Raw genomic sequence first — 72,089 nt, forward strand, 5'->3', positions numbered from 1 at the left:
ATATAAAATTGAATTTGTATAAAGGTTGATATATCTTTAATTATGACAGTTCTGTCATGTATGAAGATAAAAATTTGATAAGTCAGTAGTTAATATAATAGCGGTTTGAACTTGGGAAGTGGGGTTGGGGACAGTTGGTTTAGAATGTTTGGAAATTGTTTTGGATTTTGGAAAGTTGCCAAAAACTGCTACTATCTGAACTACTTTAGTAGAGTGAACAGTCAGCATATAGCCAAGTTATACTGCATAGATGTATAGGCTGACCTGGCTCTAAACTGGTGACAAAGGGAAATAACTTTTTGGTACTAACAGGGTAAAGGTTATATGTGTGAAACATTCTTATATTTGCTGAAATCTTCAAGTTCTAGAACTAACCAGTTTTTGTGTGACATCAGGAAACATGGTTATGACATGCGAACACCTCACACCTATGATCTTTGTTAATACTTAATGCACATTTTTTGTAAGATCAGGTTCCTATATATGTAATAAGTAAATATTTGATTTTCAGCTATATAAAGATGTCAGTAGAAGATATTAGGTATAATTAACCAAACAAATGCTCATCATATGTTTAAAGCATATATATTTACCTGTAAAGAGTCAAACATGTTGCTGTTACTTACTGATTACCATTTATTGTAAGAATTTACATAACGGAAATGTAAAAAGCATAATATTTTGCATGTTTTTGTTTCATTTTAGTTTTTTGTTTGTATAGTATTTATGTAGATTTATTTCTTTTGTTTATATTCAGAATTAATTCTAGATGTGTTCACACCTGATTTAGCCCTATAATAAGAGTTGTGCTCATGTTTATTCACAATGCTCTTAAATTATAATCTTTGTCTTTAAGGTAAAACAATTGCACAGCTCATGTGTTCATATAATTCTACAATATTTATATATTATCACAATGGTTTTAAATTTAAGAATTAATTTAAGATAGATGATTATCACAGTAAAATGCTCATATAATTTTACAATGCTTGTAGCTAATGTAAATAATGGTGCAATTTGAGTGTTCATATAATTTCACATTTATTTAGGACTTATATTTAAGGTGAATTATTTGCACAATGAGTGTGTTCATATAAATTTATGAGGTTCTCAAATTTAATACTGAGATTGCAGTTAAATTATTGCACTGTTAAAGAGTTGGTGTGTTCATATAACTCCAGTCCACAATGTTCTCATTTTATGTAAAGATAGAAAATTTGCACAATGTGTTCATGTAATTTAACAAATATTCTCATTAAATGAAAGCACAGCCAATGTGTTCATATGACTCAATAATGTTCTCAGATTTTTAAGGTAATTGAAGGCACAGTCAGGGTGTTTATATAATTTAGTGATGTTATCAGTTGGTTGTTGTTGTTTTTTTGATAAATTAAGGTACACTTAGTAGCTCATAATTCAGTGATGTGTTTCTAGACAATTGAAGGCACAGTTAGGATGCTCATATAACTCAATACATATTCTCAAATTTCAATTTCAGACATATGATAGATCTGTCTATGAGTTCATATAATCTTTTCTGAATTCTCACATTAGTTTATACATAAATCTAGTCCAAGACTTGAAATCCAGACATTGTATTAGTGCTACTATATACATATGTAGATATAGGTCCTCCTTTCTTTCATTTTAGTTGTTAATTGTAATCAATTGTAGAATCTATTTTTTGAAGCTGTTAAAAAAGAACTTTACATTCTTTTGAAAGCAGTAAATGTTACTTTACTTCAGTGTTTCTTTTGTTGTGTTAATTCATTTTGTGCAAGGTGTTGAGATGTTTCTAAATGTTCAAGTTTTAGTTCTTACATGTTGTTGTTTTTTTCTATATATTTGAGGATGAGAGTTTGTTAAGGTTGAAATATTTGTCAGTCTTTATTACTATATGACTGAATAATCCATGTTTTTGCGATCATGGCAAAATACTAGTGGAAAATAAAGAGAGATAAATGGACCAAATGGTGTAAATGTTGTGTTTTAGAAAAAAAAAATGTTCTTGTATCTGATTGGATAATTTTTAATTTAAATTTTACCAATGACAGACCAACATCTTTCTGGTCAATAGTAGATTATTGATTTGGTTTTATGATTGGTTGAATTTGAATTTGTTAAACCAATGGCAGACTAACATTTTTTTGGTCAATGTTGGATTATTGATTTGGTTTTATGATTGGTTGAATTTGATTTGTTAAACCAATGGCAGACCAACATTTTTTTGGTCAATTGTAGATTATTGCTTAGGTTTTATGATTGGATGAATTTGAATTTTATTAAACCAATGGCAGTCTTACATTTTAACATTGGACATGTGATTGGTTTATTGTGAAATTTTATTTAACCAATGGCAAGCTGACCTTCCACAGTGTCTCACAGTTGGGTCTCACAATTTGCTTGATTTTTAATTTTGATTTAATCAATAACAAACTGACATTTTAACATTTGCATCATGATTGGCTAACTTTAAATTTGAAATTAACCAATTGCAAGCTTATTCTCTAGAAATGGTCTTGATAACCAAGAATTAAAAGTTGGTAGCAGTTTTTTGTTGCGGCGTGAGAATTTATTGATGTGACCTGCTCAAACTGTCTTGTGATAAATGGTTGTGAAGGTATATTCTCAAAGGTTGTTAGGGGAACTTAATTTTGTTTAGGTTGTTGGTAAAGGAATGTAGTATTTTATTTGTTGTCTGGAATTTTGATGTTTAGTTAAATGACTTTGATTGATAGCACATAGAGACCAATCTTGACTGAGGTTATTGTTATACATAGGAAATATGGTAAAAAGGTATGTAGTGAAGATTGAATTTTTCTTATGTTTTATTCAAGAATGTGTTTTAAAAAGTTTTCTTTTCTTGTAAAATCAGCACAATTTTCCACAAAATATCCAATTTTGAGAGTGCAGGAAATAGAAATGTTAAAATATATTGCCATATTTGACTCCCATGTTTTTTTGTGTTAAATTCTACATACATACATTACATTTCACTCTGTTTATACTTGGAGATAAATGTTAAACTTAATTTCTCAATTAGAATTTATACATATTTATGTGGATATTTTTAATATGATATAATGAAATCTTGTTATTTATTTAAGTCTTAAATCTGCTGAATTTATTTAACTGATTTGCCCAGCTTTGAATTTGTAGCAGTCCATCATTATTTATAAGTTTAACATACTTCAATATAAAACACAAAAAAATAGCTGCCAGCAGTATAGGGCCAGGTTACACTGCACAGATGGTTCAGGCTAGTCTGGCTCTATACTAATGACAAAGGTTAATCACTTTAGGTTGTAGTAAGTTCAAGGAGTGATCACAGTGATATTAGAGTCATTCCATATATGATTTAGAGCATTCCAAACATGTTGATGGTACCATTGTCATTATGTCATACATGATGGTAGAAGTTATTATAGGTGTGTAGTTTTGTTGACAAAATTTTACTGTATTATTTTCTTGTTGACTATGTAGTATTTTGTTTATTGACTGTTAAAATCAATAGGATGCAAGTATTAGAAATCCAGATAATTTTACACTCCTTTACATTTCTACATTTAAGTATGATATGTTTATACAAGTAGATATATTAATTTATGTAAGTAAGATTTTTATATAATTAATAGATAAAAAAAAATGGTTATGCATCTTAAAAGACCTAAGAAATTTTCCAACTGTACAAGTACTCGATCAGAAGAATGATAGACATCTGCAATACATGTAGTTGCTATTCCTACAAAAAATGGAGCAAAGTTCGAGTCAAAAAATGTGTCAGGCATTGATGACACAAAACCTTACAGGGTGATCCAAAATATCTGATACTGTTTGGAAGTTGAATAAATAAGTCATTCCTGATGCAATAATTACATTGGCACTTTGTCAGTATACATTAAGTATGATCTTTATAATATTCAAAATAATTACTGTAATTGTCTTTTTGTCATGTTTACTCTCATTGTCCTATTCTAGGTTAGATTTAATTGAATCACAAAGCATTCAAATGGTGATAATTATCAACTTCCTACTGGTTGTGGTACTTCTTGACAATCTATAACAGGTGTTTTAGAGAAATACATCATTTTCTTACATAATGCCATTTTTAGCTCACCTGAGCTCAAAGTTCAAATATGGGTCACCTGGGGTCAAAAACAAGGTCACACTTCCCAAATATGGAAAAACCTTGTTAACACTCTAGTGGTCACAATTTTGACTCAATTGTCATCAAACTTGGTCAGGATGCTTGCTTAAGTTATTGCTCTGATGAGTTTGATTGGTCAGGTGAGCAATCTAGGGCCATCTTGGCTCTCTTGTTTATTATTATGTTAAAAATTTTAGGAAAAAGAACAATGTTTTATTTATTAAAACAGTGTCAGGGTTTTAAAAAAGTACATGTATAATATATTTTTGAAAACTGGTTTCAATGTACTGCCAAAATAAACTATTTTATAGTCCCCTAATTAACATTTTTGACCATTTTGAATTTGAGTCCATGGTAGATCATCTTTATTAACACAAAAACTACCTCTAATTATAGGTAAAATAAAGTATATTTTCTATAATTTATGTTAATGAAATAGAAACTAAGAAAATGGCTTGATTTTTTTTGCTGTGACAGTTATTACAATTTGATATTGTCTTTGGTTAACACTTGCATTTTAATTTGAGTTTATATAGAAATATTTTCAGTAATACAGAAAATCTACTACAAATTAAACTTTAATAATTGTAAAACCATCACTTTATAAAGGTATATTTTTATGTGATACACACATCTTAATAGTTTTTATTACACAGTTTTGACTTGATTTTTAAGCCCTGCAAACTTTAAATTCATTATTATCATAACAGAATATCTGCTACTGTATATAAACTGCTGTTAATTTGATGTAGTATAGTCACTGTCAACATGGACCAATTTCTTAGAGAAAATTTTTGAATTGTTGAACTGCCTTAAACATGAAATCTATTCTTCTCAGCACATTATATTCAACTATTGTAGCAGAACCAAAAAATGTTGTTTTTTTAAATATTTTTTCTGTATAAACTACGATGTGACACTTTTACAAAATATATGATAGTTCAATTTTATTATATTTGAATTCTCACTCTAATATTATCAGTACATTAAATAGTTAAGAGCATCTCAAAAGAAATGTGCAATAGATTTGAAACTTTGATTGTGTTTTTGTTTTTCTTCACATAATGCTGGAAATATTATGGATGTTTGCTACAGTTTTCAACTATCCATGATGACATTAACATTGTCAGCCCAAATATCTTTGAAATATACCAGAAGGATTGATGTAATGATTTCTAGCTCAGTTACCTGGGGTCACACAGCCAAAATTGGAAACTCTTTGTTTACATTTGCCCTATTTCAGATGCTGATGGAAATGTTATGATATCAGGTTTGGATCAAGATGTTATATCTGCTTTTCATACATATTGTTCCATCCAGGCCCCAGAAACGAAGGTTCAGGATGAGCTATTAATATCAAAGGGGGATGCTCCGGCGTCCATCGTCATAGGCTCAACAATCGTCTTCTTCTCTGAAACTGCAGGGCAGGTTTACTTCAAATTTGGACTGTTTCATCCTTGTGACAGTCATACTTGAATTTGCTTATGTCATTTCGATTGGCCCCCTTTTAGGAGCTAAAAATAGAAATACCTTTAAATATCTTCTACTACAGAACTTATAGATGGATGATCACCAAACTTTGTCTGTAGCATTCTTGGGTACTCTTTTTTTATCAAGTTTGCTCATATTAATTTGATCAGCCCCTTTTAGGGGCAGCTAAAGCCAAAAATGGAAAAACCTTTGAACATCATTTCCTACTGAAATAATTGATAGATGATCACCAAACTTTGTAGCATTCGTAGTTAGTCTTTTATCAAGTTTGCTCATATTATTTTACATTGGCTCCGTTTAAGCTAAAGCTTAAATGCCCCAGGTAATGGCATTTTTTTTCAAATTATTGTTTAAACGTATTCTATGCTCAAATTTAATATAAGAAAATATTGACAATGGATAATTTCCAAAACTGAAAAGCAGTTGTTTTTGGTGAGCGACTCAGAGCCACCATGGCCCTCTTGTTTTATTTATTGGTCAGACAAGCTTTTAGTGGTCAAGGTCTCAGTAACCTTCAACTTGATCTCAAAATCATTGGGAATCATCTTCTGGTTATGACCAAATCTAAGCTTAGAGAAAATGTTGGAAGGTTTTATTATCATTTACACCAAGCCTATAATGGATTCGCTTTGTCGCGTCGGTCGATCCGTCCGTCCGTGCGTCTCCATTTTCGTGTCCGCTCTATAACTCCTATACCAATTGAAGGATTTTCTTCAAACTTGGCTCAAATGTTCACCTCAACAAGGGTATGTGCAGAACCCATGTTGCCAATGTGTCAAGGTCACAATTGAAGGTCAAATATCAAACACAATCAAATATTAGACAGTATGTTGTGTCCGCTCTGTAAGTCCTACACTAATTAAAAGATTTTCTTCAAACTTGGCTCAAATGTTCACCTCAACAAGGTGATGTGCAGAACCCATGTTGCCCATGTGTCAGCTTAAGGTCAAGGTCACAATTGAAGGTCAAATATCAAACAATCAAATATTAGACAGTATGTTGTGTCTGCTCTGTAAGTCCTACACTAATTGAAAGATTTTCTTCAAACTTGACTCAAATGTTCACCTCAACAAGGGGATGTGCAGAACCCATGTTGCCCATGTGTCAGCTCAAGGTCTAGGTTGCAATTGAAGGTCAAATATCAAACAATCAAATATTAGACAGTATGTCGTGTCTGCTCTGTAAGTCCTACATTAATTGAAAGATTTTCTTCAATCTTGGCTCAAATGTTCACCTCAACAAGGTAATGTGCAGAACCCATGTCACCCTTTTGCCGGCTTAAGGTCAAGGTCACACTTGAAGGTCAAAAATTGACTTAGAAAATATTCTTAAATTTTACATTTATTTGAATATTTCTGAATCTAGAAATGGTATTTGCTTGGAACTTAAAATATATTTTATGAAGTGTCACAATTAAGATATGCTGGTCAAGTTTCATAACTCTGTATTGCATTTTAACAAAGTTATGCCCCTTTTTAAGTCTTCAAATTCAATATAATCAAATATATGACATTATGTTGTGTCTGCTCTATAAATCCTATACTAATGGAAGAATTTTCTTCAAACTTTACTCAAATGTTCACCTCAACAAGGTTATGTGTAGAATCCATGTCACCTTTGTGCCGGCTAAAGGTCAAGGTCTCACTTGAAGGTCAAAAATTGACTTAGAAAATGTTCTTAAATTTTAACATGTACTTGAATATTTCTGAAACTAGCACAGGTATTTGCTTTAAACTTAAAAGATATATGAGGTGTCACAAATAAGATATGCAGGTCAAGTTTCATATCTCTGTATTGCATTTTGACAAAGTTATGCCCCTTTTTAAGTCTTTAAATTTACATACAATCAATACTAGACAATATGTTGTGTCCACTCTATAAATTCTATACTAATGGAAGGATTTTCTTTAAACTTTACTTAAATGTTCACCTCAACTGGGCGATTTGCAGAACCCATCTTACCCTTTTTCCAGCTTAAGGTCAAGGCCACACTTGAAGGTCAAGAATTGACTTATGAAATGTTTAGTACATTGGGAAAATGAAAGGTTATTTGTAACTGTTTCGAACATGATTTGATAATATATATTTATACTATTACCTGTACAATTAGTCTTTTTTTTCACTAGAGATAATTTCTTTATATGTATTTGTGCCACTTAAGTTATTCCCTTAACCACCTTTCCAAGTTGTCTTCTGTCAAGGACATTGGTGTGGGTATGAATCGCATTCAGCGATAGTTCTAGTTTTAACTATCTTGATAAGCTCTAGCCCATTGGATATCAAAGAAGTTTTTACTATAAACACAATTATAAGGAAAATACATTAACCGCTGGGGCAATAAATTTTGACCACAGGGCCATTATTTTAACAATCTTGGTATAGGCAGAACTTGAACAATTTCGACATAGAATTTATGATAAAGTTTGTGTACAACCTCAAATATTTTCAAAGTCCATTGACATATGGCTTTGAAACTTTGTACTATTGTTTACCATCATGACCCCAACATGTCTCTTTAAAACATTTTGACAGAGTTATGCCCCTTTTTCGACATGGAATTTAAATTGTAAATTAGTTTGTGTACTACCTTAAATATTTTCAAAGTCCATTGACATATGGCTTTTAAACCTCGCACACTTATTCACCATCATGCCCCCAACCTGTAGACAGGAGGAGGTAACTCTATCGAGTACTTTGACAGAAAAATGCCCCTTTTTCGTCTTTTTGAATTTATGTTAATTTTCATACCACCTCAGATATGTTCATATTTCATTGACCTGTGCTTTGAAACAAGTTGAAATTTTATACATTGCTTTGAGAGTATAATAGGAGTCTCTTCAATGCCTATAACTGTAACATGGATTTGAAAAAAAAGATCCTTTGTGAACTTTTTACTTTTTAAAAATTTTACATTATCAAGGCTATTTTACTATCAAGCATTAAGAATAGTCAAGCGTGCTGTCCTAAATACATCTCTTGTTACTATTACTGGCAATAACTTTGTTATTCTAGAGTGGTTTGAAGTTGTCATTATTTTGTTATTAATGTACTTATTTGATTCATATGTGGACAAAACAATACTTGTGACCAAACTGAACTTTCTGAACTTTGTCATTTATTTATGGAAATGTTTCATACTTGGACAAAACAACAAATATGGCCAGACATATAACCCCCATTTTCTAAATCAATGCAATGATGGTAATGATTAGGAAGTGCTTATGTGCTGAACTGTAGACAGAATGTTTGTTTCTTTGCTGTTTACATAAAATGTGCTGTAATTTTTAAATGCCATGATTGGAAGATCTGCCCATTGTGCCATATATCATTACTGTTGTTTATATCCATTTCCAATCACTGCTCATATGGTTAATATGGTGAATTTATCATCTTGTCAATATTTCAGAGCTTTTCATTTTTGCATTCGGACCGTTATTCATGCATGTTTTGAAGTCCTAAACTGTCTCAATATTAAATGACATGCCAACAAGTTTACCATCCAAGGTATAAAGACTGTTCATTATAAGATCACAATACCATTTTGCCACTCACGATTTCTTATGCCAATATACTAGGACTGTTCATCATGCAACATAAAAACTTTTCATTTATTATTGAATGATAATAACAACTACTATTTATGCAACTTGTTTATTCACTATAAACATAATTATATATAACATAATTATATATAACATAATTGTATATAACATAATTGTATATAACATAATTATATATAACATAATTATATATAACATAATTGTATATAACATAATTATATATAACATAATTGTATATAACATAATTATATATAACATAATTGTATATAACATAATTATATATAACATAATTGTATATAACATAATTATATATAACATAATTGTATATAACATAATTGTATATAACATAATTATATATAACATAATTGTATATAACATAATTATATATAACATAATTGTATATAACATAATTGTATATAACATAATTATATATAACATAATTGTATATAACATAATTGTATATAACATAATTATATATAACATAATTGTATATAACATAATTGTATATAACATAATTGTATATAACATAATTATATATAACATAATTGTATATAACATAATTATATATAACATAATTGTATATAACATAATTGTATATAACATAATTGTATATAACATAATTATATATAACATAATTGTATATAACATAATTGTATATAACATAATTGTATATAACATAATTGTATATAACATAATTGTATATAACATAATTGTATATAACATAATTATATATAACATAATTGTATATAACATAATTATATATAACATAATTGTATATAACATAATTATATATAACATAATTGTATATAACATAATTATATATAACATAATTGTATATAACATAATTGTATATAACATAATTGTATATTACATAATTGTATATAACATAATTGTATAACATAATTATATATAACATAATTGTATATAACATAATTATATATAACATAATTGTATATAACATAATTATATATAACATAATTGTATATAACATAATTGAGATTGATGAGTATCAACATTCATGCTCTACGGCCAGTAAACCTTGAATTAAATCACAGAATATTATTCATATTTCACAGAAAAATTCATGCAACCAGTTATACTAGAAATATATCATCAATCTTCTTTTGTAAAAGTCAATGCATCATCCAGTATGAAATTTTCAAATGTTTTTTAAAACACCAACAAAAGCATACACTTATTACTGTATTATCGTTTAATTCATATCTATTTTATTATCTACTCTAACAAATCTGTTTTCAATTTACAGTAAAAATTAAGAATTGCAAGTTATGAAAATGTCCCGATTTAGCGAGTTGTGCACCAAAAATTCTGAAATCAAAATTGTCTTAATTTACTGACAACTTACTGACAAATGCAGAAATTCCAACTTAACTTTAATATAATGATTTAATGTTCATGGAATTCATTAAAACAAATCAATGTGTATCAAAGTCTTTAATGGGGCCAGGGCTTTTTATTGAATATAAGATGTTGCCCTTTGCTCACAACCAACATATGATTCAAACAATCTATGTTCAGAATCTTGTGGCAAAATAGGATGGCTTCAAACAGTTTTTACACAATAATTATGTCAAGGAAAAAAAACCTGCAAAGCTGATTCAAAATTGAATATATATCAGAAACCGTTATGTTTTTAGCTCACCTGTCACAAAGGAAACATCTTCTACTGAGTAACTACCAAGTTTGGTCAAATGAAAGCCCTTGGGTCAAAATTGTCCCTGCCCCTGGGGTCATTGATTTTCCTTATATGTATAAAGTAAAAACATAAAAAATCTTTCAAAAAATCTCAAAGCACTAGAGCTTTGATATAAAGCACGAAACATCTTCCATTGAGTTTCTACCAAGTTTGCTCAAATAAAAGCCATGTGGTCAAAACTAGCCCCGCCCAGGAGGGGGGTTGTCATTGATTTTCAAAAAAAAAAAAAATAAATAGACAAATAAAAAAAAGAAGCTAGAGCTCTAGGTAAACATCTTCTAATGAGTGTCTACCAAATTTGTTTAAATAAAAGGTTTGCAATCGGTAATTTTCGCAACAACGTAGAATAATCCCTGTCAACAGATTAGAACAACGAAGTGTTAGTTCTATGAATGCTAAAAATAATGTGTTTGAAAGTTTTTGTTGTAAATTACATTTTCTTTGGTAATCTAATGAATATGATTTTCCTCTAATGCGCCGATTATTTCAATTGACATAAATAAGTTCAAATAAATTAAACCGGAAGAACAATATTGTAAACATTAATCGCTTCGGAGGCAACTATCGTTTTAAAATTAAAAAACAAAATCGTAATATTTGTTGATCAATTGAAACACGGCATGACTGAAGCTGGGTCTTTCAAATAGAATTTGCTGAAGTATTTGAATGACCCTGATAGAAGTCATGCCCGCTGAATGACTTTACTGAAAGTGACATTATACAATTCAAGAGTGAGTTTGCAGGTACATGTATTGTAAAAAAGTAGTTTGCAGGTATTGTAAAAAATAACTTTACATTTTGCAAACAAGGGCCAAAATACGCCCGTCATAAAAGCTTTTGATGGGCATGTGGACAGTAAGATATGCATAGCAAATAGCTGTAAGTGTGATCTTGACCTTTGAACTGGATCATGTATGAAGCGATACATTTAATGATGGTGAACATTTCTATAAAGTACTAGTATCATAAAATTTTTCCCTGCATTAACGAGATATGCTCCAGACTAATCCAGATACTTCATCATCTTTAGTGACCTTGACCTTGCATAAATTGACCTAAATTACAAGTGACATGGCGGTAGTCATGATAATGACCATTTGTGTTACAATCCCTCAATAAATGATGGCTAAATGTTTGCTATAAATATGTTACATGTTTTATGCAATAAATATATTGAATTGAATTGAAATGGTCCCCAAACACATTTCCATATTTTATTTGAATTTTGACTCCTATATGTGACCTTGATTTTAGCCACTTGGACCTGAATTTTGCGCGCGATATTCCACTTCACAATGGTAAACATTGTACAAAGTAATATTGAAATCCCTGTATGCATGTAAAAGTTTTGCTCCGAACAAACATTTTTCAATGCCCTCTATGTTTGACATTGACCTTTGACCTGGAGACCTTGTTCATGCGTGCAGCACAGCCTCTCATAGTAGTGGATATTTCTATGAAGTTTCATCAAAATCCTTCTATTCGTGTAGCAGATATGCTATAGAAAAAACGTGGACGTCACCCGCCTGTCAGACCGCCCGTCTGCCAGGGGCGTGCCTATAATGCGGCCCGTTTTTCAAACGGCATATAAAAATGTTGTTCGATTCATCCTGTGACGTTTGAGAGGCAGTCCATTTATATCTTAGGCAGCTTTTATATTTAATACTTCACAATTTTTATTATTAAGTGTTGGCCAATTACCATAACACATTAGCCATTCTTTCGAAAAGATAATGCTAATTCAGCTTAATTTGACAGTGATAGAAAATAATCATATTGTCACTTTCATTTCTTTCAGAAACAATGTATAACTTGAGTGTTTCCTTCCGAAAATTGTTTTGTTCTTAAGTGAGGTAAAGAGGTCCACATAAACTTAGCGCCTACAGCTATGTATTTGTACGGTTGTAGTCAACTAAATAATATATACAAGATAAGGAAGTAATATTACAAGAGGGAAATAAAGTTTATGTTTCAATTATTTCTCTGAAACAATTAGTTGTTTTTCAACAGCACATAAGAAATGAAGTAGGTTCTCTCGTTATTAGGAAAAAACAACTTTTCAAGTCTGAAGTAAAACATATTTGTGTTTCAAATCTTTTCCATAATTTTTTTAACAAAACAATGAATTTAAAACTGTTTGAATATTAAACCTTAGTGAATGTTAAAAGGTAAGTTACTTTGAATTCTTATATGTTTGTTATGTAATTAAATATGTTAAAAACTACGTTAGTCACTTTTTTATTATTTTTTTCACAAAGGTCATTCAACGTTAACTTAAAAGCACTTTAATGTAGCTACCAATTTGAAGTTTTTGTAAAATTGAAAACTAAAATCAACTGTATGAAAATGTTATCTGTTATACATGAATACAAAGTGCATATTGGTTAAAAAAACGAGTTGTTTTTAAGAAAGTAATAGGAAAATATATTTAGATTATACCTTTTATACCTTTGAACAGAAGCATCATTTACAAGTTAAATAATAACATTGATGGCAGTGTAATAAGAGCTCTAAATATAATAAAGGTCTCCTAAATACTAGTCAGTTTATAGACAATGAACTATAAGTCCTTGATCTCAAAAAGTTAACTATGGAATTTCATCCAAATGTCTTAAAAATATTCAATCTCAGTATATCAAAAGGCGTATTTCCTTCAGTCTTTAAACACGCAAAAGTTACACATATACATTACAGGAGCCACCGCTCACTAGCAGGTGCCTAACTCGACTCTTTCTCATTTCTTAAGTCAAACACATCAGAGGAAAATATTATAGTATAGAGCAATCCTACGAAAGAAAACTTTCTTTTAACAAATGAAATTCAACTTTCATATTTGGCCTTAACAGTCAGAGTTCAAGGTTACATTTTCCATCTTGTCAGTTTAGTAATATATACAAAATCTGGAAAAAAAGTGATACTAAGTTCTCTTTTGTCCACTCAAAGAATGAATCAAATGTATAAATAAATAAATAACAAAGTTATGACAATCTAAGCAAATTTCAATAACTTGACCTTGAGAGTCGATGTCAATTAAAGATAAGAATAATTCAACATAAGTCTCTTAGTCTAAGAATTAATCAAGTCTGTACTTAAATAAGAAAGTTATGACAGTTAGAATTACAATAATTTAACATTGTCAAAGTTAATTAAAGGTTAAGGTCAAATATAAATAGTTCAGCATGTTGGTTTTGTCATATGTATTTTTGTGTGCAAGTATGAATCAAATCTATACTCTAATAACAAACTTATGACAATTTATACAAATTCCAATAATTTTAGTCAAATAAAGGTCAATGTCATATTTGAAGTCAACATATAGGTTTTGTCATAAAGATTCTTTACCCTAATTAATTATCAAATCTATAAGTAGAACCAAAGTCAAGATGTCAGAGTAAAGTTCAATAAAATATTCGATGGTGTCTTGTCCAAAGGATTGTGTGCAAAAGCATAGAGACAACACTTAATTTATAAATTAAAGTTATAGCCAATTATTGTTTATTATTTATTGTTCATTAAAATATTAACAAAGAATATCCAAGCCAGAAAATCAAATAATAATATTAATAAGTGATCACGAATTTTAACTAGATAACTGCAAAACGAGTCAACATTAATAAACTTTAGAATGATAGACTCATCAATCCACATCATTTTAAATAACGCAGTGAAAGCTAGTTTTTATTACAAGAATTTAAACGATATTGGTCACTATACCATACCTCATACAAGATATTTTTAAATCTTACTAAATACATGGTCTGTATTTCATACAAGAAAAATGTCATTCGGACAATAATCAGGTCATCTGATATTCTTTACCTAAAAGTCTGCACATGCTCAAAATGTAATAGCTGTACGTACAAATGCAAGAAAATAAATCACTAGGTCAAAATCTAGGTCAGATGACATCAAGTTCAATTTAAGAAGATGGTTCAAATTTAATAGATTTACATCAAAGGACAAGAAAGAAAGTCACTTGGTCAAAATCTAGACCAGATCACATCAAAGATCAAATCTATATCTGAAACATGCACTTGTTCCAAATTTCATAGCTTTCTTTATGTTCAAAAACAAAAATAATTCACTGAGTTCCCTGAGGCAGGGCAAAATTTGACCCAAGGATATTATTTAAACAGTTTAGATACGGGTCCACCAGACAATGTTTCATGTCAAATATCTAAGCTCTAGCTTTCTCTTTTTAAGAAACAAAATGTTTGTCCAGTGTATATAAATAATACTGCGTCTGGACAGGGCAAATTTGAACTCTAGGGCCATAATTTGGACAATCATTGAGATTGTTTGCACCATTTTATTCCAAAATCCTAGCCTTTGAAGTTTTAGAGGGTAATTGTCACTGGATGCATAACTGATCAACTTTGTTAGATGTCCACTAGACAATGTTTCATGCCAAAAACATTGGCTCTAGCCATTGTCATTTCAGAGGAGATACTTTTTAAGTTTTTACTACATGTACATAATGAAAATCAATGATTACACCGGGACAGGACCAACTTTGACCCCAGGGTTATAATTTGAATATGGTCGAGGTGAACTACATATGTTTCATGCCAAATATCTTATCTCTACCTTAGTCATTGTAGAAGGGAATATTTTTTAAAGTTTTTCCATGTACATATAAGAAAAACATATGACCCTTTGGTGTTGGGTCAATGTCCAATTTTGACACAAGAGGTTAAATTAAAACTATTTTAGTAAAGGACCTACATATGATCATATACCAATATATCAATGTTTTGGGCCTTGTACTGTCAGACAAGATTTTTTTAATATGTATTTTGAAAACATCTTCTTTGGCCATGTGGCCTACTTATGCAACAGACCGAAACCATTTACACAACTTTGAAAGGGGACCACCCAAGGATAATTCCTGTAAAGTTTGGTTGATGAGCAGTTACAGTTTCATAGAAAATTTATTTAAAAGAACAGTTAAAGACAACGGCAAGACGGAGATTACAATAGATCCGATATTTCAAAGAGATTAAACCCCTCATTATTGAACAGAAGCATCAATTACAATTTAATCACACACTCGTTTAAAAGAGACAAAATCTGGAAAAGTGGTAAAATAAAACTGCCATCATAATAAGTAATAACTTACATAACTTATATTCCAAGAAATAGTTGGACCCATGGTCTGTATATATGAACAGTTACAATGATCTTTATAGCTGTACTTTGTGTTTATCTAAGAAGATTATAGCAAAGTATAAAGTTAATATAAAAAACATTATACCATAGGTTGTACAGTAAACAGGTCATAAAAAACAATGTAGGTTGATAAATGTTTTTATTGATACCAATATTTTTTTTGTCAAGTCCCTGCTTGAAATAATCTATAAAAAACAAATTTTCTTTCTGAATCATTTTACTGCCTGTTTATCCAATACTTAAACATTGTTTTGGCATCATGCAACAATACCGTACCCAAAGAAATATTTAAGTAAGTATTCAATTATCCAACATAATTAAATATGGTGAGTCATATGTTTACTCTGCTTATGTTTCAGAGAAATTATGGCTGTCCCAGGTAAAAAACCCTACAAACAATTTTCTTCTTCAACACTCTCAATGGGTTCTGATGAAGATCTTAAAGTTTACTGTCAACCATGTGACCGTGATGGACTTACACTTCCTGCTTATGGCTATTGTACAAACTGTTCAGAGCATTTATGTGAAACATGTTTTAGAGCTCATAGAAGACACACACTGTCAAGGCACCATAATTTACTAGATAAAATCAGCATGCCTCCGACCCTGTCAACTGCTACTCAAAGGCAACCAGATAACTTTACAAACCCATGTCCTAAGCACAACGCTGAGATGGTAAAGTTTTATTGCCATGATCATAAGGCTCTACTTTGCAGTGTTTGTGTTACACTTGAGCATACAGCAACACCACCTTGCAATGTCAACTATATACCTGACATTTCAGGCAAGACCATCAATAGCAATGAATATCAAGACGTATTGACTGAATTGAGTGACTTGGCTGAGAGATCAAACAAAACACTTCAAGACATGAAGGAAATGAACGTTGTATCAAACAAGTCGTTGATGGAAACGTTGACACACATAATGAAATTCCGGACAAAAATCAACGAAAGACTTGATGAATTGGAAAGACAAGTCAAGGAAGCTGCAAAAGTCATCCAAGAGGACAACATCAAGATTTTCAAGAGTGTAGAAACAGTATGTAGAGATGTGTCAAAATCACTAAAGTCATCCTCTGATGCCATTAAACATTTCAACGCATCAAAAGAAGCCAATGATTTGTTCATGGAACTAAAACATGCTGAACAGATGATAAAAGAATATGAACAGAAAGTTGATAAGGTCTCAGAATTTGAAGTCAAAGAATACAATTTTGAACCAAATGAGGCAATATCAAATCTATTGAATAAAGAAATGTCATTGGGAACACTAAAAGGTAGAACATTACATCCTGACTTGAAGTACAGACGATTTTCACAAATGGATATCATCTGTATGAAAAGACAAGATAAAGATACATGTATAATAACAGGAATGACACTGCTTACTCCTGATCTTCTTATTATTACAGATTATCAAAACAGGGCCATAAAAATGGTTGAAATCAGTAAAAAGTCTGTACAAGCTCGGCACAACTTTGATAGTGATCCTTGGGATGTCACGTCAATTTCACAAAATGAAGTTGCTGTCACATTACCATTCAATCTTACAATTCAGTTCTTATCTGTGTCTAGAAATAAAATCAAGATAAAGCACACTTTGAAGGTTGATGGAGAATGCCATGGTATAAGCTTTCATAAAGATAAAATGGTGGTGTCATTTTGTAATCCAGCTAAAGTTCAAATCATGCTTATCAATGGCACTGTTATACAAACAATCCAAGGTGAAATTATTTTCAAAGATCCACTCTATATTACAACAAGTGACAATTGTATCTTTGTATCTGATTTAACAATGAAAACAGTTACCAAGTTAAATTGGCAGAGTGAGGTGAAAGGTAAATATGTTTGTACAGCCAATCCACATGGCTTGACAATGTCAGACGATGGGACTGTGTATGTTTGTTATTGTGACAACAATACCATAGAAGAGATATCAGAGGACTTCAGTAAAGAGCAGGTTGTTGTAAAGGATATACAAAACCCTCAAGCTGTCTATTGGTCTGCTGAGACATGTACATTGTTCACAAATAGCTGGGATTATACAGGAGAAGATAATTTTATCAAACTCTTCAAAACATCTAAATAATCTACAAAGACAAAAAGTATATACAAATATAATGCGATTAACATTTGTAGGGCCTAGATATAACTTATTGTTGCTATTTAAACTTTTCGCCCTTTGTGAACTTCAAATAGCTGTTATCAGATTATCAACAACATTTTAAAATGTGTAATTCACTTATTGCTATGAGTTCAACTCTTTTAATGAAATTTTAAATTATGTTACTAAACAAAATGTCTAGATTTATATTTCAATTTATACATGTATTTATATGAAGGTACACATATATAATGTCATATTTATATTCAAAACCACTGAATGCATTGTGTTTTATATACAAGCAACAGTTACTCTCACTGAAACATTTAAAATCTTAAATCTGCAATTATTTCGCTAAACATGTTTGCAAATGCACAAAGTGAAACAAAAATATTTCAACAGTTCTATGTTGTTTTTTTTTCATGCTGTTTTAAGGCTGAAAAAGGGTCTCATTCTAAAAGTTAATTAGTATCTTTTTTCACAATTGTTTAATGAAAATTCACAATTCACAACAATTGATTTGATCATTGATCTAACAACGAACCACTTGTTATCAATATAGAATGTTAGTTAAAGTCAGTTATTCGTCTAATTTCTGTGAACGTTTTTTATTTATTTGCACGTTCTGCAATAAATATTTTATTTTCGTTCTTTTAAAATCTTTAATAGGCACAATTAAGTCAAATAAAAATATTATTACGATAAAATTATCACTATTCATATACATGTTCTATTTTTATACGTATGCAGTACAGTAAATTGACATGGTGTCAAATTTCATGACAATGACACATTACTATTATCCCAAGATTTGTTTGTTGGCCAAATTATATCAATAGTTTATAACATTTCAATGAATTATTTATGTTATTCAATTACATTTATTTATAATATACACAGATCTGTGTCATCATTGTTCTTTGTTTTAACATGGTGAGCTTGTGAAATAAAATTTATGTGCTATCCTGTATTTTATTCTTTTTGAAGGTGTAATAAAATGTATAGGCAAACAAATGAAAAATCAAAATTATATGAAGACAATAATATAGCAACTTTTCGGAAACTGGTATAGAGATATTTGATACCTTTTGTAACACCAAACAACTTAATTTGCGTTCACGTCCTTACATATTAATAAGCATTAAGGCACAATTAAATAAGCATAAAAGCACAATTGAAATTGAGTTTGTGATCATTTAGAAATAAAATGAAAATTGTAAATATGATCACATTGATATTTACTTATTTTTATTATGGTAGATACTTTATTCATTTGGCTATGCTTTAATGTATTATCTATATTTCATCTTTTGCAAAGCAAAAGTTTGGCAACGTAAGTCTGTTCATCCTACAAGAGTAAGGATGTTGATTTTCGTATCCCTTCTTCAATACAAATTTCTGGTGATGTTTGCATCAGCAATAATTTTGTTTGCGTTATACTCTAATGGGGTCATTGAAGGGGGACAACTTGAATCAGGTATTAATTTAAACTGTATATTAAACTGTATATTATTTAAATAAGAAAACAAGAGTGCCATGACGGCCCTCATATTGCTCACCTCAATATAAATACCCTTAATGACAATGAACTATTAATATTGTAAACTATAAGTGAAAGCAGAAATAAAATCTAAATCTTACACTGAAGTTCATATTTGTATCTGAAATATTGTATGTGTAGAAACATTACTGGTTGCTTTTGCTGTTGCAAACGAAGTCACTGGTTACTATACAAAATTCGCTGAAAGTCACTGAATGCTATAAAATTCAATGATAGTTTACTATGAAAAGTGGCTGCTATGTAGTCATTGTTTGCTATAGAAGTCAATAGTTGTTTTTGAAAGCAAGCAGTTGCTATAGAAAGTCAATGGTTCTTACAAAAAGTCAATGGTTCTTATGGAAATTAAATGGTCGCTATGTCGAGTCAACGGTTGCTAACAGAGTCGCTAATTGCTATTTCAAGTCACTGTTTGCTGCGGACTGTCACGATGGAAGTCAATGTTTGTTGCAGACTGTCACTGATTGCTATGGAAGTGTACGGTGGCTTTGGAAATTATGTTGGTGCTATGGAAGTCATCGGTTTCTATGAAAAGTCAAAAGTTGGAATAGCAAATCACTTTATATTATTGAAAGTAACTGTGTGCTTTAGAAGTCTATGGTTACAACTGAAACTCAATAGTTGCTATGTGAGTCACTGTTGCTATGGTAATCACTGGTTGTTAAGGAACTCTATGTTGCTATGACGTCAATGGATGCTACGACAGTAAGTTGTTCCAATAAGAAGTCACTTGTTTCCAGGGAAGTCTATGGTTGCTATGGAAAGTCACTGGTTGCTATGCAAAAAAAGTGATTGATATGGCAAGTCATTCAGTGTTAAAGACGTCTAAAGTTGCTATGGAAAGTCAATGGTAATAATGTGGGTCACTGGTTGCAATTGAAGTCAATGGTTGCTATTTAAAGACACTGGTCGCTTTTGACATTAATGGTCGCTATGGAAAGTCAATGGTTGCTAAGGAAGTCATTGGTTGCAACTGAAAGTCAATAGTTGCCACGGAAAGGCACTGGTTTCTATGGAAAGCCACTGGCTGCTAAAGAGGTCTATGGTTGCCATGGAAATTCAATAGTTCCTATCTAAGTCACTGGTTGTTATGGGAAGCCACTGGTTACTATGAGAAGTAGCTAGTTGGTACGATGTCAGTGGTTGCTGTTGAAATTCACTAGTTGCTATTGAATTGTATGGCTGCTATGGAAAGTCAATGGTCGCTATGAAAGTCAATAGTTACTGTGGAAAGTCACTGGTTGCTGTGAGAAATCACATATAAAGAAATTCTATGTTCCCCCGGATTGGGCCCAATTTTCACTCCAGTGCATTAATTTGAATAATTTTTGTTGATGTTCACCTGACTATGTTTCATGTTAAATATTGTAGTTTTCAAGGAGATATTTCAAGTATTACTATATTAGGAAATGCCATGACCCTGCGGGGCGGTCAAATTTTTACCCAAGGCCAATTATTTGAACTAACTTAGTAAAGGTCTATGTTTATTAAACAATGTTTCACGTAAAAAAAGCTTGAGCTCTTGTAGTGTGAGAGAAAAAAATTAAAGTTGTAAACTTTTTACAATATACATATAAGGAAAATCTATGTTCCCTCGACAATGTTTCATACCAAATATCTAAGCTTAAGCCTTTCTAGTATTATAGAAGTTTATTTTTTGTTTTTACTATATACATATAAGGAAAAGTAATAGCCCGAGGCCAATTTTGATCACAGGGCTTTTATTTGAACAAACTTGGTAGAAAATGTATTGATTGAAAGTAATTAATGATAATCTAAGTGGCAACTTTTGATTCTTCAATAATCTGCTGCATAGTTTTTTTAGAGTCAAAAGTCATGAAAAAATTAAATAGACAACTTTTATACAGTTTATACAGATTATAATTCAAAAACATTCTGCTTTTTACTCATCATATTGATGTTTATTTTTTTATTTATTGAATATATAAGTCACATAAGATAAAGGTGCCATTCCCATAAAGCAAGTGGATTTAACCATTTTATTTCATGCTTTCCAGTGCTTTACTGCAATATACCAGATGACTATATTCTGATAAACCACTAGTGAAAGTTATAAAATAAAATTTTCACTGTAGCCGGACTATATCTGAATGCGGATGAAAAGAATATCATTACTAAATTGAAATACAGGCAAAAGTATATGCCGTTATCCGTACATTTTGCTTCTTTAGGAAAAGAAATTCTATTTTATCATAAATCATGATAAAAATGTAACAAAATTAGATAAATTTAACAGAACTAATTGATGATGTGACGTCATGATGTGATGGCGTCAAAAATGAGAATACGCGACGTTACGCGGCAATATCAGTAAAAGAAAACAACTTAAAATCACTTAAAAAGCATGGAATTAAAAGAAAATTTATTTGTTTTACATATAAGATTGAAATATATTTCATTCGTGAACACCAGCTTTTCTATTTTCACTCGTGGCTAAGCCACACTTGAAAATATTGCATCTGGTGTTCACTCTGTGAAATATATTTTAATCTTACATGCAAAACAAACAAATATCCTCTATATAAAAATTTTCAATCAGAGGTGTCATATTTTTTTTTAACCTTCGGGATCTAAATACTTTTAGTGTAATCTTTTTAATAAACAGGTCAAATTAACCAAGTCTTAAATTATGACAGTGTCACAAATACGCCCGTCACAAAAGCTTTAGGTGGAAATGTTGTCGATAAGAAGTGTTGCAGGCAAGTTGATCATTATACATATTTTTCGTCTGAAAATTTACCTATATGTATAACCTAGATCTAGGTTGCAGGGACCTACATTTTGGCACGACACTCAGCATCACAATGCTGAAAATGTGTGCCAAGTCATATTAAAATCCCTCAAAACATGAGGACAAGCGTTTTTCAAGGAGATCTAAATGTGACCTTGACCTTTGACCAAGAGAACTTCTTAAAACGCAGGGCACTACGTCTGATGGCAGTAAACAATGCCTTCATGCATGTTAAATAGAGATTTGCTCGGCACAATATCCGGATATTTAATCATCTTTCGTGACCTAGACCTTGCATATATTGGCCTAATTTACATGTGTTATAGCCGTAGTCATGATAATGACCATTTGTGTTACAATCCGTCAATAATGATGACTGAATGGGTCCTATACACATTTTCATATTTTTATCTGAACTTTGATCTTTATGTGTGACCTTGCCTTAGGACATAGGGACCTGAATTTCGCACGCGACACTCCGCCTCACAATTGTGAACATATATACCAAGTAATTTTAAGATCCTCCGATAAATGTAGAAGTTTTGCTCCGGACAAGCGTTCTTCTATTAGCTCTAAATGTTATCTTAACCTTTGAACTAGAGACCTGGATCATGCGTGGATCGAGCAATACGGCTCATAGTGTTGAATATTTCTATCGTTCGTCCTTGCATGAAGGAGATACGCATAAGACTACATCTGGATATTTCATGACCTTGGTGACCTTGACCTTGCATATATATAGTAACACATTTTTGTATTTTAAGTGCCCCATTTGATATGTGTTATAAATCATGATTATTTGTTTTAGCTTTTTGCACCTCAGTGGAATTCCTTTTAAGTATAGTATAACACTATATACATAGCTTAAACGTTTTCTTTGTTAGCCTCAGTGACAAATTGTTTAGACATTCACTTGTAAGTTTTAATCATGATGAATCATTCTTTTTATTATTTTATCATATTAATGTGTGCATGCAAATTACTTATTTTACGACTTTACATATTGAAATTAATGAAAGATGATATCTTTATATATTGTTTTCAAGTTATGAACATTGAAAAGTTAAATATGCCAGAAAATAAATGATATATGCACTCAATCTGCATATTTTGTATAAAAAATAATGAAATAATTTGTTACAGAAATTTTTATAAAGGTTCTTCGGAAACTCGAACTTGCAACTAGGCAATTAAAATACCTTTATCCAAACCACTAAATCGGGCCGTAATTATCGATTTAGTTATGTATCAATAATTATACCATCATTTAAAACAAATGTGTTAATCATTACTTATTACGCAAAACTAACGAAACCCATTCTGAAAATTTATCAATCTCAGGTCAATATTGCCAAACAATAGTAATAATTAAGCTAGACCTTTATGTATGCTTTTTTGTAATTTAAAGTAAAAAATATAATCAATACAAGCACATAGCACACGATCCTGTAAAGCAATAATAACATACGAGTTTGAAATAAATCTAACTTGTCTTTTGATCTTTTTGAATATACTCTCAATATTAAACTTAACCTATATTACCGTATTTATAAACCGAAAGACCAATCTTCAGATTTCTTATCTTAAACAATTGTAGTATTATCATTAGGGGTATATTGTTTCATATTACCATTTAAACAATCAGACACGCCATAACTATCAAACTTGTTTATACCCGTTACCAGATAGAAGAAATGAAATATAAAGACTGAAGGAAGACATATTTGTGTTTTCATTTTTTTCTGTATATTAAACATAGTAATGAATTAAAAACTGTTTGAATAAACACTCGTTGAAAGTTAAAAGGTATGCTACTTTGAATTCTTATGTGTTTGTAATGTCAACTAGATATATGAAGAAACTAGATTTGTCATTTTTTATTTCCTATTTTCACAAAGGTCATTCAAAATTGAAAGCAATTTAAAGCAGCTACAATTTTGTGGTTTATATAAAATTGTCAACTTAAATCAACTGCATGAAATATTGATCTCTTTTATATGAATAAACTACATAGTCTTAAAAAAGTAATTTTTATAATAAAGGTACATCTAAATGAAAATAGGAATATGAGTTGAAGGAAAGTAAATTTAAACTACTTTCAGACAGATTATACCTTTTATAATTGAACAGGAGTATCAATAACAATCGCTTCAAAAAGGCAAAATCTACCAGGCAAAAATAAAACAGTCATCATACACCAAAATAAATCAATGAAAATTATAAACAAATGCTCTATATAGTATTACAGCAGATCACTGCTAAAATCTGTCATTATGCAACCTTTATCTTTCATAGACATAATTGCACCTCTGGTCTGTATATACACTTACACTAACTCTTATAACTGTATATAAAACAAACTTTAACAATGTAAAACGCTATACTGCTTGTCTTTGATAATATGAGAGTAACGTATCATTTTATATGTATATAAAAGTTTTCAACAATCGATTGAAAAGGTAAAACAGGATATCAAGATCGAATATAATACTAAATTTGTATAAGAAAGGTATATTTCTGGATGGTGAACTTGGTAAAGTTGTTGGGATTGCATGTTACAAACATTTTGTCACAAGTTCAAGCTTGACAAAGTGTCTATTTCTGTTTTGTTTTCATCATTATACATCAGACATAATGAAATGTCAAACAAAAGTAGGTTTTTACAGTAGGTGTGGCGGCTGTAAAACTCTCCCCGTACATTTAATCATTGATGTTATATTTTCGATCCTTGAAGATCGATCAGCAAAACATTATTGTTGTGTATACATGTTATGTGGTTCTTTGAGTGTTTTCTATTTGGTCTTTTTTCAACTTGGGTTGTTCCAGTATTCCTTATTGAATACTGTATAATCACCCTTATGATATGCTGCCTGCTTTTTAAATTTGTCTTTTGACGTCTTGTCTGTGATATGCAGGCTTCATAACCTCAGATCCCCTTTCAAAATTCCATTTTTTTCAGTTCCGCCCATCGTTTTCTCGTTTAGGGCACATACATTCTTTTACTTGGGGACCATACGCCGCTTTTCATGGAATGGTACTACTGTGCCACATTGTAAGTTCCATGATAATCGCCGTATGAACACATCTGCGGATGTCTCTAAATACAAAATTTCAGCATTTTTCGTGTTTAAATGTTGAATTCTGCTTAAGCCGGTGCTAGGGGGCGTTGACGGTTACTTGCACTTTTCAGTACCGTACATGAACAGGCTCAGTTAAAACGAGCCTGCAACAACATTTTCATCTTTCAAACTTAAAATAAGCGAACATGCAAGGGAAACACCAAAATGGTTGCATAAGTCTCTTAACCCTTTCCCTCATGAGCATATTGTGAAAAATAGCCGTTTTCATTGAAAAGCCTCCTGTAACAAGTTCAAACTGCTTTGAAACTATGAAAAATGCTTCAATACTAATCAAACTTGGCACAAATGTTGACTGGACCATTGCCTTTGTCTTAAATTCCTGTTACCATGGCAACGAGGGGACATCTCAAAATTGCCAAAAATCACTATTTTTGCCTTGATTTTTTCCATCAAAATTTATTTCAAAGTGCTGCAACTTCTCAAGGGATTGAGATAGAGTCAAAGGCTTTTCAGCATTACACGTTACCTTATGATCGACCTGGAGTCATGTTTAGACTCTCACAAGTCCAAAATTTTCTTGGCGATAAGGGGGACTACAGCCCCCCTTCACCCCCCCCCCCCAACAGAAGGGGACACACACCCTTGATGTATCTTTTGGATCGGGGGCGGCGCCGAAAAAGTGCTCACTTTTTTAGCAACATTTCTCAAACGAAAACATGTGTTTGGGGCCCAAATAGGACAATTTTTCACTATTTGAGGCCTAAAAGAGAGGAGGGGGGGGGTCAAAAGTGCGTTGTTTCGCGTATATATGAGGTAAATGGGTTAAGACAAAGTATACGAAAAAGTCAAAATGTAATTACAATATATTCCCTTTGTTGTTGGAGGAAGTTTTTGGACACCATTAATATACATGTATAATAATCATTATCCTCTGATAATCTAATTAATAGATGCTCAAATAAAAAAAAGACTTTCTTATATTTGATAACATGCAAAACGGTTTAAATCCGTTTCACACATGTCTGATTTTCATTTTTTTTTTAGCTCAGACTCCTCCAATGTTTTCTTTTACTTGTCCCTGACACATAAGTGTTTCATTTGAAATAAACAACCTATGTCTAATTACAGCGATTAATTCAATTAACTGCTGATCAAGCCCAATGTCAATTTTAACTGCTGATCAAGTTCAATTTTTAATTTAAACTGCTGATCAAATCCAATGTCAATTTTAACTGCTGATCAAGCTCTTTTTAATTTAAACTACTGATCGGATTAACTGCCGATCAAGTTCAATGTCAATTTTAACTGCTGATTAAACTCAAGGTCAATTTTGACTGCCGATTAACTCAATGCCAATTTAAACAGCTGATCAAGCTCAATGTCAATTTTGACTGCTGATCAAGCTCATTGTCAAATTTAACTGCTGATCAAGCTCAAGATCAGTTTTAACTGCTGATCAAGCTCAATGCCAATTTAATCTGTTGATCAAGCTCAATGTCAATTTTTACTGCTGATCAAGCTCATTGTCAATTTTAACTGCTGATCAAGCTCAAGGTCAATTTTAACTGCTGAACAAGCTCAATGTCAATTTTAACTGCTGATCAAGCTTAATGCCAATTTAATCTGTTGATCAAGCTCAGTGTCAATTTTTACTGCTGATCAAGCTCAATGCCAATTTAAACTGCTGATCAAGCTCAATGTCATTTTTTACTGCTGAACAAGCTAAATGTCAATTTTAACTGCTGATCAAGCTCAATGCCAATTTCAAATGCTTATCAAGCTCAAAGTCAACAATCTCAATGTCAATTTTAACTACTGATCAAGCTCAAGATCAATATTTACTGCTGATCAAGCTCAATGCCAATTTAAACTGCTGATCAAGCTCAATGCCATTTTTTTTACTGCTGAACAAGCTCAATGTCAATTTTAACTGCTGATCAAGCTCAATGCCAATTTCAAATGCTTATCAAGCTCAAAGTCAACAATCTCAATGTCAATTTTAACTACTGATCAAGCTCAAGATCAATATTTACTGCTGATCAAGATCAATGTCAATATTAACTGCTGATCAAGCTCAATGTCAATTCAATGCAATCTAAATATTAACAGAGTAGCGTATACACTATCTCAATTGGGGTGGAGCTTTGATTTGCTTTATCTATTTTATTGGATAATCACATGTATACTTCATTTGCACATGCTCTGGTTTTGGGAACTTAAGTTTTTCACACATGTATTTGGTTTTGATTGTTGACACTTGTGATCGCATGAGATGCCGATCTATAAAACACAAACATTTGACAGGTAAAATAATCGCTCAATTAAAAGATTGACCACAATAAACTGCGCATGTGAGATTGTATCTATAAATAGACAAATATGTTCCTGAAATTCTTGTGCTTCCTGTTTACCTTACACTTAAACTTTATTTGGCATCATGCAACACTTGTCTTACTGTACAAAATATTCATTTCACACTATGATGAACTCTCAAACTCATTAAACATGGTATAATTGATTTGCTTAGTTTTTCTTATGCTTCAGGAAAACCATGGCTGTCCCAGGTAAAAAAGCCACCAAACAATTTTCATCCTCAACAACTTCTAAGGGTTCTGATGAAGATTTCAAAGTTTACTGTCAGCCATGTGATCGTGATGGACCTAGACTTCTTGCTCATGGCTATTGTACAAACTGTTCAGAGCATTTGTGTGAAACATGTTTTACAGTCCACAGGAGACACACATTGTCAAGACACCATACTTTACTAAACAAAACCAACATGCCTCAGACCATGTCGACTGTCACTCCACAACAACCAGATACCTTCACAAAACCATGTCCTAAACACAACGCTAAGATGATCAAGTTTTACTGTCAAGATCATAAGGCTCTCTTTTGCAGTGTTTGTGTTACATTAAATCATACAGCAACATCTTGCAAAGTCAACTATATACCTGATATTTCAGGCCAGACCATCAATAGCACAGAATATCATCATATATTAAAGGATTTGAACGACATGGCTGAGAGATCAAGCAATATTCTTCAAGACATGAAGCAACTGAATGGGGTTTCAAACAAGTATTTGAAAGAAGCATTGACAGACATATGGATATTCCGGACAACAATCAACCAAAGATTAGATGAAATGGTAAGACAAGTCAAGAAGGCTGCAAAAGTCATCCAAGAGTACAATAGCAAGAACCTGATGAATGTAGAAACAGTATGTGAAGAGGTATCAAAATCACTGAAGTCATCTTCTGATGCTATTAAACATTTCAACACATCCAATCAAGCCAATGATTTGTTCGTGGAATTAAAACATGCAGAACAGATGATAAAAGAACATGAACATAGTGTTTCTAAGCTCTCAGAATTAGAAGTCAAAGAATATAATTTTGTGCCAAATGTTGCAATATTAAATCTTCTTGCAAAAGAGAAGTCATTGGGCACACTGAAAGGTAAGATATTATCTCCTGCTGTGAAGTCCAGAGGATGTTCACAAATGGATAAAATCTCTATAAAAATAGCACGCAATAGGTATGATTGCTGGATAACAGGAATGACTCTCCTTACTCCTGATCTTCTTATTATCACAGATTATGCAAACAGGGCCACAAAAATGGTTGATATCAGTAAGAAGTCTCTACTAGCTCAGAAAAAATTTAAAAGTCATCCTTTTGATGTCACATCAGTTTCACAAAATGAAGTTGCTGTCACATTGCCATTATATCACAGTATTAAGTTCTTTTCTGTCTCTAGAAATAATCTCAAGGAGAAACAAACTCTATATGTTCATGGACAATGTCATGGTATAAGCTGTCATAAAGATAATATAGTGGTGTCATATCTCAATCCAGGTAAAGTTGAAATCCTTCTTACCAATGGCACTGTATTACAGACATTAGAAGATGGCAATATTTTTAACAATCCTGAATATATTACAACAAGTGACACTTGTATCTTTGTATCTGATTATACATTGAAAACAGTTACTAAGTTAAACTGGCAGTGTGAGGTGACAGGTAAATATGATTGTACAGCCAGTCCACGTGGCTTGGCAATGTCAAATGCTGGGACTGTGTTTGTTTGTTATTATGACAACGATACCATAGAAGAGATATCAGGAGACTGTAGTGAAGGACAAGTTGTTGTTAAGGATATAAAAAACCCTCAAGCTGTTTACTTGTCTGCTGATACATGTACATTGTACACTTCCAACTGGGATAATACAAGAGAGGATAACTTTATCAAACTTTTCAAAATCTCTAAATAATGACAGAAATCTTTCTCGACAAAGACAGACAAAATATTAACAAATGTACAGGGTTTAAATTTTGTATGGTAGATGGTACTTATTATAACTATTTCAACTTTTAGGAATTTGTAAGCTTCAAATAGTTTTAAACAGAATATTAACAAGTTGTATAATTTTGCAATGCGGTTAACGGAGTTACTTTTTAAAATGGCATTTTAAATCATGTATTTTATCAAATATGTTCAAATCTATATGTCAAAATATATACATATTTATTTATATATCAGATACTGCACATATATGGTACCTTTGTAAACATGAAACTATTCCTCACTTTGTTACATTCAGATTAGTACAAACATCTTTGGTGATCTTTTAGATATTAGACTGGTGCCGAAACTTGACGTTTTAAATACTAGCATAAGTAACTTCAGCTGTACATTCAGACGATTAATTTCATTTATTCAATAACATTTGTTAAGATAGCATACATAGATCTATATCATAACTTTTTTATGGTGAGCTTGTTTTAACATGGTAGTCTTGTCAAATAAAATTATGTGACAACTTGTATCAAGTATTTATTTAAACTGTATATTATCACAAAATGTGGATAAAATAAGAAAACAGTTAGTTTTATCTCTACAACACTTTAAAAAGTATAAATAAGTTACTTAACAATATGTTAAGATTCCAATTTCCCTATAGATTTTTAAATATTCATTGCATCAGAGATTGCAGACATATTTAATGATATACTGATACTAAATATTTTGTTTTTATTGTGTGTGATGTGCTAACTCTGTAACCATGAATGATACTTGCTAGTCTTTTTACAGAAGCAATAAGAATGTAAAACCTGCTAGTTTCCAGATGCTTAAATTTGTTTAATTTTAAGCAACATCAACACTGTAAAGGTCTCCAACCAGCGACTTCCAGCTTTACTGGTGGTGTAAAAAACATCAGTTGCTTCTTAGGTGCGAGAGTGCACCTGAGTTGAACCACCAACCGTCTATTAGCATGCTTTCACATTGAAAGACTCCAAAGTCTCTGATATAATTTGAACCCACAGCAGTGAGGGGCAGCAAATTTGAAGTATGTCAACTTAACAATAAAATGTATTGATTGTTGAAGAAAGTAAATATTAATAAACTTTGAATATCTGCTGCATAGTTTTGTTTGTAAAAAACATGCAAAAACTGAAATCGCCACCTTTTATATGGTACAGTTTATAGATGAGTTACTTCCTGCTTCGTACTTATCATAATGATGTATATTTTTAATTTATTGAATATGTAAGCCATATAAGATAACGGTGACATTCCTATAAAGCAAGTGGATTTAACCGTTTTGGGATCAATATCTTTTGTGTTATCTTTTATGAACAAGCCCAATCATATCTAGTCTAAAGTTTTCAATCAGATAAAGCATACTATCAAACTTATTTACTTCCGTTACCAGGAAATAGAACTGAACTTTTCAAGACTGAAGGACACACTTGCTTCCTTTTTCTAAATAATATTTAACAATCTAGGTATTAAATCTTTGGAAATGTTATAAGGTATGTTACTTAAAATTCTAAAAATATTTTTGTATTTACTAGATATGGTTATAAATTATGATTTGTTGGTTTATCTGTTTTTTGTTTGCTTTTTTTACTTTTATAAAAGTCAAATGAAGTACAAAAAATATATATTGAATCAGCTACCAATTTAAAGTTTAAATAAAAATGACAATTTAAATCAACCAGGCGAAACAGTATCACCTTTACAGCTATAAAATTTACGACCTTGGCCGCAGGGACCTGCATTTTCCACGCGACACTCCGCCTCAAAGTGGTGAACATTTGTGCCAAATTATATTGCAACACCTCTATGCATGTCGAAGTTTTGCTGCGGATAAGCGTTTTTCAATGACCTTTAAGTGTGACCTTTGACTAGAGACCTGTTTCATGCGCGCGACACAGCTTCTCATAGTGGTAGATATTTCTATGAAGTTTGATTAAAATGCCTTCATGTGCGTAGGAGATATCCTTATTGAAAAAAGCTTTTGAGAAATAAAGATAAAAGTATTTCTGGCGTATAGTTATATTAAAGAGCAGGAAAAACTCTGATGATATTTTCAAATCTGTAATTTTAATTGGTTCGAGTTGACCGGACCCGTATTAAAAGTCTTTTCCGAATAATCTTTTTATAAACATATATACGCCACTAACATGGAATAGATAAAATATCAGCACGAGTAAACTTTACATATATCTTTAGTTGACTATTTGACTTTTTGACAAAACTAAAAGTGATGACTTAATCTACTGTTGCAGTGTAAAAAGAATATTTTTTGTACAGCACTCAGAGTTACATGGAAATTTCGGTTTTCAATTAAAGAAAATACTTTTGTAGCGTGGCTTAAATTCTTTAAACCAAAGTTTGTTGAGATATTTCAAAATTGTAAACATGCCAGGTGATATCAAGATAAAACAAAAAATCGATGTTTAGTGTCCAGGTTATCTCTCCAACAAAACAAACAGACCTAACAAAACTATCAATCTTGTTTACTTTCGTTTTCAGGAAGTAGAAATGATATATTCAAGACAGAAAAAAACATTTTCTTTTCCACAATAATTAAGCAAACAATGAAATCATAGCTGTTTAGATATTAAAACTTGGGAAATATCACAAGGTATATATTATATGTTTGTAATGCTAACTAGATATGGTAAAGAAACATATTTTTTTTCAAGGTCATTCAAAAAAACACTTTAAGTAATTTTCAATTTGAAGTTTATATAAAAAAGACAACTTAAATCGACTGAATGAAAAGATTATCACTTTTTTATGAATAACAACTACCATTTCTTAAAAGAGTTATTTCTTAATATAAGTATAACGAAATAGGAGCTTTAATTGATTAAAAAGTAAATTTTAAATGTTATTTTCTTTCACAGATTATACCTTTAATAATTGAACAGGAGCATATATAACAAATCGATAAAACAATAATTTCAAAAATTCAAAATATACCAAAGTGTCAAGTGTTAAACATACATCATACATAAAATTAGCACCCCGGAATAAGGGGATGGTATGCGCATCTCGTCGAAGAATTGATGGTTCCCATAAAGTTTCCTTGAATTCCAGCCAGTTGTTGCAGGGATCTAGCGTCGAAACGTAATTCGGACGGACAGACGGAAGGACAACACCAAGACAATATCCCCGTCCCGATACTGCTCCGTATAGTTAGAAAGCAGAGCAATATAAAAGCTATTATCTCACACATTGTAGTTTGAACGTTTTTGAAAAAAATGTCAGCAAAATATAAATGATTACCACAGTCTGGTAGATTTTATGAAACTAGATTATTAATACATGGTTTGTCTGGTGTGAAAAAAATCTAACTAAAGTATTTGCAATGTTTGTCTTTCTATAATCTGAACCGTTACAAAGTTTTATTTTATTAATATTGACATAAATTTTAGACACACACGTTATCTTGTTGCAAGTAGATCAGATGACAGCCGGTAGAACAACCTAGCTCTTGATATATCCTACAATCCATTTCTGCACAATATATCACAGAAAGTTCTGTCTATAAAAACAGACAAAAACTAGAAATGTGTCCATAGGACACGGGTGCCCCCACAATCCACTCACTCTACGTCAAATCATTTTGGGCTACACGTGAAACAAATTGAAAACTAAAAGTCTTTTACTCAGTCAATGACAAAAAATCTACAAATACTTATAACATGTATAAATCCACAAGCAAAACCCCCAGGTGCACAACTACACATGCTGACCGACACTTCTTTCAAGTTTCATGACTAGATCAAAACATTTTAAACAACGCACGAAACAAATTGAAAATTGCAAGTCAGGGGCCATAAATCTGACAATATAGAATAAATCCACAAGCGAAACATCAGGCGCACAACATCCTGAGCATCATTCTTGTAAAGTTTCATAACTTTAGGTGAAATATTTTTTGAGCTACATGCGACTAAAATTGAAAATTGATTGTGAATCTTTACTTAGTAAAGGGCAGTTACTCTACAATTACTAAATAAGTTCACAAGTAAACACCCAGGTAAAAAACTGCACATACTGATGAAAATTAATGTAAAGTTTAATGACTCTATGTCAAATAGTTTTAAGCTATATGCGACACAAGTTGGAAAATGAAAGTCAAGGACTATAACTCCATCAATACAAAAACATCCACATGCAAACAAACGGATGCACATCAACACATGCTGACCAATATTCCTGTGAAGTTCCATGACTCTAGGTCAAACACTTTTTGAGCTTCTTTCGACACAAATGTGAACAGACGGACGGACAAGGGTAAATCTAAATGTCCCCTTCTACCTATAGTGGGGGCACAGAGAAGAAAACAGACAAAAATCTTCAATCATTCAATTTTAAACTGACATCTATATGATAAGTTCTACATACATCAAGCATTCCTACTCGCTACATGTTAATGTGTGTGACAATAAGCATGTACATATCTGTGTCAAGTGGAACAAACAAACTGTTAGGTCGCATTTATCTCATGAAAATTGTAAATTATACATGTACTGCCATGCATATGCAATAACTGTAAACAGATATATTGAGTTACATAGTCGTTCTGTATGGGAGAATAGATTTAAAATCAGTCACTTAAATGTTACTGAGACATAATTGGACCTAAATACATACACTTACAATGAATTTCATAGCTGTACTTAATGTTTATCTAAACAATTATTTGTCTAGTTTTTCTTATGTTTCAGGGAAATCATGGCTGTCCCAGGTAAAAAAGCCATAACACAATTTTCTTCTTCAACAACTATTATTGGTTCTGATGAAGATTTCAAAGTTTACTGTCAGCCATGTGATCGTGATGGACCAAGACTTCCTGCTCACGGTTATTGTACAAATTGTTCTGAGCATTTGTGTGAAACATGCTTTACCGGCCACAGAAGGCACACATTGTCAAGACTACATACTTTACTAGACAAAACCAACATGCCTCAGACTCTGTCACCTGCAACACCAAGACAACCAGATAACTTCACAAAACCATGTCCTAAACACAACATTGAGATGATAAAGTTTTACTGCCATGATCATAAGGCTCTACTTTGCAGTGTTTGTGTTACATTAAATCATACAGCAACATCTTGCAAAGTCAACTATATACCAGACATTTCCGACAAGACCATCAACAGCACAGAATATCAGGACGTTTTGAAGGAATTAAACGACATGGCTGAGAGATCAAGCGAAACACTTCAAGACTTGAAGACAATGATAGAGAAATCAGACAAGTCTTTAAAAGATGTATTTACAGACATATTGAAATTTAGAACAAAAATCAACCAAAGACTAGATGAAATGGAAAGACAAGTCAAGAAGGCTGCAAAAATCATCAAAAAGGACAATAGCAATAATATGAAGTCTGTGAAAACAACATGTATAGATGTATTTAAATCATTGAGATCATCAGCAGATGTCATTAAACATTTCAACGCATCCAAACAAGCCAATGATTTGTTCATGGAACTAAAACATGCAAAACAGATGATAAAAAATTATGAAAAGTTTGTTGCCAAGCCCTTTGAATTTGAAGTAAAAAAATACAAATTCGAAGCAAATGATGCAATAGCAGATCTATTGGATACAGAAACAGAAAAGTCACTGGGGACATTGAAAGGGACAATATGTCAGTACAGACGATGTTTACAAATGGATAAAATCCGTATCAACACACCAGAAGACGGACATAATTGCTATATAACAGGAATGACTCTCCTTACTCCTGATGTTCTTATCATCACAGATTATCAAAACAATGAAATAAAAATGGTTGATATCAGTAGGAAGTCTGTACTAGCTCAGATATCGTTAGATAGTGAACCTTGGGATGTCACATCTGTTTCAAAAAATGAATTTGCTGTCACATTGCCGTTCTCTCAAACTATTCAGTTCTTTTCTGTCTCTAGTTGTCTCATGACGAAGCAATCTCTAAAGGTTTGTGGAGAATGTTTTGGTATAAGCTGTCATAAAGATAAAATGGTGGTATCATATTGTAAACCAGCTAAAGTTCAAATCCTTTTTATCAATGGCACTGTATTACAGACAATACAAGATGAAAACATTTTCATTACTCCAGAATATATAACAGCAAATGACAATTGTATCTATGTATCAGATAAAGAAATGAAAATAGTTACCAAGTTAAACTGGCAGTGTCAGGTGACAGGTAAATATATATGTACAGACATACCTTTGGGCTTGACAATGTCAGATTATGAGTCTTTGTTTGTTTGTTATAGGGATAACAATACCATAGAAGAGATATCAGGAGACTGTAGTGATGGACAGGTTGTTTTAAAGAATATAGAAAACCCTCAAGCTGTCTATTGGTCTGCTGAAACATGTACTTTGTGCACAAGCAGCCATTATTATAACATAGAAGATAACTTTATCAAACTGTTCAAACTGTCTAGTCTAAATAATGAATGACAGAATTTTTATTAGAGAGAGAGAGAGAGAGAGAGAAAGAGAGGGAGAGAGGGAGAGAGAGAGAGAGAGATATTATCACATATTAAATGCAAAATTTATATTCAAATCCATTGAATGCATTGTCATGATTGTGTTGTTTTATATAACTTAATTTTAAATACACGAAATAAATTCTCACAGAAAATATATATAATCTTAAAGCTAAATATGTTTAAAAAAACGAAGAAGATGTTGTAACAATTCAATGTTGTTTAACCAAACTGTGATTTTATCACTCAATAAAATCACTGTTTGGCGTTCGGATGCGAGGAATTATATCACGAGGGCATAGCCCGAGTGATATAATAATGCGCATCTCAACGACAAACAGTGATTATACAAGGGATAAAATCACCGATTTGGATATACTATTCTTTTTTTTTAATTCTTTTCTGAATATATATAATTTGAATAAAAGAATGAATAATCTATGTATGGGAAGCTGTGGTTCAGGTCAAGTAAAGTTGGTCTTTTCTTATAGAAACTGCCAGTTTTCTTAATTACAATATATATTCGTATAGTGTGTGGAATTCTTATCATGGCATATCAAATCTGATTAAAATCAGCTCCAAGTTAACGCTACACAATAGGATTTGACTGCCACAAATAGGTGGTCATGTTCTTGGAACTTTCAAACAGCCGATCATTGGCGAACTTCTACAACTTTGACAACGATGATGTTTCTAATTCTAACCGCTGGAAAACCAATACCAAGTAGGAAATTTCCCCAATTACTTCAAATAATTGTTTCTCTAACAAAAATCAACAATTTATTTCACTTGCACAGACAGTTATATTTTGATATGCATCTAATGTCTGTCTGTCAAGGACGGTTTGATTGCATGACGAAAAGTATCTTTCTCGGGAAGCCAAACCGCAAGGCAAATATGGTGGCAATCAGATCCTCATGAAAAATATAAATTAAGAAGATCTGAACTTGAGTCAGATAGTGTTTGGACTACAGTTCAGAGAATTACATAAAATCTGTCAAAATCGGCTTCATATTAAATGTGAAAACAGTAATTATTCCCTAGAATAAAAGAGCCAGGAAAAGATCCGTAAAATTTCTTTGATAATAGCAATAAATGAGTTTAATACTCCTGAACTTAAATGTGATCATGATTTTCTGGCAAGACATTTTTAAGTTGGGAATTTTATAAACCTGACAATCATTATACAATTCATATATTTGAAACATGTTATGAATATTTAAGTTAAAGTATAACACTTTTCAACAGTTTTAAGACAGTGTTCAAATGGTAAAGGTTTCTCCAATCAAGAGGTTCAAGTTTCACCCTCTGTTACTCAAAATACAAGAAGATAAGATCAGCCTGCTGGTGGTATTGATTCTAGTCATGGAACCAGTGTAGACCAATATAAGATCAGTCTGCAGGCGGAAAATGCTTTAACTAATGCGACCAGTGTAGACCACGCTAAGATCAGCCTGCTGATGGGAACTGATTCTAGTCGTGTGACCAGTGCAGACCAAGATAAGATCAGCCTGCTGGTGGCAGCTGGTTTCAGTCATGCGACAAGTGTAGACCAAGATAAGATAAGCCTGCTGGTAACAGCTGATTCTAGTCATGGAACCAGTGTAGACCAATATAAGATCAACCTGCTGGCAAAAACTGCTTTTACTCATGCAACCATAGGTCAGCCTGCTGGTGGCAATTGATTCCAGTCGTGCGACCAGTGTAGACTAAGATAAGACCATCATGCTAGTGGAAACTGATTTTTCCTTTATAAAAATAGGAAATGTGCTCCCTTTCATTTAAATTTACCCATTATCATTTTCAAAAATTAAAAGAAAATTATTTTTAAGCTTCAATTTAATGGTTTGCCTGGCTATTTGCTGATGAAAGAGACTTGCCTTTTTAAACATTAGCTTTAAGTGTTGTGTATTTATTTACAACTTTAATGAGTATACATGATGTAATAACTTGGAAGCATTTATCAGTATAAGCTGAAAAATTCTTTTTAACCTTAGACCCAGTACACTATTAGCATTACTATCTCATTTAAAACATTTTTTAGATGAAAAATGTTCTGGTGATTTTATACAAGCATCTTGACAATTCAGCCAATGATGATTTACCAAGATTTAAATCTTTGATAATATGTATTCTCTATCTTTCTCTCATATGTTTACCTTACGTTATTATTTTTTTATAATTCAAATTTATTTATCAATGCCCTCAAAACATGAACACTGCATGCGGTACTAACACTTGTCTCTAAATTGAAATAACTTTTTGACAAATATTCTAAATAAAGAAGGGGCATAACTCTAAGAAGTATGTCCCTTGTAAAAAAAACTGCACCTTGTCACGATAGGCAAGTATCCAAGTTTCATGTTGACAACTTTAAGAATGTTTAGATATTTATACATTAAACAACGACAACAACGCAGCGACCATAATAGCTGGACTTTCTCTCTAAAAATGATATATGTGTCAATATATTTATAACTGACCTAAAACCGTGATTGAATGCTGCAATTTGCAGGAATAAAATCTCAAGTGCAAAAAAGACCCGAAATGTGCAGCTTCATTTAAGATGTCTATATTTTATCAAAACCATCAATATATCAAGATTATTTTGCCCGAGGTTGTTATGGTAAAATTTTCATTTTCTCCCATGTTAAGGTCTGTTTTTATAACTCATCTTATTATATAACAACATTTATAATACTGTTTTATGATGTCAATAAATCAAAGACAGACGGACGGCGAAGGCAAAAACTGTATGTTTAAAAAATATGGAATACACGATAAAGAAAAAAAAAACAAAATATCTGTGATCTTGGGAGTATTGCTCCCAAATACCACTTTTACAAAATTTGTTTATTTTTTACGTCGATTTTAACACTTTTTGGTCATACTCGGCAGTCAGTTCACCTAACCTGCCTTCCTGGATAACTTACCAGTAATTACCAATTTCTCTCTGGAAGTGACCCATTACTAGTCCCGCATGATTACAGAGTCTGCGAAGAGTGACAGATGAGGATCAACTGTGACAGTCATATAAAATATTTGCCTTGCAAGAAAATTGAAACAGTGACCCCTGGATTACAAAACCGATACGAGCTCTATCAAGCTAAGAATACACCACCAATAGGAGCATCGAAGGTCACACTCACTCCTGAAACAGATGCAGCTGTTAAAACTTGAAATATAGGCGACAAAGATAAATTATTATACTAGTAGTTGATGAATACCATTGTTCGATCCTGTCAACAAAGTGTTTAATATATTGACCAGAAGAACTTAAAATTTATTAATCAAATATCATATTGGTTTGGTTTTAAATCAAGCCAAAACTGTAAAGGTTCTCAATCTAGCTTTACTCATGTCTGGAAAAGTTCATTACTGGGCGAAGATAATCTCATATGTGTTACGTTTTTGGAGAGGTTCATCACATGAAAGAAGACACTGTCCCTAACAAATTCAAACGCGCAGTGGTAGAGACTTTATATATAGATTAAGACTTTGTTTATTTATAAACATAACTCTTATTATATATGTACTTTGAATACTGATGACAGTTATTTCAAAATGTTTAGAAAAGTTTGAAACTTTTAGCAATTTCTATAACAAAAGGCTACGATCCTTAACCCATAGCCAACTTATATGCATACTGTAACCCAATTTAGGAAATGTGAAAAAGTTACAGCTTAGAAAGTCTCTGTTATTTAACAGACATGAATATTGTATGTAAACAGGAATAAAAATATGATTTACCTATTTTAAGTGGGGTTTTATCCGTTTAATAATGATTTCGTGTATGCGCCATTTGCTTTTAAGAGCTGGCTCTCATATAAGCAATTTGGAAGTATTCTTTTTAAAAATTCAAACAATAATTTTTGCAGCTGATATAAAAGTTAAAACTCTTAAACAAAATTCTTTGTAATTAAGATAAAAACCTTCAAAAATGTTTGACTTGTCTTTTTTGGCTTCATTACTGTCGTATTTCGAAAACAAGAATGCTTCCGCAACAGGAGGCAACATGTAAATTTTGTCCTTCCTTGTCAAGGCACAAATCTGCAGCCAAAGAAAACATCATATCCACTGGCATCCATGGACTGAAATGTCCATTCGACTAGGTACCAAAGAATGATGAATCCAATTATGACTAAAATACTCAAGAGATGAAAATGCATGCAATATCAAATTCATTAGAGGAATTACAATGATTCAAGTGAGATCTAATTGCTTATAGTGACATACATGTATAATTAGATTTAAAAAAATGAAGAAATTGATTGGATTTTATTTTATCAATTTGTACAATGTGGTCTACTTAATTGTTGTTTTGTGCAGTACAAATTGATTATCTTACAAAAGGGAGGTAACTTGGTATTACTTTTCTTTGCTAAGAAATTTTACTTAACACATTGAAATACAAAAGACCTTGATTTTTGACCTTGACAACGACCTTGGTGAAATTGAAGATTCAGAGAAAATTTGACTTATAATTTAAATTTAACAAAAAGTGCAGGCTGGCACTGCTCTATACTGGTTGTAAAAGAAGTTCATTTTTGGTCCAAGAAGATAAAGGGGTTACATAAAGCAAATTATAACTATTCTCAAAAGGTCATGTAGCTTATTATATCTATTTCCAACTTTTGTTGTATAACAGATGATAATGTGATTGCTTTAATACTTGACATGTTTACGGTGGCATACTAGTGCCATTTGCAAATTTATTTTTTGTTTAGTTTTTGATACTTTTTTTTTTGCGTACATATTTGTTTTAGTTTTGCGTACATATTTTATTTTAGTTTTAATTACATATTTTTGCCAATCAAAACAGCCTTCACATCTCATAACAGCCCATATTTGAGGAAAAAAACACGGTAACAATAGTAGCACAGTGGTTTGGTCACATTTCGGCCCATATTTGGAATCGGCCTAGTCGTTTTCGGCTGGGCAAGTCTGGTTTCGGCTAAAAGGCAGAACCTTTTCGGCCCACTTTTTAAATTATAATTATGTATTTTATATAATTATTGTTTTTTTATTATTATATACAATTATATTAGTGTCTGTTGATTGGTGAGCAGTTATTATTTCATGGATATGCACCATGGGGCATTGACTTTAAACCAAGCCGACCTCTGGTACAATATTCACACTGTATGGATATGCACCACTCAGCCCCACACCCTGAGAATAGCGACCTCTGGTACCAAGCCGACCTCTGGTACAATATTCACCCTGCGGGGGGATACTCAGATAATAACATTCCTGCCTTATGCCCCGGAACAGCGCAAACGTCAAAACACGATTCCTTTTTAACCCGCACTCCCCCGGGGCGAGGTAGGTGATTAAAAATGACTGGTGTATTACAATAATAAAACTTGGATCAATTGTTTAGCACATCCAGATAATGTGCAGAACTTATATGCCAGGTGTGCCGACTCAAGGTCGGGGTTACACATACACATCAAAGAATTGTGACTTGGGTTTCATGCCCGCTCCTTATCTTCTAAACCCCATGAAGGATTTTCATGCACATTGAGTCAAACGTTAACCACATCGAGACCATATGAAGAACCTTTCTTTGCGTCACCGCGGACCAAAAACTGATTTTTTTAGATTTTTTATGCCTCCAAAAATGAAAATTTTGGTATTTGCTAATGCCGTTTGCAAATGGGGTACTTAAATTTACAGAAGTGTATGAAAATGGTCTTTTACAAATGGCGTAACTATCCAAACCTCTACTTTGCAAATGGCGTCGTGTAAAAATATGTACAAACAAGATAAAATGTGTACGAAAAACTAAAATAAAATATGTTTGCAAAACTTAAATAAAATATGTATGCAAAACTAAAATAGATATGTACGAAAAACTAAAGTAAAATATGTATGCAAAACTAAAATAAAATATGTATGCAAAACTAAAAAAAAATATGTATGCAAAACAAAAAAATATGTATTCAAAACTAAAATAAAATATGTATGCAAAACTAAAAAAAAACGTGTATGCAAAACAAACAAAAAACAAAAAATGTACGAAAAAAAATAAGAAGATCTATTAAAAAAATAATAAAAAAATTGGCATATGTCACTTTTATGCCACCGTACATGTTGCTGTGGAAAATATCTCACATTTAAAAATGATAACAAATTTCAGATATAAAAAGCTATTTTGCACTGAAAAGTATTGTATCAAGCAAAGACATACAGAAAATTAGTATTTACTTATAAAACAGCAAACACTCTGAAGATAGGCTATCTGGCGGCAAATTTATAGGACCTAAATAAAATCTTAATTTGAGATTTTCATCTTCAGCATAAATAATTGTTTGTGAATAAGCTCCCTTAGTGTAAACCCTACCGCCAACTCAAATCCCCTAGTTACTCGGCAGACACAAAACACACCACACCCTCGGTCTGTAAGACAAAGCATTTTTTAAATTATGTATTAGACAAATATGAAGTAACCTTGTCCTTTGATAAACTTAACATTTAAATCAAAGGTATCATGAGCTAGTCGTGACTATTCCCCTAACCAAACCTTAGGGCTGTAGGTCAAAGCATTCTCAAGTTATCGGTTGGATGTCAAGGCCAATTATTTGAATAGATTATTTCAAACTTGTTATCTCATAGTCATAACTAATGTCTGTCCCAAATATAAAGACTATAGGCCAAAGATTTTTTCTCATCTAATGCTCTGATAAGCTTTTAGTGTTCAAGGTCTCTGTAACCATGAACTTTGATCTCACAATCAATTGAAGCCATTTTAGCATGATCAGCTAACATTGGAGAGAAAAAAAAAGGTTTTAGGAAGCACATTATCTCTGTGGCAAGTCCAATTTTGACCCCAAGCCAGAATTCTGGCTCAAGTCCGTTATATATGAAAGAGGCTCTTTTTACTATATACATGTAGGGAAAATAGTAAGATACATTATCCCCTGGGACAATAATATTTTGATCCTTTGGCCTTAATTTGAACAATCTTGGTAGAGGTTTACATTTTGATATTGCATTTCAAATATGTATGTACTTGCTAAGAATATTTTCCCGGACAGAGTCTTTCTGCGAACAGAAACTGTTTGACTATTTATACAAGGAAGAATTGAATATAGGTAGGGTTTCCATTATCCATTCTAAAATTACAAACTGAAATCAGGAAATCTCATTGCATGTCTAATTCCTAAATAATCGAAAGGATTTTCAGAAACAAACTTTCTTCTTAAAAAGTACATTTTACAAAACAGTTAAATCATTATGTTTTGTCACGGACCTTAATTGTCAATAAAGGTCCGTGGTTTTGTCCGTAGTGGCATCATCGATGGAATGAGAATGAGAATTTGCACTAAAATTACTGTCATTATTTATCAAAAATATTTTTTATGTCGGAAAGTAGCTTATATAGCTTATGTTTATATGTTTTTGTAACCGACTATAAATTAAGATTATCTTATCTTAAAGATTATCTTATCTTATCAAGCTTTGAGCAGATTCAAAACTCTGAAATAGCCTATGGAAGCAAAAACATGATTACTTCAGCAGAGTATCATTTTAAAGACAGTTTTTGTATGTCTAAAGTGTGAACATTGTATCCCTGTTGTAGAAGGGCTACATTTTTCGGTTAAGGCATAAGAACTTCAGCCACCCCAAACCAAAATTGTAAGCTTGCTACAAGATCGTATGAAGCATGCATGAAAGACGCTGAAAAAAGCTTGCGCAAGCTTGCATTTGGAACCTAAACGAGCTTAAATACGCTAGCTGCAAGTATGCAATTGTAAGCTTACTGCTTGCACAAGCTCACATTTATGTAATCTGCAAGCTTGCAGCGAGCTTATTAGATTGCCGCACACTTGCAAGCTTGCATTTAGCGCAAGCTCGTATTAATTAACCTGCAAGCTTGCAGCGAGCTTATTGATTACTGCACGCTTGCAAGCTTGCATTTAGAACCAAAACACGTTTACAAGCTCAGCTTTGTACGCTTGCAAGCTTAACCTTGTACGCTTGCAAGCTTAGCCTGGTACACTTGCAAGTCAACTAGTTCGCAGATTTGCAAGCCCACCTTTGTTAAACTAGTTCACAGCTGCAATCTTATTAAATCGAAGCTGCAATCTTGAGCTAGCTTAACAATTAGTGACCCAAATATTAATTCAAGTATGATGTGCTCGGCCCAGAAATGGAACAGAATTACCACACAGATTCCGCCCGGAATAACAGTAATCTGAACAATCTGGGCTGAATCTAGGCACAGAATCTGGGCACAGAACCTGGGCTTAATCTAGGCGCGGAATCTGGGCTTAATCTAGGTGCGGAATCTGGGCGCAATCTAGGCATTGAATCTGGGCTTATTCTAAGCACGGAATCAGGGCACGGAATCATTGAGAAAAATCTATTAACAATATTTTTTTAAGTTTTAATATAATTTAGGATGTACATTTTTTCATCTATCTTGCATGACCATAAGAGGCTAAACAATTGCATTTTAACTTTAAAATATGCATCTAAAATAGTTTGTATTTAATACTTCTGTTAAAGTTAATGGGTAAACATATATATATATATATGTTTATATGATTACTCTCTAGAATCACATCTAATTGTATTTAATATTCCAACTTAAGCCATAAAAGATTATCACATTTTGTTTTTCTTCACAAATTATAAATATCCTTATATCTACCAACATTCAATAGTGTCACAAACAGTTTTCTTAATGTGCAAGTTTGTGTAGGTACTGCTGCTTCCTTTGATCACCTTGTTTTCAATTATTATGTTGTCTGTCACAAACCAAAATTTCTTTCAAAATCATTTTCAAACTGATTACATGACTATTAAAACCACAATTTCTCTTCACTATGTCAGCTACAGTCCTTTGCAAGTTTCCTAGGGTCACTTCTTGAGGTTGTGTTCACCTTTAAGGACAAAAATAACAGTTAATTTAAAAAGAATGGAAACAAGTTCTGTTCTATAGTAAAATGCAATTGTGTTTCATTTAAACATCTCATCCTGTGTTGAAATACTGTACTCAAGCAAATGCATATACAAAAGTACTTAAACAACATCATTTCACTGTATATAAAGTTAAGTCACCTGAGTGATGTAAAATAATTGCCTTTTATGAGTACTTAAGTAATTACACTTTTGATGACATAATTGATTCCTTTTCTGCAGAGAAACATGTACTCTAAAAAATGGTTCGTCCAGATATTTAAACATGCAGCTTTTTAGACTCCAAGGTAGAGAAATATTGCTGACTGCATGACTTGAAACACTTGGTAAATTTCACTGTCTGCAATGCTCCCAGCCTGAAATTGTCATTATTTTCTCATAATCTAATTGTATGTATATCACCTGATTTTGTTATATAACCACAATACATTTTGTTTAAAATAACAGTTTTCTACATTTACATACATGTATTTTGTTTTTCTGCACAAATCTATCTTTCAGATATTTACCTGAAACTTTTTACTTTGATTCCTTTGTAATATAATCCTGCCTCAGGTTATTCTGAGTTCAATTACTGTTGGTTAACAACCAAACATTTCCAGAATCTTGTCACTCATAGATAAATGTTTTCTTTGAAAATTCCAAAATATGTAAACTATAACATTTAAAACAAGATGATATATCAAAATTGCTGAACATGTCTGGTTTTGCACTTCATGTATTTACCAAATGTCTGAGTATAAATGGACTGGTCCATCATAATGTAAAACAGGGATAATCCCCAAAAATCAAAGCACCCATCATTTTATTTTTAGATTTGTTAAAAGGTATAAACATTTCAAATGATAAAAGAATGTAGAATTTGAAAATCATAAGAATTTTTGAAAGAGATTCACAGTTGCAATGTTCTTGTATTAAAATGTATAATGCTCAGACTCCCTAAATAATCACATGGAACAGCCTGGTCAGTATACAAGAATCCTCTATGAATAGATTAGTCATGCATAGATAGAGGAAATTATGTAACACAGGTGGTGTCCATTAGTTTTATCTGATTTGTATCTAATCCTCTATGAATAGATTAGTCATGCATAGATAGAGGAAATTATGTAACACAGGTGGTGTCCATTAGTTTTATCTGATTTGTATCTAATCCTCTATGAATAGATTAGTCATGCATAGATAGAGGAAATTATGTAACACAGGTGGTGTCCATTAGTTTTATCTGATTTGTATCTAATCCTCTATGAATAGATTAGTCATGCATAGATAGAGGAAATTATGTAACACAGGTGGTGTCCATTAGTTTTATCTGATTTGTGGTGAAATCTTAGCAGATGCAGTATTTATTTATTCTAATTATAAGATGTTATCAAGCATACTGGTTATTATATTTCACACTTTTTTAACATGTATTAAAAAGGATAATTATTATATAAATTATGTGTTAATTGTACACATACATTTGGCATATTAAATTGTAATTTCATGTATGTCTACAAGCTTGCAAGAATTTACTATTTTACATGTATGTGGCATAAAATCATACAGATTGAAGTTAATAATAATAATAGCATTCTTATTTCAATGTTGTATAATAAATAACTTGAATATTTCTATGTATTTTGACATTTCTGTACAGGAAAATGTAACAATAAACTGTTGGAATGGCCATTATGCTTATAAGCTTGCAAGTATGTCATCTTGTTTGTTTAAAGCTCGCAGGCGCATGCTTCATACCAGCAGTCAAGCTTATTTTTACGATCTTCTTAGATTGCTGCAAGCATGTAACTGCAAGCTTATATTTATTGCTAGCTTGCGCAAACTTCTAATGTAATGGGTGCAAACTTAATAAGCTTGCAAGGTCTAATGCGAGGTTGTGGTCAGCTTGTGGCGAACTTGTTGCAAGCTTGCATTTTGGTTTGGGTACCATTTCATCCTGCATGGTCGTAAGAGGCCACTTAATGGGTTCGAATAATTGGAGTCTATGCATCTCTGAGCTCTAGCAGTTGAGATAGTTTTACTGTCCTGTCCTTCCTAATTAATAAACTTCCATTGAAAATTCAAAGGGCTTGACTGCACAAGAACTAGATCAATGACTGCAAAATTCTGTTGGCTCCTATAAGATACATGTAAACGTCCATGCTTGGACGAAAGCTGTCCTGTTAACTCAAAAGGTAGAGCGTTTGACGGTGAACTAGTTCTATAGGTCAATTTCGTTGTGACTGATTATGAAATTCTTTATTTAGTCATTCACACAGTACCTCTACCTTGGTATGTAAAGAAGTTATCAGATCTTGTGAAAATCAAGGCAACTAATACTGATAAACTGCTCGACAGCATGCCAAGAAAATATAAGGTGGCTGAACTCTGCTCTGAAAAAATCCAATGTGCCTTACTGCTGTGATCCTGGCTGAAAACTACCATATATCAAAACTACAAACACCATACCACATATCACATGAAGATAACTTGATATTGACAAATACAATGGTAAGAAGCATTTTCCTCACATTATGGAAAAAACCTCACTTTCCTCATATGATGAAAAAAAAAGACAACTCTTTAACTCACATCAGTTATCAGTTTAATAATGGAATAATTTCACTAAAGACAAAACATTCAATATGAGTACTCCAAATACAATACCTACATGTGTAAACATTTAAAATACAAATGACCTTTGACATCTGACCTTATCCTTTAAATCATTGTGAAATTTAATGAGATTCAGTAATTATTTACCTAATAATAGAAAATATTGGCTGGCCTGTCTCTATTTTTGTTTTATACTTTATGAAAATGCTAATCATTTTATACATAAAGTCAAAAGATCATCTAGCCTATTACATCTATCACAATATTATAAATTTATGTAACAGATAAACAATGTTACTTGCATTTAGATTTGAAATATGGCTGTGAAAACGTCAATTATGAACATAATAAATAATTGAAATTATGTTGCTCAACAGTTAAAACTCTCAAAGGCAAATCTGCACAGAAAAAAGTATAAATCTTGAATGTACACTTAATGTTGTTGTTGTTTTCATTTAGACAGAACATGTAATGATGTACATGTATGTTAGACTTCAAGCATAATGAAATATTTGAGCTTTGATAAAATTTCATTATTCAAAAAGAAAAACAAATTTTGTGCCAAATATATGACTTCTAATACCTTTCAGATTCTTAAATTCCATTTATTCTCATATTACCGGCTTTCTTAATAAATTGTTAAATCTTGATACAGATACAAGATTGGGTTTTACTTCATCTCAAAGAATTTGAACATTATTTTTTTTTTGGGGACGTGTTTCAAACTCAGTTCACCAGTAGAATACGAAGACACTTAGCGGTACTTTCTTTTTTTTAAATTTTATCTTTTGTTAACTTCAAGATTAAAAAGAAACATTGTGGTATTTCAGCCAAAAAACTAAATATTCAAACTCATCAACTGTATAAATTTGACAAAGAGATGTCAAAATTTAATAAATTTCAATCGCATATTCCAGGGAAAAGATTTCCCAAAAATTAACAAAAATATCCCAAAAATCACAGGGGACCCAAAAGAAATTTTTAAAAACTTTTTTAAATAATTTTGTTCAAAAGAGACCCAAAAAAATACCCAAAAAGATTAACAAAAAAAAGGCAGGAAAAACTGGGGATTTTCTAAAAAATATCAAAATAAATAACTAGAAAGCCAGGAAAGCTTTCAAGATTGTTAAACCAAATAAGAGGCCCAAATTACCAAAAGAAATAATTAAATGTCTGAAGAAAATTTCAAAATTACAAAAATAAATAAATATTCAAGAGGTGTGGGGAAGAGCTCAAAATTACCCAAATAACTGGAGGGACAGGAAGATCACCAAAACAAATACAACTGTTGATGGACTGAACACATTAATATTGTTTCATGAAGTGAAAAACGAAAGCATACAGTCTATAAATAACTGATTAACATTTATTAACACATAGCTATGACATATACATGTATTATAATTGACATGAATTGAATCATGTATGGCATTTTAACTATATATAAAACATCATGGGGGGGTTTATCACAGAATAAAATAAAAGGGAAAAAATGAAAACATTAAATCCTTTCTGAAAAAAATGTTTGAGGCCAGATGAGTGGAAAATAACAAAAAACATGACATACAATTATGTCAATATAAACAAAAACATATACAAACATGTTTGGTGATAATTCTAAAATAGCCATAATACAATACTCCCTATTAAATAGAAATTCTTCACATTTGTCTACCTAACAAAGTCTAAGTACATGTGCAAATATTGGCTTTCACAAAGAAATCCTATTAGAAACATCCCAATCATTCTTGTTAACTTATTTTCTGATTTAGTTCTTCAATATATTTCTATTATTTAACATATTCATGCCACGTTTGTTGTAACAATAAAAAGCTTTCAAAATAGCAGACGTTATGGTAAAACTTATCAGCAAAGTGGATTTTTACATTTGTAAAGATTTTTTTTGTATTATGAAATTAACAATTATGAATAAATAAAAATAACACATTTGAGTGAATACAATCTTTTAAATAAAACAGACTATTTTAATAACTAACGTCACAAATGAAAAACCTTTATTGAACAGAAACAAAGCTAATACCACTTAATTATGATACATCCCCTTGATAAAATTCAAAAATAAACTTTCAATTATGAAAAACTAGATCAAACATATCAACTTGAGTAAAACGTACTGAGGTGGGCAGCGATATAAAAACAAAACTAGGTTTTATCTATCACAGTTCTACAGATATACAATACATCGTATAAAATTCAAGTCAAATTTCGGTATCATTTCTCCATGTCCGCTGAATATACATGCATGTAGGAAAGAAGCTTGTACGATTTAAAGCTTGTACCAATTTATATATTTCGTAATGACTTGTTTTGTTGTAAACATGACATATTGGCAATCTTCTTCACTTTAAGTTTTGTTTCACAAGAACATTTTACAATTTAGCTGTACCTTTCATGGATAACTGAACCGGGTTTTAAACTTAAAAACCCAAAATATAACTACATTTCCCTTGCACTTTTATCTCAAAAATTTTATTTTCTTCCTTTTATTTTTTATTAAAAAAGAAGATTTTTCATATGAAAAAAAGCCAATTTTTAAATTAATTTGGGAAAATTTTTTTTCCAAATTTAAATTTCCATAATTTTCATTACCCCTTTTTAATACCAAAACCCCCTTTAAATTTAAATTAATTTTAAACTGTTTAAATACAAAATTTTAACTTTTTTTAAGGTTCCCAAAAATTTACCCTTAAAAAATTTCTCTTTTTTTCGGATTTTATGAAAAATCAACCCAAAATAAACCCGTTTATTTTTTTACTATTTAATTACAGAACTCTGAAAAAATAAACCCCAGTAGTTTTAACATAAATTGAAGGTAGATAACCCTTAAATGGGAAAGTTTAATGTATTTAAAAAATAATTAAGCAAACATCAAAAAGATTCACAAAAAAAATTTTTATGAAAAAAGCCCTTACGTGCCAATTTTTCAATTTTTCTGGAAACTTTAGGGACTTCCCGTTTTTTACAACATATTAAAGCCTTTTTTTCTGTTTCATTGCCCTACAACAAAGGGCACCAAATATTACATTGGTTTTTTGTTTACAAAAAAGATCAAAAAATTTTACCTGTAATAATTCCTTTGGGAAAACAAAGGGAAGCACAAAAATATTTGTACATTAAGGGCATTAAATTTTAACAAACAACACTTTAAAATTGCAAAAATATTTAAATTTTAAAAAAAAACACTGTGTTTCAAACTTTTAACAATTTTTAAAAAATAAAAATGTGAAAAAACTAATAAGTATTTTGGGAAAACAATGTGCACTAGAGGTAATAAAAAGTTTTGTGTATTAAAAGAAATTAAAATGTGTACACTTGCTGGCTATGTTACAATATACAATGTGTTAATACCAAGGTAACCATTTTGAACAGTTCCCACATTTGTGTACACCAGGTAACCATGTTGTAATAAAATTACACTGTGTATATACCAGCTAACCATGTTGTATGACGTGTAACTGTGTTTACCATTTAGCCAAGTACTACACTGTGTACACCAGGTAACCATGTTGGTATAACATCACATGGTGTTATAACAGGGAACCATGTTGTATAACATTACACTATGTACATCTGGTGACTATTTAATACGTAATTACACTGTTACACCAGGTAACTATGTTGTGTAAACATTACACTGTGTTACCAGGTAAGCATTTACCCAGTATTTAACACTGTGTACATCGGGTAACTATGTTTTGTAAAACATTACACTGTTTTAACCCGGAAAACATGTTGGTTTTAAAAAATTACTTGTGTATACCAGGTTTAACTTTTAAACAAAAATGATTAAAACAAAAACATTTTGAAAAGTAAAGTCCATTTTGCCCATTCCACTTTACTTTTTATAAATCACCCATAATACCTTTTATTTTTGAGCAATGAAATTATGCCCAAAACGTAAAGAAAAAGTTCCAGCCCCTTACCCCTATGTTTAGCAGGGCCCAAAAATTTTTTTACAGTATCCAACAGTATTTTTAAATATCATCTAGAATCACCAAAAAGGCCCCGCCTAAATTAAAAGAAATTACACGGGGCAAAAGGGATTAAAGGGGGCTTTTAAGGGGGAAAACAAGGGGAAAAAAAACAGGGGGAAAAGCAAGGGGAACAAAAACAAAAAAACGGGGGGGCAGTTCACCCAAAATTAAACATGGGTTTCAGTTTTAAAAGTGGGGGGGAACAAACAAAAAACCAAAATTTACAAAAAAAAACCATTCCCCCAACCCCCCAAAGGAACGGGAAAAAGAAAAAAAGGCAAGGGGGGAAACCAAGGGGAAAAAATTTTCAAATTTTTTTTTAACAAAGCCGGTCATTTTAAACTTTTTTGAAAAGCTGTTTCATTTTTGCTTAATTTTTATTACAATTTTTTTTTTTTTTACAAAAGTAAACCATCCTTCTCATTATTTACAATAGGTAAACATATCTTTTAAAATACTTCACTGTGCACAACCGGTTGATATATTTCTCGGCATTACACTGTGTTCACCAAGATTTTTAAATACTACAGCACTGTGCTGAAAACATAATGTGGTAATCATACTGTTCAAGTATTACAATGTGTAAAATTAAGTTGCCACAAAATACAGTATTGCAGCATGTGCATCAGATTATTTTATTCAACATCACCACACTATGTACATAAGCTTAGCTTATAATTAAAAAGACACTGTACAACAGCTTGCATATTTTGTAGTAACACACTGTGTATTTTTTTATATTCCTGTTTAAACAATTTTCATACATGAAAAATTCATTACATTTCAAACAATAATTTCATTTTTACACATTTTTAAACTCTCATTTTAGTGATTGCTTACAAAATACTTTTTGTCTATATATTACATTTGATTGGGAATTTGATTTTAACGGAACCACTCTCAACTTTTACATTATAAACCGTGAATTAAAATATCACCAAATTTATAAATAACTACTAAATTACATTTATACTACAATATTACACATTCCTTAACTTCCTTAATGTGGAACAGGTAGATCTTACAAATCATCTTGTCCTCTTTACCTTGCTGTTATGTTCTGTTCCTTTTGTTTATTTACCATTAATGACTTTAACTAATCCTAAACATAATATATGCATCATAACTATATTGTGTGGTCAAGGACAAATTTACAAAATACATAAAAAATAATGTAGAAAAAATATTTTACAGTAAAATTGCATTTGATGCTGAGTATAAAGAAATATAACTTTCAAAGCAAAGTATGATCTAAATCACAGTGTCTCCATTTATGTCTATCACAAGTCAGTTACCGACTGGCCAGACTGTTAATGTTTATCAAAAGCTGGACACCTTAATGTTTATCACAAACCAGGTACCAACTTATCGGTTTGTTCAAATTTATAACAAGCAGGGTACAAACTTATCGGTCTTAATATTCATAACAAGCCATATAAAATCTCACCTGTCATTCTGGTAACACCACCTAAAGCTGCTGCTGCACCAACCATGGCATATAGTCCTAGTGTTATTGGACAATCTGACTGACACATATCTTTGAACAATGGACAATCTTTGTTAGCTCTGTAATTAATAGATTTGTAAATAACAAAACCTATCATAAATTAACATCCTTAACTTATTATCAGAGTTTGAAAGTAAAACACAAGTCAATTAAAGTCAATTGAATTAAATCAGAAGTTAACAATGGGGCATATGTCTCTAGAATCATAGGTCTTGGCCAGTGACCAATAATATTGATTCCAAAGACATTTGAAGTTGCAAGCAAATATTTTAAGAGTTGAATAAGATATGAAGTTGCAAGCAAATGTTGCATAAATCAACATCATTTCTACAATAGAATTGAAGGGTTCATTTCACCTCGGACAAATTGACAATGGATCAATTGTTAGTGACCAACAGACGAACTGACAGAAGCAAGGCCATTCCTATAATTTCCTCCCCGGCTTTGCGGAAGGATATTAATAAATTGACAACTCACATGACTAGTTGTTCCATCCCAATACCAATCAATCTTCCCATGATATTACCAACTGCGATACTAGGTTTAAACAATCCTGATGGTACCTAGAATATGCAACAACATACGTCATAACTTTCAATGACAATGCCTATGTCTTATCTAATGCAAGCATTGCACCAATGTGCTTACAGATACAACAAAGTGGGCTGACACACACTTCATGCCTCCAACACATGAAATAGATAATCATGAGGAATAACATTATAAAATTATGGTTTGTTATAAAGAATGACTAAAATATTTCATACAAAATATTAATGTATGTTGGATACAAGGTATAGTGCTATAGTGGATTAGAGTTTGTAAAATTGCAGCAATTTTTTCTGTTCTTTTTTGAAATCTTGAAAAACGGTTGTTACACTATCTTATATGGAAATGTAGTTGCGTCCGAGGTATCTCCCCTTTACCAAAATTCTTTGACTAGCTTTATTCATGTGTATGATCATATGACATTTTTTTTTTGTAGCTTTTTTTTGTTTTTGTTTTTTGCTTGTCTTTTTGTTGTTGTTTTTGTTTATTTTAATTGAAATTGAAAATATTTTTTTATTGGTAATTTAATCAAAATGCTCTAAGATAAACATGTAAACCATTAATATATAATATATATGGCTCCCACTATCACTATATTGATTTACAGATTTACACCTATTATCATATCTCAAAGTTTGCGTCCTTAAAAATGACATACATCATGTGACATGTTTGATATAATATTATCAGTAGATGTACCACTCTATAAGCTGTCATTATCACATGTTACTGAAATATAAATATACATGTATCAAAATTTGAATGTAAAATGTATATATGTAATTAAAGAATGTTACCAATGTATACTGTTGTAACAGATAGCTTAAAAACACCATACATTTTCATTCCAAAGGTAAATCACCCTAACACTATAAAATATAATGTACTGCCGTAACCCTTAATTTCCTAGAACTAAAAGCAATTAGCCTTTGTCACCAGTATAGAGCCAGGCCAGCCTATACATACATGTTGTCCAACCAGGCTCTATACTGTTTACTGCAGACCAACTTTAAAATTTACATCTTGACATCCGTCTAAAATTGATAATGGACAGCTGGTCAAGTTTATTGATAAAGTTCATCAGATAAAATAATATCATAATGACTATGTAACTATAAAACTTGTTATCTGAAAGTAGTATTGAACTGTGTGAGTTTAAATCTAATTTTCTTTTTCAACAACACAACAATTAAAAACTGTTTAGATAAATTTTGGAAACAGTTAAAGGTAGGCCATTTTATATTCAGTTGTATGATAATCTAAATATGTTACATTATTATATTTTATATTTAACACTTTTATCTGTATGAAAACTGTATGAAAACTACATCTTCTTCAACTTCAGGAAAAAAACTACCAAAACATGACAAAAAGTTCAAATATTTGCAGTCCAATTAAATGAATATGTCATCAGAACTGATACAAAAACCTAAAATTGAACAGTGACAATTTAGTAACGCAATTATTTCAAAGAAAAAAATCTACCAGAATATATCATTCATGAGATTTTATCAAAATAGAACAAATAAATTATAGGCATAACAGCCCAATTTACAGCTGAACATCTAAATAAGAATATGGAATTATATAACTTTCAAGAGCAAACTCCAAGTATATATAAAACTACTGATGACTTTAAAAACTTAAATACTTTCTTCTATCCAAAATCATTTTTAAATCAAAAAGCTCTTCTTCTGCATCTTATACTAAAGGGTTGTTATTTTGGTATCATGTAAAAACAATTTTGGAAGAAAGGCATTTTACAAGATCTGCATTTCTAACTTTGACTAATAATTAAATTCCTGTTGTTCAAAATGGTTTTCGTTCCAGGAAAATCATGGCTGTCCCGGGTAGAAAAGCCACCAAACAATTTTCATCTTCAACAATTTCTTTGGGTTCTGATGAAGATCTCAAACTATACTGCCAGCCATGCGATCGCGATGGACCTAGACTTCCTGCTCATGGTTATTGTACAAATTGTTCAGAGCATTTGTGTGAAACATGCTATACTGTCCACAGAAGACACACATTGTCAAGACACCATACTTTACTAGACAAAACCAACATGCCTCAGACTCTGTCACCTGTAACTCAAAGGCAACCAGATAATTTCACAAAACCATGTCCTAAACACAACATTGAGATGATTAAGTTTTACTGCCATGATCATAAAGCTCTACTTTGCAGTGTCTGTGTTACACTTGATCATACAGCAACATCTTGCAATGTCAACTATATACCGGACATTTCAGGCCAGACCATCAATAGCACAGAATATCATCATATATTAAAAGATTTGAACGACATGACTGAGAGATCAAGCAATATACTTCAAGACATGAAGAAAATGAACGAGGTATCAAACAAGTCTTTGACAGGATTATTGACAGACATATCGAAATTCCGAACAAAAATCAACCAAAGACTGGATGAAATGGAAAGACAAGTCAAAAAGGCTGCAAAAGTCATCCAAGAGGACAATAGCAAGAATATGAAGACTGTAGAAACAGCATGTGGAGATGTATTTAAATCATTAAAGTTATCCTCTGATGTAATTAAACATCTCAACACTTCCAAGCAAGCCAATGATTTGTTCATGGAACTTAAACGTACAGAACAGATGATAAAAGAATATGAACAGAGTGTTTCTAAGCTCTCAGAATTTGAAGTCAAAAAATATAATTTTGAACCAAATGAGGTAATATCAAATCTTCTTGAAAAAGAAAAGTCACTGGGAACAATGAAAGGTAAAAAATTATCTCCTGCTTTGAAGTTAAGGCAATGTTCACAAATGGATAATATCTGTATAAAAACATCACAAAATAGATATGATTGCTGGGTAACAGGAATGACTCTCCCTACTCCCGATCTTCTTATCATCACTGATTATATTAATTGTGCCATAAAAATGGTTGACATCAGTAAGAAGTCTGTACTAGCTCATCACAACTTTGATAGTGATCCTTGTAATGTCACATCAGTTTCAAAAAATGAGGTTGCTGTCACGTTACCATTCTATCAAACTATTCAGTTCTTTTCTGTTTCTAGAAATGATCTCAAGAAGAAGCACACTCTAAAGGTTGATGGAAAATGTTATGGTATAAGCTGTCATAAAGATAAGATGGTGGTGTCATATAGCAAACCAGCTAAAGTTCAAATCCTTCTTATCAATGGCACTATATTACAAACAATAAAAAATGAAAATATTTTCAAAATTCCGCAAAATATTACAACAGGTGACAATTGTATCTTTGTATCTGATGTTGCATTAAAAACAGTTACCAAGTTAAACTGGCAATGTGAGGTGACAGGTAAATATGTTTGTACAGCCAGTCCTCGTGGTTTGACAATGTCAAACGATGGGACTGTTTTTGTTTGTTTTTGGGATAACAATACCATAGAAGAGATATCAGGAGACAGTACTGAAGGACTGGATGTTGTAAAGAATATACAAAACCCTCTAGCTGTTTATTGGTCTGCTGAAACATGTAAATTGTACACAAACAGCTGTTTTTTAACAGAAAAGAACTTTATCAAACTCTTCAAACTGTCTAAATAATGACAGAAATCTTTCTCTTCAAAGACAGATATAATATTAACAATTGTATGGGGATTAACTTTTGTATGATGCTTATTATTGGTACTTTTGAACTATTAAGAACTGGTGACGGTTTTATTTACAGTACCTCTGTAAACAATAAACTATTTCTCACTGGAGTCAATTACAATATTAAAGTTGCAATCATGCGGGTTGGTAAAGCACAAACACCCTTGGTAAGCTTATATCAAGCTTATAACAAACAGAGTGCCACCAACATTTAACATACTTGAAAACAAGTATTTTCAGCTATCTAACATAAAATTGAACTGTGACAGTTATCTTATTGTGACAGTTATTTTTTTAATGTTTTGCTGTTGTTTTTTTGTTTGTTTGTTTTTTGTTTGTTTTTGCTTCACAAACAAACTGGTATATCTTTTTACTTCTAGACTGGTGGCATACACAAACCATTGTCACAATAAACATTCAGATAATAAACTAATATCTAACACAAAATCAATCTGATGAAAATCAGCTCCGAATTAATGCTAAGCATAGGATCTGACAAGCAACAACTGGATGTCACCTTCTCATGGCCTTTCAAACAGCCATTCATTGACAAGCTTTCACAGTTTGAAAGTGATGCAGTTTCTAATTTTAACTGCTTGGAAACCAATATAAAGTATGTTATTTCATGATTTTTAGAAGAAAGATGTGTTGTCCATATAACGAGCAGGAAAAACCGGCAAAACAATTCGCCAAAAAGGTTGAAAAAAAACAACTTTTTGGTTTTTTTAAAAATTTTAAAAATAAAATCAAATTTTGGCATAATTTCGTTGCTCAACTTACTCAAACTTCCCCCAGTAAACCGGCTGAAAGCTTTATATTATCTTAAAAAACCATTTAACAATTTTCAATATTATGAATATATAGAGTAACTATAGCCATTAGCAAGGTGATTAAAACCCTCACCAGCAACTTTTACTCTTTTTTTTAAATAAAAATTTGAACTCAACATATAATTGATAAAGTATCAACTGTGTACATCGAATTATTTCAATTAATTGCAATCCCAACCAGGATCTTCATATAAACTTGTTATTTACTAAATCTGAGTGTAATATCTCATTCCCAGCTGAAAACCATTGACCATGATCCCAGGGGGTCCAAATTTATGCAAAATTTCAGTGAAATATCTTATTCCTAACTTTAGTTATTGTGCGAACACCATTTTTCTATTTTAAGTAATGGTTATCTTGACCTTGAATCCAGGTGGTCCAAATGCAATACCCATAGGGGTCTTCATATAAGCTTGCTTCAAAAAAGTTTGATTACAATATCTCATTCCACACTCCAGTAATTGTCAGGAAACCATTTTTCTTTTGGTAACGGTGACCTTTACCTTAACAAAAGGGGGTCTTCATATAAGCTTGCTATAAACCAAATTTGATTACAATACCTAATTCCTAACTTAAGTTATTGTCTAGAAACCATTATTTTTTTGTAACCTTGACCTTGATCCAAGGGGATCCAAATAAAATACTAACAAGGGTTTCCACATTAGGTTGATATATACCAAGTTTGATTAAAATATCTCATTCCAAACTCTAGTTATCGTCCGGAAACCATGATGTGGACCCATCGACCAACCGACAAGAAGACTCCTATATACCCCCCTAAACTTCGGTAGTGGGGGTTTAATAAATAGAAACTGCAATCAATCATCTTTACATACTGATCAACCATTGTACACCTTTATTTATATACATGAATATTGTCAAATGTTTTACTATAAATAAATTAATGTTTAACAATCATATATAAATTATATAATAAATATTTCACTCTTTAACTGTGTGCGTCATTCATTTGAATTATAAAAATATATGTACAATCAACCAAGGATTTTATTATGTGCCTCAATCTTGCTCTGTAAAAATTGAGGCTTTGTGTTTAAAATTACTTCAAACAATTATTTTCGCTAACTAAAATCAACAATTTGTTTTACTCCGAGAGACAGCCATATTTTGATACTTTGTCTAATGACATTCTGTAAAGGACAGTTTGATTGCATGGTTATCAATAGCTTTCTTTGGAATCCGAATCTTAATGAAGGTGAATCAAATACGGTGTCAATCAGATCTACACGCAAGAAATAACTTAGGTAGATCTGAACTCTATCAATATTGTGTCTGCGCATAACATAATATCTGTCACAATCTTTCCTTCATACCAAACGTGAACAAAGTAATCATTCCCTTGAATAAAAGAGCAAGGAAAAGTTGTCATATTGCCCTCTTCACACCATCCCCTGCATATGTACTTGACATGTACAAATTTGGATATCTAATATAATTCAACCCGGACACTCGAAACTGTAAAATATGAAAATATACTAAGAATTAAAGTGAAAATCAATATTTCGTAAAATTCTTGAGATAAAAGCCTTTAAATGCTTTCCATTTTAGGTCATTTTACACAAACAAGAGGACCATGATGAACCTGAAATCGCTCACCTGAATATAAAAACTCTCCATGACAAGGAACAAGTAATATTGTAAACTATAAAACAAAAGTAGATATAAAATCTAAATCTTAAACTGATATCACAAATTTGTATCTGAAATAGTGCATGTGTAAAAGCATTACTAGTTGCTATTGCTAGGGAAAGACAACAGTTTCAAAAGATGTGTGCATATTAGGAAAATCAATGACCCCCTGGTGGGCCCAACTTTGACCCCAGGAACACAATTATTATTTATTTATTGTAACACAAACTTGGTAGACACCCACAAGAAGATGTTTCACGCTAAATATCTAAGCTCTAGCTCTTTGAGTTTTACTAAAATCATATAAGGAAATTCAGTAACCCCTGGGGCGGAGACAATTTTGACTCCATGGCTTTTGTTTGAACATATTTGGTAGACACTCACCAGAATATATTTCATGCGAAGCATCTTAGCTCTTGCTCTTTCGGTTAATTTTAAATAAAAAAGATTTTTAAGTGTTAAATCTATACATATAAGGAAAATCAATAACCTCTGCGGCGGGGCCAATTTGACCCCAGGGCTTTTATTTGAACAAACTTGACAGACACTCACAAGATGTTTCATGCTAAATATCTAAGCTCTAGCTCTTTTGGTTTTTAAAAGAAGATTTTTTAAGTTTATAAAACATACAAATAAGGAAAACCAATGACCTTCCCCGGGCAGGCCAATTTTGACCCCAGGGCTTTAATTTGAACAAACTTGGTAGACACTCACTAGAAAATGTTTCAGGCCAAACAAAGCTCTTTGAGGTTTTAAAGATGATTTTTAAGTTTTTACCTAATACATATAAGGAAAATCAATGAGCCCTTTGGGCGGGCGAATTTTGACCCCAGGCCTTTTATTTGAACAAATTTTGTAGACACACACTAGAATATGTTTCACGCCAAATATTTAAGCTCTAGCTCTTTAGATTTTTTGAAAGAAGTTTTTTCTTTCGGTTGCCGTAGAATATATCTTTGGAACATAACTGATATAGAGACTCATGAGAAATGTATAGAGTAAGATTACTCACTTCAACCATGGGATATTTTCCGAACACAGAAATCTGCCTAAAGTTAGGAATAAGGAATAGGAAACTTCAGAGTTATGTGCCAGACAAAGTTCAATTTGTAAAAGAGAACAAAGGGTAATAACACAAAATTTAGGCAAGGCAGAGTTATGGTTCTTTTGATTTGTACTTCTACCCAATATGATCTATCTACAAAGTTTCATATTGATATCTCTTATGGTTTCAGAGTTATGTCTCGGAAAATGTTAAAGACGTAAAAATGAACAAAGGGTAATAACTCAAAAATAAGGCGAGGCAGAGTTATGGGTTTTTTTCCACTGCACTTCTATCTAATGAGATCTATCTACCTTCAAAGTATCTTAAAGGTTCAGAGTTATGTCCCGGACAAAGTTTTAAGTGTAAAACTGAAAAAAGGGCAATAACTCCTATATTAGGCAAAGCAGAGTTCTGATGCATTGCACAACTACGCAATGAGATCAATCAACCTTCAAAGTTTCATATTAATATCTCTTATAGTTTCAAAGGATAACGTTCAAAGTGTAAAAATGAACAAAGGGCAATGACTCCAATATAAGGCAGGGCAGAGTAATGATTTTTTGTGCACTGCACTTCAACCCAATGCGGTTTATCTACCTACAAAGTTTCTAATTGATATCTCTTATGGTTTTAGAGTAATGTCCCAGACAAAGTTCAAAACGTAAAAAATGAACAAAGGGCAATAATTCAAAAATTAGGCAAGGCAGAATTGCGGTTCTTTTGCACTGCATTTCTGCCTAAAGAGATCTATTTACCTACATAGATTCATGTTTCATCTCTTATAGTTTCAGATCTATGTCCCAAACAATGTTTAAAGTGTAAAAATGAACAAAGGGCATTAACTCCAAAATTAAGCAAGGCTAAGATACGGATCTTGTGTTCTGCATATCAATTCAATAAGATCTATCTACCTCCAAAGTTTCATGTTGATACCTCTTGTTGTTTCAGAGTTAAATCCCGGGCAAGAAAAGGAGAGACGGACGGACGAAGCCGCGAATATATGCTCAACTTTATATCACCGCCTCCGTGGTCGAGGGTTTAGAATCGATGACTTCTAATCCAGTTACCTCTCTGGCGTGGGTTCGAACCCCGGGAGATGCTTTGGTAGTTTAGCGCGGAGGAAGGTAGTCTAGTACTGGTGTAACTCTCCAGGAACGATGGTTAGGAAACTACCCGCCTATATGACTGAAAAATTGTTGGAAAAAGGCGTAAAATGAATCAAACAAACAAACTTTATATCAATTCTTTTGTTTTACTCCCTCGTTAATTAATTCCTCTTGGAAATTCAAAGGGTTGACTACTCAAGAATGAAAATCAATAACAGCCAATTCACTTTGGCTCCTATAAGCTAATGTTCATGCTTGGACACAACGTACCACATGAAGCCTTCAGGTTAGCTCAATAAGTAGAGCGTTTTACGTTGAACTAGGCAACCAACGTTCTATTTCTAGATGCTTCATGTCACTTTCGGTGAGACTGATCATTGAATCCTTTCTGTGGTCATTTACACTGTACCTTTGCTCTGGTATGTACAGAAGTTCCGTGTGAAAGTGAAGGCAACTAGTACTGATAAAACTACTCTACAGCTAGTCCTATCAATATGGCGTAGCTTTGAGATACTTTGCTTTAAGACTTGAACGGCATAAACTATAACAAACCTCTAACGTCTGATATATTGGGACTACACGACAAGCTGCCCTGGAAATATGCAATGACTGAACTGTGATCATGTAAATTTAATATGGCTTAGTGACGTGATCTGGACTGAAAACTATCAACACCACCATTTCACACCATGTACCACGTGACGAAAACTTCATATTGACATACATAATGGACAAAAGCATTTTCCTAACATAATGGAAAGAAAAGACAACTCTTTTCTATCATGATTGGAAGCAAAAACGGACAGGTATTAAACCCGGCGCCTCATCCACTTTTCACAATAAATCTTAGGGAAAACACAGCTGCACTTCTTTTTTTTATTTCTTATCAGTTATAAAAGTTTGGTATCAAATGAAAGATTACTTTATAGGCTTTCTAGCAATGACTTCAAAATAAATGAATTAAGTAGAAGTTTTAAAAAATTATTTTTTTAAAAAGGTTTTACATTTTTTTTCCCAAAAAAACCCTCTAAATTTAATTTCCCGGTAAAAAAAAAAACATTTAAAACCTTCATTACATCATAAAAGGGAAAAACTTTTTCCCTTACGTAATGGAAAAAAAAGAAAAAACTCCCTTCTATCATAAATTGGTTTGTTTGGGGACAGCGTTTTCCTTTCTTCATGGAAAGAAAAACAATTTTTCCATTTTACATGATGGAGAAAAGAACTTTTTCCCAAATTTTTGGTTTGTAAGAAAAACAAGCCCTCCAAAAAAAAATTTTTTTGGGGGGTAGCAAAAAACTCTGCTCTTTTTTAAAATTAAATGTCCCCTTACTGCTTTTGGATCCAGATTTAAAAAATTACAAAAAACCCCCACAACATCCCAAATAAATATTTTTTTATATTGACATATACAATGAAAAGAAACATTTTCCTACATAATGGAAAGAAAAGACAACTCTTTAACTCACATCAGTTATCAGTTTAATAATGGAATAATTTCACTAAAAGACAAAACATTCAATATGAGTACTCCAAATACAATACCTACATGTGTAAACATTTAAAATACAAATGACCTTTGATATTTGACCTTCACATCTGACCTTATCTTTGTAATTAATGTGAAATTTAATGAGATTCAGAGGTAATTTACAATATAATTGAAAATTCACAGACAATATTGGCTGCCCTGTCTCTAAACTTGTGGAAAATACTCATCACTTGTTAGTTCCAGCAGGTTATGGGTTATACATGTAATTGTTACTAATTCATAAGGTAAAATGGTCATCTAGTTTATCATAACTGTCAAAATATTATAAATGGATGTAATAGATCAAACAATGGTGCTTGCATTTAGATTTGAAATATGGCTGTGAAAACGTCAATTATGAACATAATAAATAATTCAAATAAGGTATTTCAACAGGTAAAGCCTTCAAAGGCAGAAAATTAAAAATAAATCTTAAATGTATTTCTTTTGACAAAAACACACATGTCTGACTTTTAAGCCTTAAAAAGAAAATAAACCCGTGACAATTTTTAAGTTAAAATTTCTTTTGAAGAAAAGTTTAAACACCAGGCCTTTAAAAAAAATCGTTTTTGAAAATAGAAACAGAATGTTTAAGTTCTGTCTGAAGCATAAATAATGAGTTGTATGTTTGGGAATATTCCTTTATCAAATCTATGTCTTGCCATTATTTTTCCTAACAATGTGCGAGTATTAACCTCATATATACGTTAACATGTAAAGGTATCCAGTCCATCAACAAATCGTTAAAATTTAGAATTCTTTCAGATGATTTTAATTCATTTATTTTTTCTAAAAAAACCTTTAATCGGTGATACAGATACAAACTTTTTTGGTTGACAGTGTTTCACCATTTCACCAATAGATACAGGAACATTTAGCATACTTTTTATTTAAAAATTATTTTTTGGTATTCAACCACTGTACAAATTTGACCAAAAGATGTCAAAATTGATAATAAATTCAATCACAGAAGTTCCAGGGAAGATGTCAAAATATACAGAATCACAGGGGATCAAAGTAATATCTCAAAATAAGTTTATCACAAGAGACACAGAAAATATCTAAAGATTAACAAAATAAACAGAATTACAATGGAATACATGTATCTCAAAATTATCCAAATGAATAACTAGAACCCCAGGGAAGATTTCAAAATTACTAAAATATATAGAGGCGCAAATTACCCAAAGATATCAGTAAGAGCCTGAAGAAAATGTCAAAATTACAAAAATAAATAATTAAGAGGACAGGGGAAGATATCAAAATTACCAAAATAACTTGAGTGAAAGGGAAGATGTCAAAATTACCAAAAACATGTTGATGGACTGAACACATTGATATTGTTTTATGAAGTGTAAAACGAAAGCATACAGTCTATAAATAACTGATTAACATTTATTAACATATAGCTATGACATATACATGTATGTATATATTGACATGAATTGATCATGTATGGCATTTTACTATATATATAAAACATCATGGGGGTTTTATCACAGAATATATATAATAAAGGAAAAAATGTAAAACATAAATCTTTCTGAATAAATGTTTGAGGAAGATGAGTGGAAAATAACAAAAACATTGACATACATATATACAGATATAAATAAACAACATATACAACATGTTGGTGATAATTCTACATAGCCATACAATACTCCCTATTAAATAGAAATTCTTCACATTTGTCTACCTAACAAAGTCTAAATACATGTACAAATATTGACTTTCACATAAAATCCTGTTAATTGTTTGCAAGCATTCTTTTAAACTTATTTTTTTATTTAGTTTGTCAATATATTTCTATCATTTAACATATTAATTTCACGGTTTATTGTGACGATAAAAACTTTTTTAAATAGCAGATGTTATGCTAAGACTCAGCAGTAAAGTCAATCTTTACATTTTATTATTGTTAAGAACAATTAATTTAAAAATCAAACATTTTTAGCGAATATATTCTTCATAAAACAGTATTTTAATAACTTATGTCATAAATTAAAATGTTAACAAAAACAGAAACAAAGGTAATATCACTTAAAGATAATACATCCGCTCGATAAAATTTAAAAATAAACTTTAAATTATGAAAAACTAGACCAAAAATATCAACTTGAGTAAAACATACTGAGGTGAGCAGCGATATAAAACAAATACAGGGTTTTACTTATCACAGTTTTACAGATATACAATATCATTATGTGTAATACAAATCACATCTTAGTATCATTTTTTCCCATTGCCGCCAAATATATGTAGGAAATAAGCTTCCAACATTCAATTTATTTCATAAATGACTTGTTTTGTTGCAAACATGGCATATTAGCAATCTTCTCGCTTGGTGATTTGTTACAACAGAACTTATACAATTTAGGTATAACTTTAATGTGTAACTGAAAGGTTTAATTTCAAATTGGCAAAGCTTACATTTCTTCGCACCTTTATCTCAGAATTTTACTCTCTTTCTTTTGAATATCAACATCCTAAATATGAATAAATCATTCTTTAATTTGATCTCATTTTTTTCAATTTCATAATTCCCTTACATATAATACAACTTAAATGTTATAATTTCAAACTGTACCCACAAACTATCAATTTTAGTCTCAACAAATTAAAAAATATCTGTGTCAAATTTCACAACATTCTACAAATTAGAGTGATTGTTTCATAATTCAACTATATAAGTAAAGAACTCTGATAAATAAAACCCAGTAGTATAACATAACTTGAAGGTAGATAAATATTCAATGGAATGCTAAATGTAATTTACAGTCACGTCATGATTCTGACACACACAAAAATTATCATTTCACATGATCATGATTTTATGACAAAGCCTTACAGTGCCATCCTCTCAATTTCTCTGGGAACTTTTGGCACAACAGTGTACAACAGGTTTACAAGCTTTATTGGTGTTACACTGTGTACATTTGGTGCCTTGTTAAATATATACTGTGTATACCATGTAACCATTTTGCACAGTACCACATTGTGTACACCAGATAACCATGTTGTATACCATTACACTATGAATACCAGGGAACAATGTTGTATGACATTGTACTGTGTACACAGCTAACTATTATGCACAGTATTACACTGTGTACACCTGATAACCATGTTGTATAACATTACACTGTGTACACCAGATGACCACGTTGTATAACATTACACTGTGTATACCTGGTAAGCATACAGTTCATATGATTCAAGCAATACACTGTGAACAGTAGGTGACCGTATGCCATATCCACTTCACTTTGTATCAATCACTATTATACTATATTTCTCAGCACTGAACTGTGCACAACAGGTAAATAAACAGTTTCAGCATTGAAATATGTACAGCAGGTCAAAATAATTTACAGTATGCAGCATGTATATTTCACGATATGATCTAGAATTATCCCATAAGCTCAGCCTATAATTACAAAATTACACTGTGTACAAAAAGGTATAACAGTATACAGTATAACACTGGCTACAACAGCTAACCAAATTTTACATCATTACTTCATTCCTACAAGTGTAACTGGTAATACAGAGCAAACCATAAGACTGTACATAGAAGATTGCAAATTTTCATAACAATGCACTGTGTACATTGTAAACTATGAACAGCAGGTTATCATATGCTTAATCATTACACATTCTGTACAACAGAAAACCATCCTTCTCATCATTTACACTGTGTTGAAAACAGGTAATCATACAGTTCAAGTATTACAATGTGTAAAATTAAGTTGCCACAATTTACAGTATTGCAGCATGTGCATCAGATTACTTTATTCAATATCACCACACTATGTACATAAGCTTAACTTATAATTAAAGAAAGACACTGTGTACAACAGGTTTGATATTTTGTGGTAACACACACAGTGTACTTTTTTAAAATATATTCCTGTTTTAACAATTTTCATACATGATAAATTCATTACATTTCAAACAATAATTCCATTTTTTACACATTTTTAAGTGATAACTTACAAAATATTTGCTGTCTATATCTTACATTTGATTATTTGAATTATACTGAACCACTCACTACTATTACATTTTAAATTGTGAATTTGAATATCACCAACTTAATAAATAAATTGCATTTTATACTAGAGTCCTTAAAACACCAATATGACATGTTCCTTAATTTCATAAAAGAAATAGAAAGACTGGATTCGGTAGATCTAATAAAACATCCTGTCTTTCATACCAAGGTGTTGATGTGTTGTTCCTTTTGTTGATTTAGCATTAATTCCTTGAACTAAGTAACAAAAACCTATCATCCAAGGTTGTGCTTTACATATTTTCTATTCATACTGATAATTCTTTTAGATCATCCAAATCTTCACACAATTAGATAGTTCTCTTCCATTTACAAGAGGGCCATGATGGCCCTGAGGTCGCTCACCTGTATATAGGCCCCCGGAGCGGGGCCAGTTTAAACCCCAGGGCTTTTATTTGAACAAACTTGGAAGATACCCATTAGAAGATGTTTCATGATGTTAAGTTTTTACTACACACATATAATGAAAAACAATGACCTTCTCCCCCCCCCCTGCCCCGCCAGGGCCAATTTTAACCCAAGGGCTTTTATTTGAACAAACTTGGTAGACACCCATTAGAAGATGTTTCATGCTAAACATCTAAGCTCTAACTCATTGGGTTTTTTAAAAGAAGATTTTTTAAGTTTTTACTACACATATATAACATATATAGTTAAAAACAATGACACCCCCTGGGGCGTGGCCAGTTTTGACCCCAGGGCTTTTATTTGAACAAACTTGGTAGACACTCACTAGAAGATGTTTCATGCCAAATATCTAAGCTCTAGCTCTTTGGGTTCTTTAAAAGAAGATATTTAAAGTTTTTCTTTCGGTTGCCATGGCAACCAGAGTTCTGCATGGAATTAAATTCTTTGAACAATTTTTAAAGGTGACCACCAAAGGAACATTCCTGTGAAGTTTGGATGAAATTGGCTTAGTGGTTTATGAGGAGATGTCATTTAAAGTAAAAGTTTATGGCCGGACGCCGGACGAAAAGCAATCACAAAAGCTCACCCTGTCACTTTGTGACAGGTGAGCTAAAAATAACATAGTTCAAATAACATTTTGAAATCAAGAAAGTGAAAACTTTCCTTTTGTAAAACTTTATCTTAGTATATAATAAATTTTGGCTTAAAAATTAAAGAAATATTAATTATATATGGGTGTTCACATCTCATATTAAAGTATACAACTTGTTACAGTAATCTCATTCCAACAAACTTAACTATCAATCAAAGAAAATTGCATGGAAATACATTATCTCTAGGCATATAGTAATTTCATAGCAAACACAAGCACTTGTTAGCTAACAATATTGATCAAATATAAAACAATAATAAAACATATCATCATCACTGTATTCAATAATTATTATTGTTTCCACTCCACTATTTCTATGCAATATAACTGGTTTTGCATCAGGCTCCTCACTTTACAATACCCTTAATACATTTTACGCTGCATCCCTAAAATTTCCAGCATGACTGACAACACAGGCATAAGAACCATGGCAACAATAAAGTACAATAGCAACAATAGTAAATTAAGTAACTGTTCTTTGTCTTAATCTAGCATATCATTACTCATGTTCCTAGTAAAATTCGTCTATTTTTCTGTTTAACACTTATTTAATATAAGCAGGTAAACTTTATCTTCAGCTGCTTCACCAGACAACAAAAATCAGATTTCTTTTTAGATAAAATTCAATTTTTTAACATTTAATTTTTTTTTATTTCTGTTACAATATTAAAGCTATTCATCATCCGAACCTTACATTGCTTAATTCTTTACATGAATGGCAATGAATTCAAACCATGATAAGTTACCATTCACAACAATTTCAAAACATGATAGGTTTTCAAGACAACAAAATCAAAACATGTTCAGTTTCTATGACAACAAATTCTAAGCATGTGTGGTTTCCATGACAACAAAAATAAAACTTTGTTCATAGACAATATCAACGTCAGTTATAATCTGACAATGACTGTTCACCTTGTGATCAGTGTTTTTATTGATGATCACAAGATAGTGTACTGTCTGCTTGTTTCTATAACAACAATGTTTCCATGACAACAATGATAAGAAATGATCAGTTGAACAAGATGGAGTCTGGGTCCTGATTCTGCAGCTGAATTATGTGACGTAATACATCTTTTTTAGTTATTATGCCAAGAAGTCGCCTGAAATCAAGGAGAATACAAAAATTCAAGTATTATATTTGTGTTTAATGGAACATACAAATGTATATAAAGAAATGTGCATTAAAAACTTACTTTTCTGTCTATCAACATTGAATCATTTCAAAAGTGTGGTGTTAAAGAAAACTCAAAAATATGAGGTTCTACTCATACAAACCTTAAAATTTGTAACTTACCCATTAACAGTAACTAAAGTCTGTCTGAGGCCAAGTTTTCTGAACATTTCTACGACTGTCTCCATGGGAGTTTGATCTGTTATTGTAACAGGAGCCTGAAAAACACAAAAACGTTTGAACTGAAAAAACAACACTGATTTCATGACTTTTCAACTTTTTATTTCTTATCAATACTAATTAACAAGAGGGCCATGATGGCCCTGAGTCGCTCACCAGAAACAACTGCTTTTCAGTGTTGGAATGTCAATATATTCTCATATTAAACTTGAGCATAGAATATGTTTAAACAATATTTTGAAGAAATGCCATGACCTGGGGCATTTAAAGTTTAGCTTAAACAGGGCTAATCAAATTAATATGAGCAAACTTGATAAAAGACTACCTAAGAATGCTACACAGTTTGGTGATCATCTATCAATTATTTCAGTAGGAAATGATGTTCAAAGGTTTTTCTTATTTTTAGCTTAAGTGGCCCCTAAAAGGGGCTAATCAAATTAATATAAGCAAACTTGATAAAAGACTACCCAAGAATGATAAAGACAAAGTTTGGTGATCATTCATCAATTAGTTCTGTAGAAATAGACACTTAAAGGTATTTCTTTTTTTAGCTTTTGCGGGGATAATCAAATTAATGTGAGCAAACTTGATAAAAGATTACCAAAGAATGCTACAGACAAAGTTTGGTGATCATACATCAAAAAGTTCTGTAGAAAAAGACATTTAAAGGTATTTCTATTTTTAGCTTTTGCAGCCCCTAAAAGGGGCCAATCAAAATAATATGAGCAAACTTGATAAAAGACTACCCAACAATGCTACAGACAAAGTTTGGTGATCATCCATCAATTAGTTCTCTAGAAATAGACATTTAATGGTATTTCTTTTTTTAGCTTGAGTGGCCCCTAAAAGGGCCAATCAAATTAATATGAGCAAACTTGATAAAACATTACCCAAGAATGCTACAGACAAAGTTTGGTGATCATCTATCAATTAGTTCTGTAGGAGAAGATGTTTAAAGATTTTTCTATTTTTAGCCCTAGAGACCCCTAAAAGGGGCCAATCAAATAAATATGAGCAAACTTGATAAAAGACTACCTAAGAATGCTACAGACAAAGTTTGGTGATCATCCATCCATTAGTTCTGTAGAAATAGACATTTAAAGGTTTTTCTATTTTTAGGCCCCTAAAAGGGGCCAATCAAATTCATATGAGTAAACTTGATAAAAGACTACCCAAGAATGCTGCAGACAAAGTTTGGTGATCATCCATCCATCAGTTCTGTAGAAGAAGATGTTTAAAGGTTTTTTTCTATTTTTAGCCCTAGAGACCCCTAAAATAGGCCAATCAAATTAATATGAGCAAACTTGATAAAAGACTACCCAAGAATGTTACAGACAAAGTTTGGTGATCATCCATCAATCAGTTCTGTAGAAGAAGATGTTTAAAGGTTTTTCTATTTTTAGCTCTGCTGACCCCTTAAAGGGGCCAATTGGTATGACATGAGCAAATTCAAGTGTGACTGTCACAAGGATGCTACAGACCAAATTTAAAGTAAATCTGCCCAGTAGTTTCAGAGAAGAAGACGATTGTTGACGCATGACGACGGACGCCGGAGCATCCCCCTTTGATACTAATAGCTCACCCTGAGCCTGCGGCTCTGGTGAGCTAATAATGCGAATGTGTAAAGTAATTTTTCTTTAAGTCGTAGATAAATTTAGTCATTAAACTTACCAGATCTAATATTTTTCGGAGTTTTAAAGGAGCAGGTCCTACTGTATTACTAGGGATCTGATTAGAGAAGTAAACTATTGAATCACTGACCACACCCTCCACATTCTTACGTGCATTTGCTGAAAATAAGTTATATAACAGATATGTAGTGACAAGTATATATAGGTAATTTATAGTATTATACTTGTGTATATAGAAGTTTTAGAT

The 72,089-nt window shown here is 31.6% G+C and overlaps 5 protein-coding genes and 1 long non-coding RNA gene across 6 annotated transcripts in view; 4 read left to right on the forward strand and 2 right to left on the reverse strand.

Annotated features, from left to right (window-relative positions):
* The first annotated feature begins 12,942 nt into the window (after positions 1-12,942).
* LOC132745783 (uncharacterized) lies at positions 12,943-19,153 on the forward strand. The gene is made up of 2 exons (XM_060734758.1): positions 12,943-13,083; positions 16,444-19,153. Exon 2 carries the CDS (start codon positions 16,451-16,453, stop codon positions 18,173-18,175), a length of 1,725 nt encoding a protein of 574 aa, XP_060590741.1. The 5' UTR covers positions 12,943-13,083; positions 16,444-16,450; the 3' UTR covers positions 18,176-19,153.
* A 5,050-nt stretch (positions 19,154-24,203) lies between these two features.
* LOC132745776 (uncharacterized) lies at positions 24,204-30,036 on the forward strand. The gene is made up of 2 exons (XM_060734751.1): positions 24,204-24,306; positions 28,125-30,036. Exon 2 carries the CDS (start codon positions 28,132-28,134, stop codon positions 29,854-29,856), a length of 1,725 nt encoding a protein of 574 aa, XP_060590734.1. The 5' UTR covers positions 24,204-24,306; positions 28,125-28,131; the 3' UTR covers positions 29,857-30,036.
* A 1,220-nt stretch (positions 30,037-31,256) lies between these two features.
* On the forward strand, positions 31,257-36,500 carry LOC132745777 (uncharacterized). Its single transcript, XM_060734752.1, has 2 exons — positions 31,257-31,399; positions 34,613-36,500. The coding sequence occupies exon 2, from the start codon at positions 34,620-34,622 to the stop codon at positions 36,345-36,347; it is 1,728 nt and encodes a 575-aa protein (XP_060590735.1). The 5' UTR covers positions 31,257-31,399; positions 34,613-34,619; the 3' UTR covers positions 36,348-36,500.
* An 18,536-nt stretch (positions 36,501-55,036) lies between these two features.
* LOC132745778 (uncharacterized) lies at positions 55,037-57,721 on the forward strand. Its single transcript, XM_060734753.1, has 2 exons — positions 55,037-55,180; positions 55,784-57,721. Exon 2 carries the CDS (start codon positions 55,791-55,793, stop codon positions 57,510-57,512), a length of 1,722 nt encoding a protein of 573 aa, XP_060590736.1. The 5' UTR covers positions 55,037-55,180; positions 55,784-55,790; the 3' UTR covers positions 57,513-57,721.
* A 7,382-nt stretch (positions 57,722-65,103) lies between these two features.
* LOC132745784 (uncharacterized) lies at positions 65,104-67,185 on the reverse strand. Its single transcript, XR_009627903.1, has 2 exons — positions 66,878-67,185; positions 65,104-66,840 (listed from the first exon to the last, which is right to left on the reverse strand). It is a non-coding gene; the product is annotated as an uncharacterized LOC132745784 (long non-coding RNA).
* A 1,373-nt stretch (positions 67,186-68,558) lies between these two features.
* LOC132745785 (H(+)/Cl(-) exchange transporter 4-like) overlaps positions 68,559-72,089 on the reverse strand; it is an 8,015-nt gene continuing 4,484 nt past the window's right edge. The window contains exons 4-6 of the mRNA XM_060734759.1: positions 71,883-72,001; positions 70,155-70,249; positions 68,559-69,960 (exon numbers count right to left, since the gene is read on the reverse strand). Coding sequence (XP_060590742.1) covers positions 69,870-69,960; positions 70,155-70,249; positions 71,883-72,001 — 305 coding nt within the window. The 3' untranslated portion in view covers positions 68,559-69,869. The remainder of the gene's footprint in view (positions 69,961-70,154; positions 70,250-71,882; positions 72,002-72,089) is intronic.

Source organism: Ruditapes philippinarum, unplaced genomic scaffold (genome assembly GCF_026571515.1).
Source record: "Ruditapes philippinarum isolate M1 unplaced genomic scaffold, ASM2657151v2 ctg6879_1_1_1_1, whole genome shotgun sequence".
NCBI lineage: Eukaryota > Metazoa > Mollusca > Bivalvia > Venerida > Veneridae > Ruditapes > Ruditapes philippinarum.

Coding starts and splice junctions, on each gene's coding strand:
- LOC132745783 (XM_060734758.1), top strand. CDS start 16,451: ATGGCTGTCCCAGGTAAAAAACCCTACAAACAATTTTCTTCTTCAACA.
- LOC132745776 (XM_060734751.1), top strand. CDS start 28,132: ATGGCTGTCCCAGGTAAAAAAGCCACCAAACAATTTTCATCCTCAACA.
- LOC132745777 (XM_060734752.1), top strand. CDS start 34,620: ATGGCTGTCCCAGGTAAAAAAGCCATAACACAATTTTCTTCTTCAACA.
- LOC132745778 (XM_060734753.1), top strand. CDS start 55,791: ATGGCTGTCCCGGGTAGAAAAGCCACCAAACAATTTTCATCTTCAACA.